This window comes from Gossypium arboreum, chromosome 11 (assembly GCF_025698485.1).
Source record: "Gossypium arboreum isolate Shixiya-1 chromosome 11, ASM2569848v2, whole genome shotgun sequence".
NCBI classification, from domain to species: Eukaryota; Viridiplantae; Streptophyta; class Magnoliopsida; order Malvales; family Malvaceae; genus Gossypium; species Gossypium arboreum.
In genome coordinates this window covers 120,764,643-120,817,568 of record NC_069080.1, presented here as the reverse complement: position 1 = coordinate 120,817,568, position 52,926 = coordinate 120,764,643, and the positions used below count along the sequence as shown (strand labels likewise).

Genomic DNA, 52,926 nt, shown 5'->3' with positions numbered 1-52,926 from the left:
ATGGGTATAGCGCTTATGCATGGTTCAGTCAATGAGTTTATTGCTCAAATGCTGATTGAACAACAAAATGACAAGAAGAGGCGTGTGTTGCGGATGCTATGGGGTATTTGGTTTAGCAGGAATATGATGGTTTGGAAGCAGAATTCTATGACAGCAGATTGACTTGTGTACAGTGTTTGTTGGGGGGCGCTCATGGTTCACACCTCTCAGTTGGTCTTGCGTCCAGTGGTTGAGGGAGGCGATGTTTGTTGGCGAAAGCAAATTATTGGGATTCTTAAATGTAATGTTGACGGAGATACTTTTGTTGATAGTGGGCAGATGGGATGGGCTGCTGTTGTGCATAATGATGCAGGTGGTTTTGTGAGGTGTATCTCGGGATCCATGAAGAGCAGTCGTAATCCTTTTATGACTGAAATTTTGGCTCTGCGTGAGGATGTTTCTTGACTTTGATCGCTATATTTGGAAGGTGTTATTATGGGAATCGGTAATCAACATTTCTAGCAATCGTTTACTTTTGGTCATTCGGATGTTTCTGTTTCAGGATTATTATTTGCACACTGCGTTTTTATTATTTCTCACTTTTAACTTTTTACTTTTCATTAGATTCGTAGGAATGCTAATAAGACTACTCATATTTCGACACGAATAGCTTTAATAAAAGTAAATTACATAAATTGTATTACTTGTTCTTCTTCTATTGTCGATAATTTGATATTGTCAATGGTAAGAGATTGACTAAAATGGATGTGAATGAGAGGAGTTCGACTTGGATGTATTGGACAAACTTGTTAATTTGGATTTAATTACTTTTATTATTTTATCTTTTCTTAATGAATGTGTGTTTTATGAAAAAAAATTTGAGAAGCACAACTTTTAAATTTTAATTTAAGACTTAAAACATATGATTTAGTTTTTAAATTATACTTTTTTAGTATTTAAAATAATATATTTTAAAAATAAAATAAATTAAAAAGAAGTTATACATATAAAATATAGTTAAACATTTTATAAAATTATCATTGACTTTGACCATCCATTAATTGATCATTGATTGAGATTTATTGGTTGTTGACTATATTTATTCATGGGTTAGGGCACCCGGCCTAACTCGAAGGTCCGCCCGAAAAGCAGGAGTGTTTGAATAAAAATATAGTCCCAAAGAATGAGTTTTTACAAAAAATAAGGCTCGTTTAGAAAACGGGGTGGGTCTCGAGTAAGACATTTTCGGCCTGAGCCCAGGTAGGCCCGAATATGTAAAAAAAAACTACAGTTTTTCTTTGCTTTTTTTATTTTTAATTTCTATTTTCTTATTATTTTTTCACTATTTTACTACCATTTCACTATTATGTTGCTACTATTTTATTGTTATTATATAGTTTTTATTTTATTATTAATTTTGTTACTATTTTAGAGACATTTACTTGTTAATTTACACATATCTTAGTGTTATTTAAATTTATTTTTAATTTGTTAGGAAATATTTATTTAAAAAAATTATATAAAAAATTAATACGGGCCTAAGTTTTAACTTTTTTATCTGGATTGGACTTGAGCAAAATTTTAAGCCTATTTTTTGCCTAGGCCAGGCCCGAGCCTAAAATTTTGGTTAGACCTTGCCCAACCCATGAGCACCTCTATTGTTGACCAACATTGATCGAATTTATATATAATTTCACTTTTTATATTTTTTTAATTTTCTGAATTTTCAAGAATTTATATTTTTATTTTAGATACTTTTTGTAATTTTCTAAACAAATAACTATTTTCTCATTTTTTTATATTTTTACAGTTTTTAACTTATATTATATATTTTATCATTTTCTAAAATTTTATTTTAAAACATTCGACTATAAATATTAATTTCTATCCTCATGCATGCCACATGTTTCTTTCTAATTGGATAGATGTCTCACATGGCACTTTTAATAAGATACACATATTTGTAAATTTTTTAACACCAATAATGCCATTGGAGTGAAACGATTAATAAAATCTATCTAACATGGCCCCACAAGATTTAGCTATCAAAGTAGAAAAAATAAAAACTTTAAATTTAGAATGTTATACACTTATTATTTTAATAATTTAGTGACTTAAATGATAATGTTTTAAAATTCAAGTGACTTAAATGATAATGTTTTAAAATTCAGTTATCATTTTTTAACTGTTAAAAGTTAAGTGACTGAAACGTAAACTTATTAAGAGTTTAGTGATCTTGAGTATAGTTTAACCATTCAAATATGCACGCCATTGTTAATTTTAGTCTCATAATTAATCTAAGGATAAACTAGCTAATTAGTCACCCAACTTTCAGCTTGGTTCTGTTTTGATCACCCAATTATTAAAAATTTTAATTTAATCACTAAATATTTAACATCAGAGTGACTAAAAAATCAATTTAAAAAGTTTAGTGATTAAAGTGAAAATTTTAATAATTAGGTGACCAAAACAGAAACACACCGAAAGTTGGAAGACTGATTAAGTAGTTTACTCTTAATCTTATGCTATCTCCGTATTTTTTTGGGGGTTAAATTTATGTCTTACTTTCCACGTGGTTACTTTCGTGAGCTTCGCGAAGAAGAAAAATACATAACTCATCAAAATCTTCTCGCTTCTGTTATGAGTTAATTCAGTCCGAACAGACTGAATTGGGAGCATCCGAGTTGAAAACTCAGCAATGGCGGAGATAGGAAAAGCTCTGCTTGAATCGGGATGGCTGGCTGCGAGATCCACCGAGGTTGAACTCACTGGATCTCAGCTCACAACTACCCATCCTCCGACTGGCCCAAACTCTCCTTGGATGGAAGCTGTCGTTCCCGGAACGTAATAAAGCTTTTCACTTTTACATATGTTGTCATTAATTTACTCTGATTTCGTATTTGTACACAAGAAAAAAATTAGTTACTTTTGCATATATTTAGCATCACATTTGTTCTGATTTTGTTCATATATGTAGAGTCTTTGTTTTCAGGATCATTGTGCTTTAAGATTCTTAATAATCCAAACATTGGACTAAAAATGTTGGGTTTTAGCTTAATTATCGAAAGAATTAGTGATTTTACATTTTCTTGTAGGGACCTATAGTTGCAAGATGATTGGTTTGCTTGTCATGATGAATATAGTATCCTTTGCATTAGTTCAGTTATTTTGCTGGAACTAGTATGTCATTTCTCATTGTTATGCTCTGGATTATGTGCTTTATTTACAGTGTTCTGGCGACTCTAGTAAAGAACAAAGTTGTCGCTGATCCTTTCTATGGTTTGGAGAATGAGATGATCATTGATATAGCTGATTCTGGAAGGGAATACTACACGTTCTGGTTTTTCACAAAATTCCAGTGTACGCTGGTATGCAATGCTTTGACATGGAACCTTACTGGGAGATCAAATACAACTTGATAACAATAAAACTTTTGTTGGGTTTGTATTCCCAAAAGATTTTTAATGTAATCACTATTGTATGCACTAAATGTTGCAAACCTTTTGACCAACTAACTGATACCCTGATTTTCTTTTTGTTGGTATTCCACTGACTGAAATCACTTTGTATTTTGCAGTCAGGAGCTCAGCATTTAGATCTGAATTTTCGTGCAATCAATTACTCTGCAGAGGTGTACTTAAATGGCCACAAAATGGTTCTCCCGAAAGGGATGTTTCGACGACATTCCCTTGAAGTAACTGATATCCTAAATCCTGATGGTGAAAACTTGCTGGCTGTTCTTGTTCACCCACCAGACCATCCAGGGAGAATTCCCCCTGAGGGTGGGCAAGGTGGGGATCATGAGGTATACATCTTTGTCCAAAAGAAGTTCATTCATTTGCTTGATCTCTTGAAATGTTTAAGGTTAAATTTTAGGTATTTAAGGAATAAGTAAAAACCGCAGCCTAATGGCTAACACCTTTTTGCCCTATTAGATTGGAAAAGATGTTGCCACACAATATGTTGAGGGTTGGGATTGGATAGCTCCAGTGAGGTGAATTTTCTTAACTTTTGAAACTAAAAGGTTCTGTTTTGGTTTTACTGATTCTATGCTGATATTAGATTTTTGAATGAGTAATTTGACTTGTAAAGTGTACAGTAACTGTATTTCTGTCTCTTCATTATGCCATTGCCAAAAATAAAGTGCATTTCTTATATGTTCTTTGACTCTTTATATTTAGATTTTTTATATGTGCGATTCTTGTTGCCATGAGTGCAGTTTTCCTTGCATGTATAAGCGCCTATTGCTATTGCAATTTGTACCCTAGAATCCCTTCGTTTTGCACTTTGGAAATCTCCCTAGGGAAGGGACTGTACTTATTTCTATTGTTATTTTGGGTAGACTGGATTATGAGCTAAAGATTGTCTGTTAGTTAAAATGGATTTGAAAGAGACCATTATAGTTGTCTGAAACTTTTTTATTTGAGACACACGGAACAGAGCTGCAGAGGATCAAATGCATAAAGATAAAGGTCACATGAAATTCTTGTGAGCAAAATATTATAGTGAAGTTATGAATGGCTATCCTCTGGTCGGTTTTACTTCTACAGTTTTATTAGAAAGAACGATAGATTATAGTGCAGTGAAGCAAAATCTTTGTAGTACTGGGAGAAAAATATGCATTTTTAAAGCCTAAGGAGATAAATCAGTGTAAGTTTGTACATTTTTTTGGTTGGACTTTTCTAAGAATGTATCTGTTTAAAGGTTTTTCAACTACTAACTAGTGTCCACCCTTGTTTTCTCAAGAAACAAAAACATCATATCTAAAACATCTGGCCTCCACTTGTATCAGGGATAGGAACACTGGTATTTGGGATGAAGTATCAATATCTGTTACTGGGGTAAGATTCAAGCACAAGACTTGAACTTCTTGATTTAATCAACGTTATCTGTTTATCTCTTAATAGAGTTGAGCACATATCATACTATACAATGCCACAAACCTAAGGTTCTATACCACTCATCTTTCTACATTTTTTATATATCATTTCCTTTTTCTTGCTTTTGATCCTTCCTACCTGGTTTTTGTTGACTTTTCCATCTGATTTCTAATGGTTTGTTGTAAGTACCTTTGTTTGCAGCTATGTAATGGTTCAGTTCTGTTAAACCTACATATCGGTAGTTAGTTGGTGTTGCTCTTATTTCTCCACTATCACTGTTTTATGATACTTGGTAATGATCTGAATGCCGTTTTTTGATGCATTTTCTTTGGATGCAGCCGGTAAATATAATTGATCCGCACTTGGTTTCATCATTTTTTGACCAATACACAAGGGCATACTTGCATGCAACAACTGAATTGGAAAACAGAAGTGCTTGGGTTGCTGACTGTTCCTTGAATATCCAAGTAGCAACAGAACTTGAAGGAAGTGTTTGCTTAATTGAGTATCTTCAGACTCAACATGTTTCAGTTCCTCCAGGAGCACGTATCCAGTATACATTTCCTAAGGTCAGTGATGGTATCTTTCTCATTGCTTTTTGATGTGTTTGTAGCTTTCTTCTTTGCATCAAAAGTAGTTCTTTGTCTTAGATGAACTGTTCTTTTTCTTCATTGTTTTTTAGTTTTTGTGGCTCTTTGCATTTTGATATAGAGCGTAGGGACACATTTGAAAGAATATGAAGCAAGATTTGACAGAATTGCATCTCATTTTTGGAGAAAATTCAACCATCCTTTTTTTTTTTATTAAGAACAAATTCGGTTATCATCTAGAGGGAACTAGTGCTGATCTTCTGCAATAGTATTCTCTCTTTCTTGGTGATCTGAGATTAGATATATGTAGTTGTGGGTACAAAGCATTCATTTACTGCAAGCTTCGTTTCATTTACTTATAACACTTGTTCAAATGCTTATGATAAAAATTGCAGCTTTCCTTCTACAAGCCCAATTTATGGTGGCCAAATGGCTTGGGAAAGCAATCCCTGTATAATGTCAGTATTACTGTTGATGTCAAGGGATATGGAGAGTCTGATACGTGGGGCCATCTATTTGGTTTTCGCAAGATCGAGTCTCACATAGATAGTGCTACTGGAGGGAGGTATGCTTCAGGAATGAAGTTTCATCAATACTAGAGAATGGCACCTAGAATAATGATAATACGTTTCATTTCTGCACATCTTTTGACAGATTGTTCAAGGTAAATGGGCAGCCTATTTTTATCCGTGGTGGTAACTGGATATTGTCAGACTGTTTGCTACGCCTTTCTAAGGAGCGTTACAAAACAGACATAAAATTTCATGCAGATATGAATCTGAACATGATTCGTTGTTGGGGAGGTGGGTTGGCTGAGAGGCCTGATTTTTATCATTATTGTGATGTTTATGGTCTGCTGGTAAGATCTCTTTCTCTCTCTATGTGTGTGTGTGTGTTTCTTCTTGTTTTATGGGATGCTTTTAAGCACTCTTGTGCATGTAGTTTTGTGAATATATATCTACTTGAGAGGAAAAGTATAAACTTGTAAGATAGGAAGTAAGGATGAGAGAATGAAATACAATATTGTGAGGGTGAAGAAAGGATATAGGAAATTTTGGAAGGGACGAGCTGCTTGGATGCAAATTAAAGTTCTCCTTATAGGAAGTAAACAAAGTAATTGCAGTCTGTTTGGGCAGTACGGCTCCTTTCAGCTTTTGTGTACTTCCCTTTCTTCATCATGCATGTTATTGTCCTGATGTTCTGTGCACATGATTAACCTGGAAAGTGGAAATAACACTTCTAAATTTTGCAGGTATGGCAGGAGTTTTGGATTACGGGTGATGTTGATGGAAGAGGTATCCCAGTATCAAATCCTGATGGCCCACTTGACCATGATCTTTTTATGCTATGTGCCAGAGATACAGTCAAGCTTTTAAGGAATCATCCTAGTCTCACTCTTTGGGTTGGTGGAAATGAGCAAGTTCCACCAGATGACATCAACACAGCTTTAAAGAATGACCTGAAACTACATCCATTGTTTGAGAGCCACAGTGGAAATGCATTGTCCATTGAAGAAGAGGACCCTAGCCAATATCTGGATGGCACACGTGTTTACATCCAAGGATCCATGTGGGATGGCTTTGCTAATGGAAAGGGAGACTTCACTGATGGCCCCTATGAAATCCAAAATCCTGAAGACTTCTTTAAGGATAACTTTTACAATTATGGTTTTAACCCCGAGGTTGGTTCTGTAGGAATGCCAGTTTCAGCTACTATCAGAGCAACCATGCCTCCAAAGGGGTGGCAAATTCCATTGTTTAAGAAGCTTACCAATGGTTACACCGAAGAAGTTCCAAATCCCATTTGGGAATACCATAAATACATTCCGTATTCGAAACCAGGAAAGGTTCATGACCGGATAGAACTGTATGGGATCCCAAAAGATCTGGATGATTTTTGCTTGAAGGTATTACTTGGATTTTTTTTCTTTCACGTGGAATGCATTTGAGGTTCCCCCTCTATTTTCTATATACTAACTTCTTTAAATGATCATCTCAGGCTCAACTCGTTAACTACGTCCAGTATAGAGCTCTATTAGAGGGATGGAATTCCCGAATGTGGAGCAAATACACTGGGGTTTTGATTTGGAAGACACAGAATCCATGGTCTGGTCTTCGAGGTCAGTTTTATGATTACCTCCTAGACCAGACAGCAGGTTTTTATGGTTGTCGCTGCGCTGCAGAGCCAATTCATGTTCAGCTAAATCTTGCCACATATTTTATAGAGGTAAGTGCTGTACTAATGATTTTCTAGATTTTTAGTTGCATTCTTATTTTCCCTATTGTCTCTCTCGGTATACTCTCTTTAACTACTCATTTCAAACATTGCTTAATGATTCGAGTGTTGGCTTATTGTGCAATCAACATTTCATGAGCAGGTTGTAAACACTACATCAGAGGAATTGTCGAATGTTGCCGTAGAAGCATCAGTGTGGGATCTTGAAGGTGCTTGTCCGAGTTATAATGTTTTCGATAAGCTTTCCTTGCCACCGAAGAAAGTAATGTCAATTAGTGAGTTGAACTATCCAAAGTCCGAAAACCCAAAGCCAGTGTACTTTCTGCTTCTCAAACTCTACAACATGTCAAATAATAGCATTATATCCCGAAACTTTTACTGGCTGTATCTTCCTGGTGGAGATTACAAGCTGCTGGAACCATACCGGAACAAGCGAATTCCTCTTCAGATAACATCAAAGACATCTCACAAGGACTCATCTTATGAAATTGAAATGAACGTACAAAACAAATCCGAGAAGCCTGATCCCAAAATTTTAACCTACAAGAACAATTTTGCTAACAGACATGAAGATGGTGAATTCGATATGGCTTCTCTTGAACCTGTTCATAACAAAACTGAAGAGAAACAGAAGGCTGGTTTATTTCAGAGACTTTACAGACAATTTCCCAGGGAAACTGATGGCTCGAAGATTTCAGAGATAAAGGGATCTGATGTTGGAGTTGCGTTCTTCCTTAAATTTTCCGTTCATGCTTTGAAGACAGATAACAAGGGAGGAGACGACACTAGAATACTCCCAGTCCATTACTCGGATAACTATTTTTCACTAGTTCCTGGTGAGGAGATGTCGATTAAGATGTCATTCGAGGTCCCTCAAGGCGTCACCCCAAGAGTAACACTTGAAGGCTGGAACTACCAATCTGAAGTGCCCACTGTTATTTGACCTTGTTCTCTGTGATTAGGTTATTGAGCTTGTTCATACAGTTTAGAATTCGGGTAATTCTGTTATTTTCGGTTTTCATTTGTGAAACAAGCTTCAATGGAGGTTTAGGGAGTAGTGCAGAATGTCCCTTTTGTTTGCTAAATCTCCCATTTGTTTATATGTATGAAAATGGTTGTGATATCTGAATGTAAAGTAATAATCTCCATAGAGTCGAGTGCTGACATCTATGAATGTTTTGACTGGTATATTAAATATTAATTATTAACGTGTTAAAGTTCACAAAAATATATTTTATCTTAAACATTATTAAAATAAAATAATATAATATGATATACATGCATACATACATACATACATACATGAATTATCATATTTATGATAGTTTAAATATGTTAAAATGAAATTCCTTTGAACCTGCTAGGGGTGAGCAAAAGTTGAGTTTCCATTATGTTGGTTATTTTGATTAAATTAATTGAGGATTCAATTAAAATTTAAATGGTTTAGTCGAACAAGACATTTCAGTTATCAGTGTATGTACTTTGCTTGAACATTAAATGTTTTTCTAAATATGACGTAAAATATGTTTAAACACCTGAATTAAATTGTACACACGATTATATTTACTGCATGAATAACTTGAATCTTATATGTTTTAAAAAAGAAACAGCTCACTATATATATATATATATATTTTAACATGCTAGATCTAAGTTTTTCCTTCAAATGATTCATAAGTTTTAAACATACTCTATATTAGATTCAAAGTTAAAACATGTCACAAGTCCTTTTACTCTTCAGTAAATTTAAAATTTAATCTTTATATTTTTAGTCTCTCTATTTTTATATTTCAATTTTCAATTTCAACTGTTAATACTATTAAAAATATTTTTGTTAAATTCAAGTTCATTATAATATCATTTTGTAGTAATATTGCTACTAAGGGAGTTTTTATTTCACAATTTCATATCAACAAATTTAACAAAAAAATTAACGGTGTTAACAATTAGACCTGAATTTTGAAATATGAAAAGTAAAGAGACTAAATTCATGGGATTAAAAACAAAAAGACTAAATTTCAAATTTGTTAAGAGTATAGAGACCTATGGCATATTTTAACCTAGACTGAAATTAGCATTTAACTCTTAAATTGCGGCCAAACTGACAAAAGGACCTAATTGATAGAATACTGATATTATGAGGATTCATTTAGAGTAATAAAGTTCAGAGACCAATCTAGAATTTGGAAGATAGTTTGTGTACATTTGGTTAATTAACCCGAAAAGAAAGAACAAAAAAGAGATATAGTACCGACCACCAACTGAAAATCAAAATCCAGAGAGAGAAAGAATGAAATTATTGTGTCTGTACAGTTCAGTCTCTCCAGTTCTGCCACTTCCGGCAACCGGTTTAGATTTCAACGGCCAAATTTTCTCTAAACTTACGGTAAGAGCCCCAGGTCGTCGTTTCTCTTCCCGGCTGACAGTTAATTCCAGAGGTAGAACCGGAGAGGATCCTCTTCCTCCGATTCTCTCTAGTTCCTCCGCTTACGCCGTCCTCGGCGTTGATCCTAACTGCTCTGCCGCCGAGCTCAAAGCTGCTTTCCGCGCCAAAGTAATAATAAAATTAGACTTTTGTCTGTTTTAAATTCAAATTTTATCTGCAAGTTATAAATAATCAGTTGTTTTGCTTTATTTTGGCAATTAATTATGGTTTTTTTTTTTTGGAAAAAAAGGTTAAGCAGTATCATCCTGATGTCAACAAAGATGGAGGAGATTCTGATACTATGATCCGCTGTGTAATCGAGGCCTATGAGGTTTTTAGTTTTAGTTTTTTTTTTTTTTCCCAATTAACTTATCATTTAATTTCCATTCTATTGGACTCCAACTTATGTGGGTTATAATGTAATATATTTCCATTACTTACTGTAAAATATTCTTATAATTTCTGAATTATAAGGTTTAAATGATTTGGGGTTTCCAGTTCGTTCATTTTGATATTTTTTTTGCTATAAGAAATTTAGTGATAAATTTTCGATTCTTATGCCCTACAGATGTTATCCGATTACAGCCGATCCGAGATCATTGAGAGGTGATTTTCTAACTTTCTTTTTTCTCTATAAAGAGTTCAGAAACTATTTTTTTTGCTAATTTTGAAAGATTTGGTATATTTTGCTTGATGTTTGACATTCTTGGATGTGTTGACTGTAGTAAAAAGTTCTTTTATCTATTGCTCTTTCATTTCTCTGTTTTGTTATTTTATGGGGGCATTATTGGGTTGCAATGTTAACTGTTGGATTTTTGCATTGTTTAGGGAATGCTTAGATCCCTTCGACAGCCCCGAAAGTGAAGCATTTGATGTTTTTGTTAACGAAGTTCTCTGCGTTGGCAAAGGTAATTAATGAGAGTTCAAGTTGGTTTAATTATGGCAGAACCTTGTCCAAGCTAAGCATATTGCTAGTTATTTTACATAAAACATAACGTGATAAGTATTTATTCTGTCCTCTTAGAAACATTGTTCTGAAAACATCCGTAGGTTGCCCATATTCATGTGTAAAGAGAGCCCCTCATGCATTCTCCTACGATCCTTCGACTGGAACAGCACGTGCAACTTCTCAAGGTTCGTATATTCACCAACAGGTTCTCATATTAACTTGTGTTGTAGTCCCCTTTCTAGTACTGGAAGGGATGGATAATATGGTAGTTTCATAACATATAAGAAACGAAGCTGAGAGAATATTAGTCAGGAACTTTTTCAGTTTCTTTTTCATTTTCGGTGGAGTTTAAAGTTATTATCTGTTTAATTTAATCAGGACATGGTGAAGATTATCGAGTTCAGCTTGCAGTTGGTCAGTGTCCGAGAAATTGCATCCATTTTGTGACCCCTTCACAAAGAATCATTCTGGAGGAGTTACTTGATAGGTATGCATCTCTAATATCCTCCAATAAATTCTCATTGCTACCTTGTTAAGAGTGTAAAAGGCTATAATCTATAATTACCTGCCAATCCTAATACCAGACCTTGTATGTCTCGTGGCTTTGATCTGATTAGCAGCTCAATTTTATTTCCTCTAACGTTCAATGATTTTTGAAAACTAGATAGACCTGTTGCTTCTGGATCAAGTAATCCTTTAGTTGCATTAAACATTTATTATTGGTTTTTCACTAATGCAAGAGTATGATTTATGGTTTTGTATTATGTAGCATCTTGAACGTGCCTTTCGACATTTCAGCAGAAGCAGACTTGCTTTATTCTCTTATAGTTAAAGCCAAGTTCGAAAATAATAGGTACCAAAAGCCGAAGAAGCAACCGAAAACTTCCACCAAAAATGTTGATTGGTTTTGACCCATTAGTGGTTCGAAGTAATCTTCGATCCTCCAAAGCTGCATTTAGCTAATGTTTCGGCTCGCACCGATGAAAATACAAAATGTAATATATGTGCACACGCCAACAGCTGTTTCGTGTGTGATTCTTTGGAGAGAGGTGGCTGAACAGAAGACTACAGTGATAACTGACAACAGACTTGCATTGACAATGCTAAAACCTTGGATGTTCTGTTGGTTCCTGAAGAAGAAAATATCACAGCTGAGGAACTGGAAGACTAATTTTCCTTGTTATGTATATTTGTCTAAGAAACTGGTTTTATAGTCATGTATATGATTCCACTGAATTTTTAACCCTTTCTCTCTCTATCTATGGACACTTTACTTACATGGTACTGTGTTCTTGGCCGAAAACCGACTACAAGAGAGGAATGTTCTAATGGAGACCTATGTTAGTAACCATGTTTGACACTTTTCTCTGATGCATATTCAGACGTGGGTATGAGGATAAGATCCTCGAAATATATGTGAATGCAGATTGTATCATAAAATATTTTTTTGCACCTTATAGTGCAATGTACATGCCAGTTGCTAGAGAAGACATACAAAGCCAAAACTGTAATGCATTAAGCCCGAACGATTTTGAAAGAAACGGACTAACAGGACATTATTTTGAAATGGCTTTCACGAATCGATTTAGTGAAGAGAAAATGCCTGCAGCTTGACTAAAAAACGATGGACCTTGCTCGGACTTCTCCTCTGCATTTCCGAATATTATCTGAAAAGATGAAACAAAGTTCAAGATGTTTCCATTTTTATGCCAAATTTCCCCAGAGAGATTTAGAAGTTTGGGAAGCAAATTAACCTCAAGTTCTTCTGCATCGGGACGGCTCACAAGTTCTTTTGCAAGCAAATATCTTCCAAGCCTGTCTTTATCATCGTAAAACACCTTCCACAATCTGGAAATGAAAATAAAAGAGAGACTTCAAGCATGGAAAGGCAAGAAATTAAGAGTTAACCAAGTTGATATTATGAATACTGTAACAAAATTTAAACGAGTCTTACCCTGGATAACACCTAAACACAGCACCAGCTGCCAAAGGTCTCATTGAGTAAACGGTCGTGAAAGAACTGCAAGACAAATGATATAGAGTTTATTACTAATTACTGCGAATATAACCACTAAATGATAGTTTAACAATTCAAAAATATAGATGATTGATGACGAGATGAAACAAATGGCTAGCCTGGGATGGTAAGGATTCCCTTATATTTCACATTAGATTGGATGGAACGTGGGCTGAAATGAACTAGCTAGGGACAAAATGAAAGCCAATGATTGTTAAATATAATTCAAGTTCAGTACTCGAAAAGAAACAGATGGTGGAGGTGGATGCCCTAACATTTAGTTAAGAAAAGAGCTAAGTTAATTTAAATCGACTTATTGGGAGTCGGGGCATGTGTCTCATAATTGGCATACTAAATCTTTTTCCAAGTTTTTCCAATTATATTAGGAAGACCATATCCTTATACATATGTTTGAATAAGTGCAAGGTACAAATGTCAAATACAAAAGCTTTATAGAGAAAAAAAAAACCCGGATAATATACCATGAAACTTCTTATGAACTTTAACAAGGAGAAGGGAGAAATCAAAATAAAGTACAAGAATGAAAGAAAAATGAAACAAAAAAATTTACATCATTATGCAAATATACTAAAAGGTTTACCTTAAAAAGTATCGCCTTAGCTGTCGAACATTAACCCCAACCCCAACATCTTCGCTTATGAGACGCGGATTCCACATGACAAGAGGCCTAGGCTACCAACATTCGAAAAAAGATTATGATGAAAAAACAGTACTTTTTATGATTTCAATTTAACAAATATTTCTATACCATTTAAAGATACCAATTTGATGCAATTATTTGACATGAACTAACTGGCTAATGATGAATATTAACAGTTAAGTTGCATTTATGCATAGTCTTTCCCTTGTAAAAATTTGGGACAAAAAATAAATTCAATACATGTTAAGGCACCATTGACACAATAAAAAGGGTAACCAGTTGCAGTCGTGACTGTTTTCGTATTGTGATTGATTGCAATACATATAGCATTGAATCACCACCAAAGAAAACCTAAGTTACAATTCTGCAAATCAAACAAGGTAATGAAACTAAGGGGGTTAAGGAAGACGAATACAGTCCTCGCATCATTAGAACAGGAAATAAATGAATGAAAAACACTGCATCACATACAATATAAAGCAAAGTTAGATTGGTACCGGATCATCTGATAGTTCCGAGGCAATTCTCTGTACGCGCTCCAACATCTGGTAATCAGGAACAAGCATGACTATAATCTCATCTTGGCTCTCTACCGGCTTCCGGTCGCTCAAACTGGATAAACATAAAAAGAGAATTGCACAAGCATGAATTGCATTAGTATATGCAAAGCTGAAACGTTATCTTCTGAGTCTTGAGTTACTCATCTGTTCCATAAAAGCACTAAAGAATTGCAATAAAGTTTCCAGTACGAATTTCGCTAACAAACTGAATGATTAAAAGAAATATTGGAAGCAATTACCTGGCAAATCCAAAAGCAGCATCTTTCCATCGATATTTCAGTAATGCAGCAGCTCCAGCATCAGGAAATATAGCTTTAACTTTCTGACAATCAAAATTGATTCACCAGATATTGTATGTCAAAATTGATTAACAATGGAAGAAATGCAATTCAAAGGTCTCTGTGTTAAAAATCAAAACAGTATACAAAAAACTGATCTTGATTCCTTCAAGAATCTACTGCATTGCTCGGATTCTTTGTTCTTCTTGAAAAACCTATGTCCGACACTCGTGTCTAACACATAAATATGGAGATACGATCTCCAAAATCCTCCAAATATATAGCAAAACTTGGAAAAACCTAATCATACCCCACTCCGAGTAACATAAAGAAGCTTCTAATTTTCTAGGGTTATTAAACTTTAAGCTGCATGAAATTCCAACTAACCTGACATCCAGTTTCTTGCATAAGTGTATCCAGGAAAACTCTGGATAATTCCCAAAGCTCAGCTTGAGCACCTTCATCATCAAGAAACTGTAACTGAGGAATTAGGAGCTCAACCTGTAAAATTGTTAAAAAAAACAATCTATCAATCTTCAAAAATTGCATTCAATTCAATAAACTAAATTATATCTTTAATTGGCACATACAATAGCTCTCATTCCTCCTGAAGACACAAACAAGGCACTTGCTTCACCTGATTGCCTCACTGCACCCTCCAAGCCAGATGGCAAACAACTGAAATCCATCAAAGAGAAACCAATATATATAAATACATCAAACTGATTCATCAAACTCCAATAAGGAATGAAAACAAATTTAAACCTGTCATCATCTTCTTCTTCTTCAATAGTTTGTTCCTGGGTTTGTAGAGAAGATACTATAATATCTTCAACATCAGCTTCTGAAGGGTCACCTTGAAATTTCTCAAACTTGGCGTATGTTTTTGAGCTAGACCCAATTCTGGTCACTGAAATCCCATTGCAGCCGTTGAAGATTGGATAAGAAAAAGATAAGGGAAAGTTGGTGGCTGAGATTGAACGATTGGATTTCAAAGTAATGAAGCAAGTGTTGTTGAAGCAGCTAGCTGCTGCAACAGCCATCAAAGTACAACTCAGAAATTATCAACTCACAAATGGTGGTAAAGAATATTTCTTTAAAGTTTATCAAAATTTGGAAGGTGTTATTTTCCTTTCTAAAATTTAATTAATGGTATCGAAATATGAGGTGTGAAATAGACGAATCCTTTGTTGCCACTATCTCACACCTTCACAGAACATCTATAAATAAGACGTCTTTATCTTTAAAATAAGGGTTAATATTTTTTTGCCCTTGAATTTTGTAATTAAGTTCATTTTGGTATTTCTATTTTTTTTCACTTTGATATATGAAATTAACACTTTTATATTTGTCAAGGATCAAAATGAATTTAATTATCAATATCAAGTATCAAATTGAACAAAGAAAAAGGTGCAATACTAAAATAAACTTAATTGTCCAATTCAAAGGTACAAAGTTACATTAACCCTTGAAATATTAAGGTATGATTTTCAAAACTAAATCGATGGTCAAATTGGTCAAGCCATCAATTCAATCAATTTGCCAGATTCAATTAAATAATTCATTAAAAAAATATTAAAAATTCTATTTAACCAGTTCAATCGCCATTTCAATCGATTTTTTCTCCAATTCAACTGGTCCGTATTGATTCCTGATCAACCGGTTCAATACTCTTCTCCAGATTGATACACTGGCTAATTCTCTGTCCAATTCGACCTAAACAACCTTGATATTTTGATCTCCTTTTATATATACACATAACCCTCGTCAATATGATTCAAGTTTCACATGTGCTCTTTCGGGAAAAAAATTCACATGCATAGTTATTTAATGTATATTCTAAGTTTAAATTGTTTTTTTTATAAAAAATATTATTATAAAAATATTTGTTAATTTTTAAAAAGAATAGTTTTTAAGTATAGGGTTGATAAAAAAAACTCAAAACCAATAAATTTCGAGTTGATTTAATCCAATAGGATTGTTTTATTTTTAAATCGAGTTTCAGGTTAAATTAGTTTTAAAAAATGATTGAGTTGGGTTCAAAGTGAAACCATCCTACCCCGAGATATTTACAAAATTGAATTCCTATATCATTTTATCACCTTTACTTTCATTTCACACTAATTTCTTTCCCTCTCTTTTTAATTTATTTTCTCAAGTCTCATTTTCATTTTTGTTCTTTAATTTTTCTTCACTGTCATAATATATATATCTACTTAATCATCTCAAATAATATCTTTGTTGTAAATGATAATAACTCAAAAAGTAAACCATGAAGACAACAAATTCAATGTTAAGCACAAAAATAAAAAATAAAACACATCAAACTCAATGGGAAGTGATCCGAATTCTCAACTTTTTAAATTTTATTAAGTATAATTTTAAGAAAAATTTGAACTCGGATTGAGTTAGATATATAATTAACTTTTGAGTCTAGTGCAAATTAAATATTTTTAAGATCAAAGTTGGGACGTATAAAGTGGGATTGGGACAGGCAAAATTTGAAGTGGCCATACCCATTGCCATCACTAAGTAAAGTATGAATGTCAAAGTTTAATAACTAGTGAGACCAACCTAATTAAGAAGTTAATAATAGTATAGATTGTCTAAAACTTTGCACTTTAGTACCGCAATAGGTGTTTGATTTAAAGTAACAAAATCCAAAACTGGCGTCTATCAGATGGAATAAAACTGTATCATATGTTACTTGAATCAAAGCTTAATAACAAAAATTAAGATTCCAAAATTCACTAAAATGATGGTTTTTACAAGAATTTTACAATTATGCATTTGTTTAGATAAAATATGAGGCACTGATTATCAGCTTCATGTAAATTCTAGACAAGGAGCCTAAAACATGGATAAATGGAACACCATAGTGGACCATATAATAGAGGAATGAAATGTTGCAGCAGAGAAGCATATTTGCTGTTATTTAGGTATCATTCCCTCTCAGCTGAAGGTCGTAATGGCAAAAACGATTGCTTCCTTTGAGTGCCCCTGAGCTTGAGTGGACTCCAAACCAACGATTTCCTTTGCAAAGCAACCACGGTCGGATGCTTCGGCTTCCACGAACCCACCTGCATTGGAGGACTTCCCATGAACTTGCTACTGCTTCTCATGGCTGCAGGTGTTGTCTCCGATGGGTTAGGTAGCTTTGGCAATGGAGAAAACAATCTTGAATACCTTGCCTTCCTTGGATCCCGCATCAACGATGGTCTATCCATTGTACTGCTATGGTTGAAACCAGAAGTAGAGCTGCGGAGCGGTGTTGTCATGTGTGAATCTGGCCGGAAGGTGGCGATTGATACTCGCCTTTTAGGTTGACGAACTGCTGTAGTGGTTGTTGGTGGTCTGACAGCAATGGAATTACGTCTTGGTGCCATCATGGTTTTGATGTTGTTTTCTTTAGCCTCTGGTACTGATGCCATGGTAATTCTAGTCGTCTTTCTGTTGGTTGGCATAGGTGATGCTGGAGGCATGAAATTGGTGATTTTTCGCAACGGTTGCCTCAGTTTTGTTGGAACCAGTGGTGGTTTTTTCTCCATTTTGGTCTTCTCTGTTTCTTGTCTAAGAAATGATCTAGTAGAAGCAGCCGCAGCAGCAGAAAAAGCTCTTGTTTCCTGCTTTAATCTGGTTTTCCGTTCCTCCGCTAATTGACTTTCAAGGTCACGAACCTGTCATCAAATAAATGAAAGTTACGCTGACAATAGTTACATCTCAGAAAGCAACTGGCTTTGGTAGTGTTTAATGATAATTACCTTTTCTTGGAGATTTCTGCAGATATGTTCTCGGGCAGCAAGTCTCAACTGCAAGGACTGTACATTATCCTGCAACTTCTTTGTTTCCTTCTCATCATGCTTTAGCTTTTCTGCCTGTTAATGAATAATTCCAAAGGTCAAATTGAGGAGTCCACTCAAAAAGTTGGAAGGGAAAGGGGATTTTTAAATTTCAATCAATTTGTCATACCATTTGCTTATACTTGTAAACCTCAGAAAGGTCCACCTGTTTGCGGGCAGGACCACTTTCAATCCCCCTAACTCGGCTAGCGAAATTCAATGAACATAGGGTCTCCCCAAGGTCTGCATTACTTGGGCTGATCTGGACGAACATCACAGTCTTGCAGTCTCCTCCTGCATTTCATGATTCAGTTAGCAACCTCTTTCTGAAGTTTGCCATTAGGCTTGGGGATCAAAGTGAAATTATGGTTGGGTAAAAACTTACCTAGAGAGCTCTGTAGCATATGCGTGAGCTTCGAGTTCCTGGTTTCATGGAAAAGTAGAAAGAGTAAAAGTGTTAATATTATACATAATTTACGTGTTGAGCTTATATATCGTGTGTGCATGAGAGTGAGATAGGGGGGAGAGAAACCTGTAAGGAACATGGCTAGTTTTGGATGCAAGGGCAGAAATCACGTCTCCAAGCGCAGAGAGAGATTTATTTATGAACTGGGATTCCTTCAACCTTTCACCTTCGACTTCAATCTTTCCCACACGCTCACTGCCAGCCAAATCTACAAGCCACAGGTGACTCCTAGTCTTTTGGCCATTTATTAAATTTGTTCCCCTTACAGTTACACGCAACAAACTGCAAGAGACAAATTTTTTGTCATTATTAGTAAAACATATATGTTTGGATGCTCCCTAGTTTCTCAGCCAATGTAGAAATTTCCGGTTATTAGATCACAAAAAGTCTAGTATCATACACATAATTCAGAAACAAAACAAACACAAGGTATTACCAGTGAGAACGGCTGCTCAATTCATTGGCGTTAGTGGCTCCAACTGATCTGGCCCGGCTCCCAGACTTCAGCAGCTCCCAGACTTCCTGTGTATTGTAAACACGAGCTTCAACAAGTCCTGGAACTTCTTGTGTCCCATCAGCTGCTTGCTTGACATCCAACCTTTATCAACATAATGGACTTCAAACTCTAAAAACTGGGGTTCTTAAACGTTTTAACAGATATATTGATCAGAAAATATGAGGTTTATTTTATTTTTCCAGTATCAACGATGTCATCATAATGGATTGCCCGTAGGAATAGTTTCTTTGTGCTAATGGATTTCTAAACGAAAAGTTACTGCTGCTCAAGATAGATACAAGTGTGTATTTTGCAACCAGCAGCCAATTACACACAAATTAACGTTAGGAACTAACCGTTTAGTAGGCTGGTTGGAGTTTTCTCCTAGAAGGTCCCTTATCTTTTCATTGTAGACCTCCATCATGCTGACAAATAGCTCATATTGCATTACACCACCTCTCTCTCCAGAAACTTGAAACAACTCCTCCAATGTCCTATAGTTAACTCCCCTATTATCTGGTGTTCCCTCCATAGTAAATGTCTTCCCCGTTCCAGTTTGCCCATAAGCAAATATGCAGACGTTATAGCCATCCAGTACAGAAGTCACAATGGGTTTAGTTAGTGCAAATACAGCCTCTGCATAAAGGAAAAAAAAAAAGCAGATAATTAAAAGTATTTATAGCAAACTTTCAAGAGATCCCGGATAATAATAGTAAACTCAGTCAAAAGGACGCAGGTTACCTTGACTTTCCTCAGGCCTAAATACATGGTCAAACTTGAATTGCTTCTTGGAATCTGAAGAAACTATCTGTAGCTCAGTGTCCTGGGACGAGTCAAATTCAACTACGGAAGAGGAACCATTGGCAATTTCAGCTTGATTTAGTGGTCTACATCTGCAAAAAACCCTGATGTTTCCTTTAAGCTCAATCACCTCATTGTATAGGCGCTTCCTCTCTGACGACTCATCTAGGTATTTCTTCTTCAGAAGTTGATATTCATCATCTATATGAAACAGGAAAGCGAAAAGCCATTCATACAAAAGAAAAAAAGAACAGAACCAATAAGTATTTTATTCAATCTATTGGGTAGTACTTACTGAGGAGCTGAAGAGTTCCTACTACGTCATGACCAGGAAAAGACTTCACTTGGTTAGACAGGATTTCGTGCTCCTTCTTCAAATGCTATGACATTATGCACCGGAAGTTATCAAATTCAAGTTCTTGAACCACTATTTAGTTCTGAACATAAACAAGAAAGTTATCAAGTTTATGAAAATCAATAGCCTTTTCTGTTTTACCTGAAGACTGTTGCTCAAATTAATAACTTTCTGTAATATGGGAAGTGTTGGCCCCTCAGCCGGAGAAATTTCTGGATTCATGTTGGATAAAGTATCTTCATCCATGGAATCGGTATTCTCTTCAAATAATTCTAAGAAACAGCCAAAAATTTACCTTAGTATTCTAATTTATACAAGTAACGAACAGAATTTTTGTCCCAAATATTAACATTTGAAGCATACAACTGCACCAATAAAATAAGACCGAAGAATCACAACACGTTTTCCAGGCCATTCGGAAGGTTTAGGAACTGTTGTCAAAAGTTTTAATTAATTGAAAAGAAAGCTTAAAATCAACTTAATATGCTAGATATTCCAAGTTTTGAACTAGACAAGCAAGTCACAATACTCATCAATCATCTTAATCCAAGTAAGCATTTTCTAGGGTTTCAAACATTTAAAGTGTCTCAAATCATTAATTTTTCTTTCCAATCCATCGAAGATTTCTTCAAATTTTTGCCTACATGCTTTCTTTAAGATCAAGAAAGAAAGAACGAACCTCTGACAGCGTTTGGAGAAGCTTTTGACTCGCAATTCTCCACTGTTTGGTCTAAAAAAACACGTAATTTTTAGACAAATCAGAAATTTCGATAAGTAAAATCGAAAGCGAAAAGCAGAGGAAAAAAAAGCGCTAACCTTTATCGATAACGATCTGGTGGCAACTCTCCAAGCACAATTCAACCATTAGAGACAAAAAAAAAAAAAAAACAAGAAGTCGATTACCAGAAAAGAAATTGAGAGACAAAAGAGATAAAGATGGGAGGAATTCTGAGAAAGGAAAGGTAGCGAGAAAGTGAAGTCGTTGGATTAGATTTTGAATTCAAAAAATGAACGAACGTGAGGCGTCGGATTGATGACATAGCTGTTTCTAACGGCTATTTCATCTTCATCTCTCTTATTAAAGTTTGGATTCGGGTAGTTTTTCGGGTTATTTTAATTTTTGACTCTAAACTTGGTCTAATTTAGTATTTGTATTTTTTTATTCATTATGATATATTTATTTGATAACTAGGTTCATTTTAGTCCATTAACATGACTATCTAAAATTGTGTCACATAATTATCTAAATTGTAAAATTATTAATTGATAATATGATACAATTTTAAAATGTCACATCATTAAATTTTTATGAAATTCAAGTTTATGGACTAAAATAGATATAATTATCAAGTTCAGTATAGTAAAGTGGATTAAAGAAAAATACATGTAACAGAATAGACCTAATTATCAAATGTAGGGGCAAAAAATATATTAATCACAAGTTTTTAACCCCAATTAATTAGTACAAAGAATTTCATCGATTCACAAGTTTAAACCCTAACTTTTGGTTTAAGGCATTAGGTGTTTAACTCAAGAAATCACGTCGTGAATTCAAATTAGAGAAAAATCATATTTATGGTGTGTGAGTTGATAACATTTTACTTTTATTATAGGTGTGTGAACCGATCGTAAATGTACCAAAAAAATTCTCAATTTTAGATTTTGAATTTTAAAATTATAGGTTCATTTTATAATTAAACTTGATTTATTCTACATTTACCCTAGTCTAAGTTTAAATATAGGTTAAATTATCCTATTAGTCCTTGTATTTAATGAAAGTTGGGGATTTAATCGTACTTTAATCTCATTTTTGTCCTTATACTTTTCAAATTTTAAATTCCAAGCCTCACCAAATGATAACTATTAAATTCATTAAGTTAAGATATGCTATTTCAAAATTTTATTTCCCAAACATATTATAATATATATAATGTCATGTCAACTTGTTATTTTCATATATTACTCACTAAAAATCCAGTTAATAGATTAACGATTGTTATTTGCGTTAAGACAAAAATTTCAAAAGTTGAAAAGTATAAGGGCTTAGAAAGAATGATTAAATTGGAGAATCTGGACTAAATCTACAAAGGTATTTTTTTAATTTAAATTTAATATTTTTATTTTAAATAAACTTAATTACCACATGGCACATTGTAGTTGGTTGGATGTGTCACGTGACACATTTTAGTTGGTGTCACGTGACAACCATTTTTTTAACGCTGTTACAAAAAAAAATGAACCGAATAACATAATAATAATTTAAGTACCAATTTAAAATTAAAAAAATTTAATTACCAAAGTAAAAAATATGCATAATTCAATAACCAAATTAAGCATTAAAATAATTGGTGACTTCTTATTGGCAATAGTTTAGGTAACATTCTCTTGTTTGTATTTTACTTTTTTTTTCTTCAAAATTATTTTATAAAATTTTGGATATTCGATAATTACATAGAGTAGTAATAAAGTTTTGTTAATAAAATCATATCAATCCTCTAAATAGAGAAAAAGCTTTGTTAATTTTACTAATTTCCAACCACAAGCCTCAAACTCAATTTTATTTAACATCGAATTTTATCACTTAATCCATCAAATAATTGTAATTTAAATTTTCCATAATCAAATATTATAGTCCACTATTTAACTACAAATTTTCTTGTTATTGAGCTTCAAAATTAAAAAGAAAAAGAAAACCAATATTAAAACTTTTAAGTATTAATTATAAGTTAGCATTATATTATATGCTTTATATTGTTTAAAGCGAGAGTTTTATTGTCACTCTTTAAAAATAGTTTATAGTGAGTTATATGAGAAATTATTTTATGAACTCTCCTCATTATATTATTTATGATCTTTTTCAATTATTTAATGACATTTTAATAATAAAAATTCATGCCATTGATACATAATTTTAGTAATTTTTTTTTACTCTTGACCTCTAGCTCAAAATCTTGAACCTTAAATATCGAACTTCAGATCCCAAACTCAACCCTCGAACCCTAAACCCATTTAGGGTTCAAGATTTGGATTTAATTTTGGGTTCGGGATTCGCTTTGAGTTTAGAGTTCAAGGTTCGAGATTCAAGGTTTAAGATTAAAAATTTTACCAAAATTATGTATAAATGACATGAAAAAATTGCTAAAACATCATTAAATAATATGGTAAAATGATCTACAAAATAAAAAAGTAGGTAATAAGTTCAATTATTGAATCTTTGTAATGTTTTCAATTAATTAAAATTACTAAAATCCTTATAACATTATAAACTTTTCAGGAAATTATTAAAATCCTCCCAATGTAAATCATTGATTTTCTTTTACAAAATTACTGAATATATTAAAATCTCCAAATTTTTATAATATTACTGAATATCTTATAAACTTACCAAATTTCTTACAAAACATTGTAATATTTTCAATAAATTACTAATTTCTTACAATGTAAATTACTAAAATTATTGTAAAATCATTGGATCTCTTGTAAAATTACTGACTGAATCTCTTGCATATTTACTAAAGCTATTACAAAATTATTAGTTTCTTATAACATTATAAAATTTTAATAAATACTAAATTCCTTATAAGTAAATTATTAAAATTATTGAATCTTTTACAAAGTCACTGAATAACATCAATTCTTTTAATCTCTTACAAATTTGCTAGAATTTTCCTCTTCAAACAAACCAAAACATATTATTTTATTTTCACTAAACAAGTCAACGTAATCTATATTTATACGATGGATTAAAGATATCTTTTATTAATGATGCAAAATCTTTAAATTTATTTTTTATTTTTAATTTTACTAAATTTAGAATATATTTTATTATTTAATTATGTGAAGTGTGAACAAACAAAATTTTAACTTAATTCAACCATGTTATTATCAATGTTATGTCTTTTGCATTCGATGATCTCGTTAAGAGATAAATACTGGCCACGAGGCTTTAAAGGAAATAAAAAAAATAGAGAAAAAAAATGGAAATACTAGTAGCCGTTAGGATATACGTTTATTATTATTATTGTTACTTGATTTAAATGGAAAGATTATTAGACCGTTGGCACAAGCAAAAAAGAGATCCGTTACCCAGCACCACTCAAATCTCCAACCCAAAAGCTTTTGACTTTTTTCACTTCTCTCATCATATCCTCTAGAACATAGCTATTTTGAAAATTCCTTCAGTTTTGAAGAGAGAACTACAGTAACTGAAACGAACCCAAAGTTTCAGGTTCACTTTCCTTGATGGGTATATAGATAGACAAAGTAAAGGAGGAGCGGAGCTGAGAAAAAGACCCACATTTATTATTATTATTAAGCTTCTTTTCTTTGGCTGCTGAAATTTCTTTTCTTCCTGGTAATAATGGTTGCAAGAACCCCACCAAAGCAAAGGAAACTTGTGGTGGCTCCTCTTGATCCTGTCCTACTCAGAGAAACTGTAAAGAAGGTAAAGTTGGTCACTTCATTTTTTTATTTTTTATTTTTTGCTTTTTTGGGGATTTTTGTTTATTGTTTGTGGGGTTTGAGAAGGTGGAAAAATGTATGGCAAGATTGCAAGAGTTGCAGTATACAGTAGCAGGAGGGACAAAGGTAATATCAGGCGTGAAACTAAGTCCTAGGAGTACTAGGGCTTACTTGAAAACTAGTCTTAGGTGCAAGCAAGAGTCTTTGAGGTAATGCTCAAATTTGGGGTTTTTTTTTTTTTTGTCTTTATTAAAACCATGGTAAAAAGATTGAGCCTTTTTTGGTTTTTTGCTTATAAAGGATGAAGAATGCTTCTCCAAGGAAATCACCAATTGGCAAGCTTCCATCCACTGCAAGAGGTATTGGAACAATGCTCCTCACTTGATAAATGTTCTTTTGAATTTGTGATTCATTGGATTGTTTCAATTTTTAATGTAGGTGAATGGAGGAGGATGTCATTGCCTGCAATGCTTGTCGGAGAAACAGTGGGAGAAATCCTACAAGCCAGTCAATTTGCAAGAGAGATATTAGCAGCTGTTGATAACAAAACTAAGAAGATAACTGTTGAGGATCCCAAGACTCCATTGACTGAACATAGAAAGCAAAAACAACAGCCTGAAAATACTGAACTCAAAGCTAGAAGAAAGAGGGAGAAACAGAACAAATTACAACTGATTCGAACCGAGTCCGACTCTCCATCTCTTCAAAGGGCTCGTTCCAGGATCAACTTCAAGGTTTCTTCTCCCAAATTCAAGGATCTTGATAAGGAAAACAATAGACTTATGGCCAATAGGGTGTCACCAAGGAATAGGCCATGGGCTAAAAAGACTGTTTTATTCCCAAATCCTTTGTTCAGTTCAACACCAGCTTCAAAGCAACAAAAGTTCTGCAAGACAAGGTCTCCAGTGATTGCAAGAAACAGACAAACTCCACATAAGTTTTTGATCAAGTCTCCTCCTTCAGCTTCAAAGTTTCAAGTCAAGATCAAGAGCCCAGCTGTGGTTTCGCTATCCCCTACGAGATCAATGAACATGAGCAAGAAATCACCAAAGATGTCGACTGCTTCGAAGCTACGGAGATCATTTTCGCCTTCCCGATTGGCTAATAGATTGGTTTCACCATTGAAGAGCAGAAAAACTTTGCAAAGAAGTGACGGTAGATCATTTTCACCTTCCCATTTGGCTAGCAGATTGGTGTCACCATTGAAGAGCAGAAAAGGTTTGCAAAAAAGTGATGGTCCAATGAGTGGTATGAAACAGCGACCAGTTTTAATGCCTAAGAGATTCTCGACGGGGAGAATATAAAGATTATGACATTTCTATTCATTTATCAGTATGTCTTTAAGTAAACTGTAAAAGATATTTAAGTATTTCACAATGTCAATAACAGACTTTTCTTGACATGGTTGTGAAATGTGTGAATTCTATCTCTCTCCATTTTATTGATTGATGTAAAAGCTTGTGTAAGATTCTATAAGTAACTCTTGTAGAGTCTGATTCTTTGGTTTAATTGGCCTGAAATGTTAATAACAACGCTTTTCAAGGCTTACACATCCATTGGCCAGAAAAAAGAGGACGAAAATTATGTAAAGTAGCACAGGCAGGTAAATTTCCATATCTCAAATCACAAAATCTTATCATTATTATTCTACATCAGTAATACAAATATATGCACCAGACAAGCTTATGGAAGCATATACCAAACCCCTCAAAAACCAGTAAAACACCCATAGGGGGGAAAGGGAAAGAAAATTATAGTATGACTATTTATATATTATGTTTGAGTAACATCAACTAGGCCTTTAAAATGGCAAATCTTCCTGGTTGAACAGTGACAAATTTGTCGCGGTCATTTTCATCATGAATGTAAAGGTATGATGAACTCTTGGTAAGAACTTCTCAGGAGGTGCTGTTTGCTCTAACATGCACTCATTTGCCTGGAGATGCAAACCTTGTCCGATCTCTTTGCCTATTTAATGCTCGATCCTTAGGCGAAGAAGTCTTCCCTCCCACACCTGCTTGGCGCAGCATCTCTGCAAACATTTATGGAGTATAGACCATGAAGATACATACTACCTCAAGGCAAACTTGCTAGCCAGCTGAGAGACATTTTCTATTTTATACTATAATATTATGGCAATACAACTGTAAAAACATGAATTAGAGACATATTCAGATAAGCTTCCATTTAAGGCAAATCTTAAGCTATGTTGTTCGAGGAATTATCAGGCATGGGCCACAGTTGCTTCAGGATTTGGTTTGAGCAAGACATTAGTGAACTGTTTGTAATATAAATGAAAAAAATAGTAAATTCGCTTGAAAAGTTACCTTAGTCAACCATTAGTGAGCAATATGTGGAAGTGGGGAAAAAAAAAAAGGTAAAAGGGAAGAGGGAGAGAGGAACCAACTATATGTACCTCGTTTTCTTTCAAGCTCCTGATCAAGCTCTTCTTTCCACTTCCTCTGTCTCTCAGAGAAGACTAAACTGCAAATAGCAAATGATTTCATTTAAGACTACTCCATAACAGAGATTCAAATAAGGGCAGGCAAAAAACCAATCAACTATGGACTAACCTTGGGCTGCTTGGTTCTGGCTGGCCATCAACTAGAAGCCCTTTCCAATCACTATGCTGAGGGGATGAATTGCCCTGTGGAGTTTGGTCACTAGCATTGCCAACATTTGACACTCGCCTGCTACTGTTACTCCCTGGACTTCCTGTACTAATAGCATCAGCTGCTGAAGAAGGGGTGCCAACTGGACCACGACTTGGGGATCTGCTTTTAGGAGGTAATTTCAAGTAATTTGGGGGTGTCTCCTCACGTTTCTCAACAAAACTTGGGGAGCCTGATAAATTCAAGCTGTTGTAGAACTCTTCATATAATGGTGTTTGTAGCTTCTTTAGTTCTAATGCCTGAGGTATTAATCAACATCCCATCATCACAACAATCTATGAGGCCAAATAATTTAAAAAAAAAAAAAAAACTGACTGCATAAGGGCTGAAAAAATAGTACCTTCTCATCTAAAAAGGCTCTAATTTTTGATTCAGTGAGTTCATCATCATCTTCGGAGAACGATGGCCCACCAGTATATGAAAAATCATTTCCCCCTTCAACACAAGTAGTAGGGAAACCAACTGCTACCATTTCAGGATCTTCATCAAATTTGCCCTTCCCATCATGAGAAGTTCCACAAGTGGGATTAGAACTCTGAGCAAAAAAATATGATTTGCAAATTAGGAGCTGTAACACTCAAATGATTAAAATATCTGATCCTTGAGAAAAGCATAGTAATTACCTCGTTAACGTTATCAATCATCGAAGCAGAACAAAGCCTCACTTTGCTTACCATAGAATCATCTTTGTCAATCTGACACATATCATCTTCATTGCAGTCCATTCTCCACAAGTTTTTGCTTTCTGAAAACTTTTCAACAAACGCGTTTGAGCAGTTCAGACTACCCAAATTACACATATCTGCTGAGTCACGACACCTTGAAACTTGACTGGAAAGAAAATTGATGCCATTGTTAAAGCCCTTGCCAACTTGATAACTGACAATGCAATTACGTAGTTTAGAGGTTCAAGCAAAATCATATTGTAATACTTACAAGCCTTCAGGGTTAGTGGCATGTAATGCTGAAGAGATTTCAGAGTTATCCTGATGAAAAAAAGAAAGAAATATCTTTTAGAAGTAGTTTAAAGTTGGGAAATGAAAAATAAACCAAATAAACATAACACAGTTCAAGTGCACTGACCATGACTGAAGCATGCAAAACAGTATTGGAGTCCTGAGATTCTCCAGTGACAAAGGGATGCTGCATGTAGTTCGCAAATGGAGAATATTAACCCCACAACAATCATGGAATATAATGAACAAATGGTAAAGGGAAATGCAGTCAAGCCAAAACTACCTTTAGCAGTACAGATGATACTGGTCTCAAATCTGGTTCCCTGAAATTACATAACATATGTCACAGATTTGATAGGGAAAAATGGCCAGAAAATATATCCTATCATATTTGCTCTCACAATCAATAAAAATATATACTTTTGCAAACATTTCAGCAGAAAATCTTTTGCCTCTGTAGAAAGATGTTCTGGAATAGGTGGATGAGACTTTGTTGTCCCGACATAGAAGAGTGCAGCAACCTGAACAAAGATATTCAGTACAATGATGAAAGAACCATCTCATAGAACAAATCTTTAAAATGTCAAGAGATCTACCTCTTGGTATTGCTGGCTCCAAGGAGGCTTTCCAGTGGCCATCTCTATTACCGTACAGCCAACACTCCATATATCAGCAGAACTAGAAATTATGTCCAGAATATAAATGAAGTATCAGTTTCAGTACATCAGTATACTAAAAATAACTATATCACGTATCAATTTTTATAATCTACAAGGAACCAGTATGCATGCAGCAAATATAGGTGATAAACAATGATCGAAATGTGAAGCATTTTTCACATACTAGCCAAATATAGCTCTAATAGCATTTAAATGCTTCAAGAAATATAGAAGATCAGGGAGAACTGACAGACAAGCATACAATTTGATTGTTACAGTGAGTCAAGTTATTCTTACAAACTATGTCCAGTCTGCAAAATGACTTCAGGAGCCATCCAATATGGAGTACCCTTCATAGACTTGGCACCAGACACAGTAGCCTATAAAAACACAGTCTCTTTTAGAATAAAGGCCATTTTATATAAGTATTGATTTAGAGAAGTACATTCTATAAATGAAGAAAATTTTAGATGTGAGGGTAAGGTTGAGCAATTGCATAATTACCAGCTCAACAACCTGTTTGGAAGCACCAAAATCTGCAAGTTTAATGTTTCCTTTATTATCTACCAGGATGTTTGCCCCCTGCCAATGGATGGAATGAACAAAATAATTATTGATCAGAAAAAAAGAGAAGATAGAAAGAAACTATGGCCCTTTTCTAACTTATAACATTAATTTCTGGAAAAGAAAAGGTACCTTAATATCCCTGTGCATAATTCCATTGTTGTGTAAATACTCAAGGCCCAATAGTAACTGTTCTGTGTATTTTCTTATAACCTGTTAAGACAAATCAGTAGACAAGCTTAGAATTAAAAACAGCTAAATTAAAAATATTCTATTATCCAAAACTTACAGCTTCAGGGAAGGGTCCAAATTTTCCCAAAAGTGATGATATTGATCCGCCAGGCACGAATTCGAGCAAAATATTTAAAGTTTCCTCCTCTCTCACTGTTCCTAAATATCTCTGAAGGAGTGGAGTAATGTCTCAATGACAAAAGGGCAATAGCTTTAGGAATTCAATCATCAATATATAAAGAAGCAGTCATCACTTACAACAATGTTGGGATGCGAAAGGTTCTTCAGAAGCTTTACTTCTTCCTCGAGCTCCCTGATATGAGCCTACTTACATTGCAATAAGCAAATCAAGGTCCGTCATGTTATGGCAATGCCTCATCAAATTAATAACTAGAAGACAAATTAATACCGATTATGGTAAGTGGAAACGTTCTATATTCTAACATCCAAAACTTCATACACCAAGATAACCATACATTTCATTGGCTGCTAACTTCACAGACCTCTTTCTGAAAAATGAAACCTTTTACATATGTAAAAGACACTATTTACTTTGATATAAGTTTTTTTTAGTTCAAAATTAAAAAGAACCTAGTTCAAAGATCAAACCTGTGTTTTTTCCTTTGAAGCACTGTTTGCTGCAATTAGCACCTAAACAACAAAAGCCAAGAAACAAATGAGATCAAATTCATTTCACTAACTTGAGATCACAATCACTTAACAAAATTAAACAAAAACCCAAAATCAAGGAATTCATTAAAAAAACAACTCAAAAGAAAGAACCCTAACTTCAAAACCATTACTAACCCATTTTAGAGTTTCAATTTTGAACCACAATTTAACTATAATCCATTAAACAAACTCCAAAAAGAATCCAAAATTCACCAAAAAAAGTACAGAAACTAAAAAAGAAACCTCTTTCACTGCAAGAAGCTCTCCGGAATCAAGATTCATGCCCATATAAACCCTGCCAAAGGCACCGGAACCAATCAACTCTCCTTTGCGCCATCGGATCAAAGGAGGAGAAGGCGACGGAGAGGAAGGCTTGGAGAAGACCCTTGATTTGCGGATGCAAGAATTTATCCTTTCAACAAAGGCATTGGCTGTAGTTGCCAATGGAGGACTATTTTCTTGGGTGTTATTGTCTGGGGTTGCACGGAACACTAGTGAACGGCGAACTGATCCGAAGAGGTCTTGCATTTTGCAAACAGTTGAGGAACCAAAAACCGACAAAGAGCGAGATTGGTGAGTGAGTTAACTCATCAAAGTTTCATTCTTTCATTTCCTTTTTCTTGCTTTTTTTTTTTTTTTGGTCGGCAAAAGAAAATTAAAAAAAAAATGGAACTTTGGAGTTGAAGAGAGAGAAACAGAGGAGGGAAAAGGTGGGGTGGGTTCCCTTTTCAAAAATACCAATATTATCATTTTTTTAGGGTAAACTACTAGTTGATCACCTAACTTTTAGGGCACTTTCATTTTGGTCATCCAAAATAAAATCCTTGCAATTTCGTCATTCAATTTTTAAGGCTTTTTCATTTAGTCACCCAATTGTTAAACATTTAACGGTAGTTAACTGTACACACCATATCTTGTTCTAGCTTTAATTTTAATCCCCCAAAATATATTTTTAAAGTATTGATTAGGTTAAAAATAAAGAATTAAAGTAAAAAAAGGTAAAAACTAAAACAATGTATTAAAATTATCAAATTGTATTTGTTTATCACATTGTCGAAATTCTATTTTTTTCAATATTGAAATTTCAAATTTGAAAACAAAAAATCAATTAAATAAATTATTGAAATTTTGTTTATCCCTTGACAAAGTTAACTATATTGTTAGTGTAATATTGAAATTAATTAAATTAATCTCCTTCTAAATTTTAAAATTTTATTTTATGTTTCCATATTATTCTTAATAAAATCAACTCGATAACTCGTATTTAATAATTGTTCTGAAATTTAAATTTCCTTTTGATTATATAATCTCGAATCTTCCATACTAAGAAAAATAAAAGCAAAGAAAAATCATTGAAATTAATTAATTTAATTGCTTGTTCTTCATTTGGGTAAAGAAGTGATAAAAAATTGGTTTTCTTTGGCATAGAATATAAAATTAATTAAATTTTTCTTTGCTTTTAGCTTAGTATGAAAGTTCGAGATCTTATAATCAAAAGAAATTGGTTTCATGTATAATTATTGAAGATGATTTATTTGAGTTGATTTTAATTTAAAACATAAAATAAAATTAAGATTTAAAAGAGACTAAATTAATTTTAATATTATAGTAACAAATTGGTTGGGATAAAAAATCAATAAATTATTTAATTGATTTTGATGTTTTGAAATTTAAATTTTCAATATTGAAAAAAGAGAACTTTCGGTAAGGGGGTAAACAAGTACAATGTGACAATTTTAAAAGCATTATTTTAGTTTCTACTATTTTTTCACTTTAATCCTTTATGTTTTTTACCCCTCTAATATTATAAAAAAAGGATATTTTTTGGGTGACTAAAATGAAAGCAATCTAGAAGTTGGGTGACCAAAATGAAAGTGTGAACGTGATGCGATGCGTACAAGTTAACTGTAATTAGAGATTTAACGGTTAGATAACTAAAATGAAAATACCCTAAAAGTTGGGTGACCAACTAGATAGTTTACCCTCTTTTTAATTTTAGAAAAAAATAACATTCAAAGAACTGTTTTTTAGGTTAAATGGTGTTATCAGTCCTTGTACTTCACAAAAGTTATGGATTTAATCCATGTAATTTAATCTGTTATTTTTAGTCCCTATACTTTTAAATTTTAAAATTTAAGTCCTCACCAAATGATAATTATAAATTCATTATGCTTTGTTATTTTAAAATTTGATGCATCAAACATATTATAATATGTGTAATATCATGTTAGTTTATTATTTACACATATTATTTACTAAAAATTCAGTTAATGGATTAATGACAGCCAATTTATATCAAGATTGAAATTTTAAAATTTGAAAAGTACATGGACTTAAAATGATCTAATTGGAGAATTTGGACCAAATCTATAATTGTACGTATAGTACATGACTAGTAATCAAATTTAACCAAATAAATTTAACTGCTACTATTTGGGTTGGAATTAAAATTTTAAATTGAAAAATACAATAATTAAAATTGATAAAATTAAAGTGTAGAACTAAATTCATAATTTTGGTAAAGTATAGGGACTAATAACAGGATGTAACCTTTATTTTATTTAAAAATAGAATGGAAGAAGGAATATTAGTAGTGTAAGGAGAAAAGTACAACTTTTGAAATATATTATTTGGAAAATGCTTCTATTAAGTTAGGTAGCAATGACTAATTAGGTTTCATTTTCTTAGTAGTAACAAATTTAAAACTTTAATAAAAATAATTTATTAAATATAAAAATTCAAATAAGAATTAAATAATTATTAATTGAAAAACTAATGATACCAATTAAGTTATCATATTTTTAATTCTACATTAATTATTAAAGTTAACAAAAGCATATCTTACTTTTAGTACCATTTAGGTTAAAATACTAAAAAGAAAATGTTAATTATTAGTAAACTATAATGAATTTTAGTAAGTTTACGTTTTAGCTATTTAATTTTAAAAATTCGAAGTGGTTATTAAATTATTTAAAATTTTCATTTAAATAATTAAGTTATTATATTTATTGTTGTATGACCTTCTCCACTTACATTGCTTAAACCAAATAAACCTCTTCTTCTCATTCTTTTTTATAGTTTTTTTTTCACAAAGCAACTTTGAATATTACAAACTTATGAACCAAAATCTAAATAGTTTTTTTTCTTTGATCTTCCATACTGATTGTCAAATTATTTGGATCTAAGGTGTGTTTTTTACTTGTCATCTACTGCACCAATTATCGAATTGTTGCTTGAAGCTCACTAACCCAATTAAGGGTGAATAAAATTCAATTCGACTCGAAAAATTTAAAAAAAATTAAAAATTAAATTATTTGAATCAAGTTATTCGAGTTAATCAAATCAACTCGAATTTTTTTTTAATTTCAAGTTCGAGTCGAATTAAATTTTTAAATTCGAATAACTCAAATAATTCAAATAAACTAAATACAAACTATACAATTTTAAATTTTAAATTTAGATTCTCCACTCCTCAAGCCCAAATCCCCCCCCCCAACCAAAAGCCCATCTACAATTTTCCCAATTTACAAAAGCCTGGCCAGTCCCACCATCCCAATTTTCCCAAAAGTCAAGATTTCATCGTACATTTTCTTTTTCAATTTAACCTAAACTCATAATTCCCAAATACCAAATTTTTTCTATTTAAAAAAAATCTCTAAATTAAACCTCAAATCAATTCTTCTCTTCTTCTTCTTCAAAAAAACCCCTAACTTAAACCTTTCATTCTTCTTCATCATCATCAAATTATTCAAACCCCTTAAATCAAAATCCCTATAATGACGAATCTAAGAAGAAAATTTTAAAGAAAAATATTTTTTTTAAAAATTACATAAAATAAATAACATCAAAATCATTTTTAAATTTAACTCGAACAAATATATTCAATTCGATTTTAATTCTATTTCATTCTACTTGATTCGTAAAAATTTCAAATCGAATTAAGATGGTGAAATAGGATTCAAAAACTCGATTAACTTGAAATTTTTCCATTCGATTTGATTGAATACTCACCCTTAAACCGAACTATTTTTAAAAAACAAAAAGCTTAATAGTTTAGGGCTTATTTGGTTTAGCTTTTAATGCCAATGAGGTGCAATTGGGGTAGATAATTGCTACCAATCTCACTGATATGTTGTTTGGTTCAGCATTACAGTTCAGTCAAAATTGATTTCAACCACACTGCTAAGCTGAAAACTGGCTGGAGATTTCAGCAGCAATTAAAGGCATTGAGGCAGTAGGTATTTTTAACAGACAAAAATACCCATACTTTTATTTATTATTTTACCATTTTATCCTTGAAAGTTAAACTAATTTCTTTCTCAACCTTATTTTTTTCAAATTTGGGAAGAAAATAGCCATTTTGTTTTTCATATTTGAGAACTAAAACAGTGATTATTTGTAACGTCCCCCTACCTGAGACCGTCGCCGGAGTCGAGCAGGAGACATTACAAAACTTATCTTAGCACTTAAATAGTTTTCGTAGTAAACTATCCATCTGTGTCACGGTCGCTAAAAAAATCATATCTTGAGTTACGAAACTCGAAATCTAATTCCGTAATTTTTCCTAAAACTAGACTCATATATCTACTCACTAATTTTTTTTTAGAATTTTTGGTCAGGCCAATTAGTACAGTTTATTAGAAAAAGTCTCCCTGTTTGTGGTTCGCTACTCGACCCTTGTGCACTACTGAATCAAATTTCTTCCTGTACAGAAATCCAATGACTATGCCATTTGTTTCAATTAAAATAGACTCAATAAGGAATCCATACAAATAAATGTTGAGTCCTAATTCTTAATACACAATTTATGGTGAATTTCTAATTTCAGAACAGGGAATCCAGAAATTGTTCTAACCTTGTTTCACTAAAAAGTAAATATCTTATTAAATACAACTCTTTTACCTATTTTATTTCTTCCATATAAAAATAGATTCATTAAGCTTCAATTACAAATTTTATTCATTATCTAATTCACTTTATACTATTTTTGGTATATTTTCAAATTTGGACTACCGCTACTGTCCAAATCTGTTTTAGTATAAAATGTTGATAACTAAGTTTATAACATCTTCATTTCTTCTCTCTACAATATTTACCAACACTTCCTTTTATTACTCTTCACTAACATATCAAAACATACCATACTTAAGATTTTGGTAACATTTACAAAACATACCAAAATATCACTTAACAACTTAGATACTTTCAAAATGACCAAAAGACATCCTAGGTACAATGCCATTTTCCAAAAAGATAGAAACTTCACCAATTTGAGTTTGGGGATCGGCTTGTATGTTGAGTCCTTATACTTTCGTACCCAGCCTGCACACGGAAACAAACCGTACGTTGAGAATACTCTCAGTGGTATTTCTATAAACAATAGCTTAATCAACTTTAAAACATGGTAATTCAAACACATTATTGCTATTATTCAATATCAATCAAGACTTTAATAACCTTTATTTTATTTACCCTTATTAACATAACTCGGACATCGACGGATACACGGATCCAACCCACACTCGGGATAAGCACATAGTGCTTCATCGGAATAAATTCGAACTTTAACATTATAGTACACAAAGTACTTCATCGGAACAAATCCGAAACTTTAATAAAGAGTCGACACATAGTGTCTCATCGACTCAATGTCGAATATCCCAATACTTCCAATTCCTATGACATGTCAACTATATCCGACTAGCCCGACAATCGTTAATAGGGTATTCAAAATCACATTCATTTCAATATGGTAAAAATACTTACCTCATTCACATTTTCATACAATATAAATATCAAATATAGCAATAACGATTAAGCTCGGTTTATAGAAATACAAACCACTATTTATCGAATTTAATCGATATCTTCGTTCACTTTCTCTTTTCCCTTCTTTGATGACGATCCGATGCTACGTTTGCTACTAACAATCATACAATTAAAACCATCAATATATTAATTCATAAAACACATTTTCACTTTCTACCAAACTTTTACAAAAATTCCAATTTCGTCCTTTTTCCATTACTAATCTTTTTTCTTTAACTTAAGCTTCATATTCTCTTTAATCAACTCATTAACAATTTCTAACTCATAAAATTCATTATAAAACATAAATTTTGAGCTCTATTCAACTTAGTCCCTATTTAAACCTAACTTAGAAATTCCTTTAACTAATCACTTCTAACTTCAATTTCTATCAATTTAACCCATAAAAGCTCAATTTATTCAACTAAATCAATATCTAAAATTCTCTATTTTTCTTCATTTTAACCTCATACATGTAGAACTTTGAATTAGGCATCCATAAACATAAAAATCATAAGAAAATGAGCTAAAACAACTTACCAATCAAACTTTAGGGCCTTAATCCTCAAATTTCCTTTTTATTTCTTTCTTTCTTTCTTTCTTCTTTCTTTCACGTTTTCTGTTAGTCTTTCTATCTTCTTTTCTATTTTATCAATTTTACTTATTATACTATTATTAACCTATAATAAATATAAAACTAACATGTGTAATAGCTATAACATAAAATATCTTATAGCTATTACACATATATACCAACTATTACACACGTTATTCAATATTAACACACACATGACACTTAGGGTCTAATTACTAGATTAGTCCCTTTTACTTCTTTAATCTATAATTAAACTTTTATTCCTTATGCAATTTAGCCCTTTAAACTAAATTCAAGCTACTTTACTTAATTAAACACTAAATAACCATTCAACTATAATTCATAAATATTTCTAATAAATATTCATGAATAAATTTCACGGAAACAGTACTCAAGACTCAATTTCCGATACCGTAACTTTCGGTTCATTACATTATTGCTGGTTTCTCCCCTCTTTTTTGCTTTGTTCTTGGTTGTGGCTGCTATATTTCATCTTTTGCTTTTGTTAGAGTCTGCTTTTTGATGATATTTTTCATTAATTTCTTGTCATAGACTTCTGAATAGAACATAAAAAAAAAACTCTAACGATGCAAATAAAGCTCTCAAGGGTGTTTGCAGGTATATTTATAGGTGTAATTACAGGTGTTATTGCAGGCTGTTTTGCGATTGTATGGGGTGTTTGTGTAGGTTTATCAGTTTTGTGGTCTGTTTATCGGATTGGGCTTGTTGGGTTGACAGGGTTTTCTTGCTATGTTGGGTTTGTGTTTCGATTTATGTTTTTGCTCTTGCTATTTGTTTTTGTTTTTCTTCAGCCTTGCTTTGTTGATTTTGATTAAGCGAAAAAAAAATTTGATGACTAGTGTTGCTAAGAAAAACCAAACTACTCAAGTTTGCTTACACTTTTTCTGGTAGAAACCTGTTCGTACTATTGTTTTAATCCAAATTCTAAAGAATCTGAAGTGGTTTGTTAGCATCTAGTGCAATTTTACACTGGAGCTAAGCAGCTTACTACTTATTTATCCAAATGTTTCCCCTTTTTTATTTCGCTTCAAGCAGCACAATAATGTTTGCTCCTTGAATTTGCTAGTGATTCTTGTCTCTTCTTTATTTATCCTAATGTTTGCCTTTTTTTATTTTAATTTCTACAGCGACAAGAGCAACTATCTAAATCCATCCAAAAGCAAGAGGTAGTTTAATGTCTCTAAAAATGCCTTTATTCATTTTGAAAAGATAGTCATAATCAATTATCCTTTCTATATCTCGTTATTGTTTACCATAGATCTTTGAGAATTTTTTCTTTAGTGTTCATCTTATGGCTTTCATTCATTCGTGATGTATTATTCTTATTTTTTTATGAAACTATATTATTATATCTAATTATATATTTATGGTTTTATGTCAGTTGACATTTAAAATCAAAATAATAATAATAGATGGTAAAGACACAAAATTTTGTGGAGGGTGATAGTACCTTAGCAACAAAAGCTGTTTGGGATGATAAGCTGACGTTGATATTTTGTGAACTTTGCGTGAATGAAGTCAATACTGGTAATAGACCAACAACTCATCTAAACTCAAAAGGATGGGAAAATTTCATTGCTCTTTTTCAAGCAAAAACACAAAAAAATTATAAAAAACCTCAATTGAAAAATAAGTGGGATACATTAAAAAAGGAATAGAGGTTATGGAAGGAGTTTCTTAAGGAATCTACAGGTATTGGATAGTGTCCATCTAAAAAGATAGTCGATGCTACCGAAGAATAGTGGGCTGAAAAAATACGGGTTAGTGTTAACTTTATCATTATTTTAATGCATAAAGTTTCTTGAAATTAATAATTTAGAATTATAAAAATCTTAGTATAACATTTAACATTTAACATGTTATGTAGGAAAATCCTGATTTTAAAGGATTTAAGAAGAAAGGAATTGCACCACGATTGAATGAGTTAATGTGGCAAATGTTTGGTGGCATTGTAGCCACTGGAGAGAATGCATGGACACCTTCATCTGGTGTTCTTCCAAGTGGGGTTCCTATGGGATATGATACACCTAATAAGGGATTTGGTGATTCAGATGAACATAGTAATGAGAATGAAGTTATTCCTCCTAATGAGGTACCATCAAACCTTTCTCATGAAGCTTCCAATCGAAGAAAGCAAACACTTGGGGTTGTACACGGTAAAGGAAAAAATCAAGTTCAAGTAGAAAATCATCAAGAAATACATTAACTACTCAGATTGAGAAATTGTGTGAGAGTATGGCTAGTCCAAGGAAGTCAGTGAATGAAATTATTTTTCCTCACTCTCAATATACTATTTCAAATGTAATAGATGCTTTGCGTGCTTTGGGAGATGAAATTCCAAAAAAATATGAACTGTACTATTTTGCCATCAAAATGTTCCAAATACCGGTGAAACGATAAGTGTTTTTGAACTTAGATCTAGATGTTAGGGTTTGGTGGCTTCGACGTGAGTATGCTGAACAAAATCCAATTGCATCATTTTCATCCTTGGTAGCAACATCCTCATTTCCCTTCCAACCATACCATCAACCACCTCCACCATAAGCTCCTTAATTAGAATTATTATTGTAATATAACTATACTACTTTTTTAAATGTAAAACTAATTTATGATTTTTTTATGTTTGGTATTTTTATGCTATGCTTTTATTCAAGTTTCTGTGTTGTATAGAATGTCACAAGATATTAATTTATTTTCATTTGATTACTTTTTTAGGTTATGGATGAATTTAATAATATATAATAGTTTTTATATGAATTATGATACCCCTGAATTAAGTGAAGAAGCTCAACGAAGGATAGCCACAATTGTTACCCAAGTTGAGGACAACAATTATCATGAAGAGGAAGAATATGTGTTAAGCAGTGTCTTGGTACACCATGAAACTTATTTCACTATGCAACCACGTATGGATTCAAATTATACAGGTCAAATATGGGTGGAAGAAGTATTAAATGGGCATGATGATCGTTGCATGAATAGTTTTAGGATGCTAAAAATTATATTTCATAGCTTGTTGCATGATTTGCAAACAAATTATGGCTTAAAGCATGAGAAAGTATCGACGATGGAGAAATTAGCATTATCATTGTACATTCTTGGAAATAGAGAATCAAATTCAAATGCAACAGAGCGATTTCAACGATATGGGGAAACTGTTAGTCGAATTTTTACTGATATGTTGCATATATTTGCTCGAGTGGGAATAGACACGATTAAACCTATTGAAGGTCAATTCGAGGAAGTACCGAACCATATTCGACATGATACAAGATATTGGCCTCACTTTAAGGTAAAATTTACACAAACTTTATATTTTTAAAATATAAATTATTTCTAACTTTTATCTTATTACTTGGATTTATTTTAAAGCATTGTATTGGAGCCATAGATGGAACACACATAAAAGCACGCATTTCGCTTCTTGTCAAATATCTTATATTGGACGGAAAGATAAACCAACTCAAAATATTATGGCAGTTTGTGGTTTCAACATGTGTTTTATTTTTGCATTTCCTGGTTGGGAAGGAACAACACATGGTAGTAGAATTTTTTTGCAAGCACTTAGAAAAAAAGAGTTAAAGTTTCCACACCCTCTATCAGGTTGAACTTTAATTTTTTAATTAATCTTTACATAAAAAAATATAAAAATTTTTAATTTATTTTTAAACTTGATATTATGTTTTACTTTTTTGTAGGAAAATATTATCTTGTGGATTCAGGATATCCACAAATGGTAGGTTTTCTAGGTCCATATAGGGGGAAACGATATCATTTACCTGATTTTTGTCGAGGTAATCATCAAGTATCTGGAAAAAAAAAAGAAATCTTTAATCATGCCCATTCTTCGTTACGCTCTGTGATTGAACGAACATTTAGAGTGTGGAAAAAAAATGGCCAATATTAATAGATATTCCAAGTTTTTCATTCAACAAGCAAGTTTTAATAGTTATTGCAACAATAGTTTTGCATAATTACATTCGAAGACATGCTTGGTCAAATGATGAGGATTTTCGACAATTTGAGAATATACCCGACATGCCAGTCTCTTTAGGCCATTTTGATAGAGGTAAATCGAGTTCTTCTAATAGTGAAAGTGACCTTGAAATCACGATATTAAGGGAAACCATTGCAACTAGTTTAATTAATCCATATTTGTAAAAACATTTTGTATCATAACCTAATTTCTAATAATAATGAAACTTGTTATGTCTTATGTTACTATATTTTTTTTATTAAAAATCATCCGTTTAGATACTTCAAAATTTGATCCAAGTATAATGTTACTATTTGTGAAAATAATATTTATCATTGTTATAAAAGAATATTTAACTATAAAAATTAAAATAATTATCATTTTATCTAATAAATAATTTAAATTGATTATATAATTCATTAAAATATTTATAATAAAATATTGGAAGATACATTTTAATATTTTATTAAATGAATTTATAAATTCACATATTTTAATAATTTTAAAAAGTAAAATAATTTAAAAACTTCTATTATATATAAATTCTAATATGGTGTTCTTAATAGTCATTTTTATTCTCACCTCACCGTTACAGTTGCGTTTGAATCCAAACACACACTCCACCTTTGTTTCTAATCTCATATCTAATATCACCGCTACAGTAATTAATCTCACTGTCACTGTTGTTTTTAACCTCATCGGAGGTAAACACACCGCCCATTCAAACTAAGCCTTAGTTTTTTAATTAAAAACTTTAGAATAATTCAATGACTTAAATGAAAACTTTTAAATAATTTAATAACTTGATGGAATTTGAGACTAATGTGAATAGAAAGTCGATCAACCATTATTTTCAATCCTTCAATCTTAAATTCAAAATATTTCTGATTTTTCCCTTCAAGAATTGGGCACCCTTTTCTTTATTGAACAAGAGTGTACTGTCGAGGATCAGTTACACCAATCTTCCAATGTTCATCAGGTAAGCTAAGTTTCTTAGCAATCCTTCTCCATTTCTTTATCCTCCAATTCATATGTGGACTCAACCCACAATATGGCTTCAGTCTCTCAGCCATTTCATCATATACTTGCCACCATTTCTCATGAGCTTTATCACTAGCGAAAACTTGTCTTTCCTTTATATCCCAATTACAATCATAGTCTCTGTAACACATCCATGGCTTCAAACCCAAATAATGAATCGCAGAAAGATCATCAGGTATCTTTTCACGATCTAAACTGTGGTTCCTATCAAAATACTTGAGGAAATTCACTTCGTTAGGCAACCTATGCCACCAAGTGAACACTTCATTTAAAAACCCTTGGTCTCCTCCATTGTATGATCCCACCTTGAAGCTTTTCAACATCAAATCTTCGAAGGTACACAGTGAAGGCTCGATGACCATGATCCCTGAATTGAACAGAGTTCTATCATTTCCAGCAGCTGAAATCTGGGGATAATGGAAGACCCAATCCATGTTTTTGAAAACCAGTAAATCTGAATCAATGAAAACGACTTTGTGATACCATGTTAACAACCAGATTCGGAGCTTGCTGTAATTCCATTCGTTGTATGAACCTTTCTTCGCAAAGGGGCTTCGAATTCGTTCGATTTGTCTTGTTTTCCAGCCGGCAGTTCTTAGGCCTGTTAAGGATCTAGGGGATACGTGTTCATCGTGGAGAAGCAGTAAATCTTTCGTTGAATTGGTTCGAATAATGCTTTGTGCCAAAGCTATGGCGCCACATACATAAGCATCGGAGGAGTGAAGAACTGTTACATATGCTTCCCTGTGATTAAATTGCCTGTTTTTCAGCTTATTTTCCCGTGCATTATCTGTGGAATAAATATAAAACTGTATTACAAAAACAACAATTTAGGTTTTATTTGAAATTTAAATAGCAATTAGTCCAAATCACTAATAATTTGATATGAAATTTTTTATTAAAAATTCAATACTTGAAACTCAAATACGAATCTAATATCTCAAAATTCTCAAGAATTCAGTTCCGCCATTGAACCAAAGTCTGATTAATGACCAACGGAATTTTATTTTAATACAATGCCTAACTCTACCTAAGGATGAAATGAGATAATGGTGCTCACATTCTACTTGAATTTGAATAAAAAAAAATTTAAATTCAATTCGGTATTTGTCGAGCTGAACACTAGCTTAAGCAACTCAACCTATTGATTGAGTCGAATTCGAGTTTAATAATACTTGATTTAAATGGCTAATAAGTCTTATCGAGCTTTTCATATTTTTTTATATTATTAAATTTCGTTATTGCTCTTAATATATATTATTAACCTTAAACTTAATTATCAAGCTGAGCTTGAACTTGAGTATAGAAATTGTGTATCAAAAAAGAGAGTACAAAAATTAGTAAATAAGTTTAATCGAGCTCAAACTCGAGTAGCTTACTTATATTTCGAGCTGAGCTCAAGCTCAAAAACAAATGTCTAATCGAGCTTCGAATTTCAAATCGACCTCAAGCTAAGTAGTATTTGAACTCGACTTAGTTAGATTACACCCTTAATTTTACCCATAACTTTCCCGAATCTTTAAATTGAAGAAAAAACACAATTAAGTGCAATCAACTAAACTAGACTGATCATGATTAATTGATTTCTTTTCTTTCTTTTTTTTTGTGAATTACAATAACAACATAAAGCTTAAACAACCAACGCGATTAGCGCGACTCGAACCCATGTCATACTTAGAGCGGCGAACACTCTTGACCATCAGACCATCACATGGGATTCATGACTAATGAAAATTTTAAACTGTGTTAATGGTGACTAAGGCATAAAATTAATAGTAATAAAAAAAATCAAATTATGGCAAATTACTAAAGTGAAAGGTACTAAATACTAATTTTAGTGGTTAGAATGAAATTTAAGATTCTAGTTTACAGTGCTATTATTTCAATATTTAAGACAATTTTGTGTATATGAGTTAAGAACAATAAGCTTTAATGAGTAAAAAATTCCAAAAATAAATATAGCAAATCTTGACATTTAATATTTACCTATAAACATGGCAAGGTCAAATATATGCCACCATACCAAAAGTTGTATTACCTTATATGAATTCTCTTTATTTGGTATGATAACTAATTCTCTTTATTTTGAAAGTTAAATTTAAATAAAATTGTAATTAAATCTTAGCTCGATTGATATTGACATTATTGCTCGTACAAGAGGACATGAGCTCGAGTGTGAAGCGCATTATCCTCTTATTTAAAAGTTGGGGAGAGGCTATAGATAATTTTAAATATTGTATTGAAAAGAACAGATATTTTATTATGTGAAGAATTATTAATTTAATTAGAGTATCTCGAAATTAATTGATTAATTTTAATCAATAGAGCCTATATTTGAATTTATACAATTTAAAACTCTCATAACATGTAATTTTTTTTCAATTTTTTCAAAGAAAAAAATATTAAACAAAACTAAAAGCAAACTAAAACAAACCTGTTTTTCCAAATGGATAAGCAATTTGGCATGTCCCTAGAGGCATGAGCACCTTTTGTTTCAGCCTCTTCAGCTCAGGCTTATACACCCAATGATCCCCTTCCTTCCTCAACAGATCATCACATCTGAATATCTCCGGCATCGGCCCACAATGGCCGATGAACACCGCATACACCTCCCGTTTAATGTCCGGCCCTTTGGCACAACCACTCCTTACCAAAAGATTAGCCACCACCAAATTCACTTGTAACCTAAACACATCCCTCAGCCCTGCCTCACTTGTCCACCCATCACATGGTACCTTAGCCACCACGACACTAAGGTCCCAATACTCCTCCAGCCGTGGCATGGGGATCTCCGGACACGTTGGCGGTTGCAAGTTTGAGTCTTCATTAATCCAAACAGGAAAAAAATCATTCCATTCTCTTACCTTAGAAACACGATCAAAATGTACACGAACGGTATCAACAAGTGAACCATTTCCATGCACTTCATATTGACTCACTTCTTCATCATTGAGATTAACTAAACCAACCTTGATCTTCTTATCACCGTTACTCTCTTCTTGAATAAGATCAAACCATCTCGGATTTGTAAAAAATTGATTAGGTTGATCTGTTTCGACCTTAAATCTGTTGACAACGTTGTTTTTTGATCCGAAAAATATAAAAAAGATTAACAGTGATAAAGAGAGAAGAATTAGGGAGAGAGTGAAGAGCTTTTGGTTGGAATGAAGGGTTTTGTGAGCCATTTTGGTATAGGGATTCCGCTCTTAACATTCAAATTTATAAGGAAATAAATATGGAAAGGGTTGGTAGTGTTTAGGCAAACGTTTCTATGTGCATGCTTACATAGTGGGTAGATTCTTAACCATCAAGTATTGATGTTGTGCTCCCAACATTTTACATTCTACTATCATGAAACCCCAGAATTTAAAATCATTGTATATTTGATGAATGATAATTTAAATGATAATTTTTTAAAATAGTTTCCATAAAAATAAATTTATTTAAATGATAAGCATTGTTGCTAATGGAGAAGGATCGTAGGTTCGAGTATGATGAAACGCATTATCCTCCTATTTACAAGTTGGGGAGAGGCTATGGGTAACACTGGGTATTATGTAAAAAAGAACAGATATTATCAAAACCTATAATGAGATTGTTAAATAAAAAAAATTCATTAGTTAAATTAATATTAAGGTTAGATATATCTTCACAAATTTAATTTTTATACTTTTATTTTCATTAGGCCCTATTTTTCATTTAAAGAGCTTGAAATGAATAAGAATATTATGAAGATTTATCAAATAGATTTCATTGACTCAACTAATAGATGGGTTGAACAATATAAAATATTTTATAAAATATTTAGGTTATATTATTTTTATTATTTTTAAAATGTACAATTTTTAAAAAATAAAAATATATTTAATTTTTATAATTAATATATACAACTAACATGTGCATTGCACGGAAAAGAAATTAATTTTTTACATTGTATCTTATTGGTCAAAGTCTACTACGAGTTCCTAGTAAAGTTCATTTTAATTCCTTACTAAAAATTGCTCAAGATTGGTCTTTATACATTAAAATTTTATGCAAATCATAGCAACATTATAATTTGTTGTTAAGTTATTGATAATTTGGACAAAAATATATCATACACAATTGATTTACTTATACCCAACCTTTCCCAAAAATATCTATGTAAAAATGCATGGACTTTTTTGGGTTGATTGGGTTTTTTTATGAGTCGGGTTACGAGTAAATCAGTTGGGTATGTAATATTTTGTGTATCTTATTAGAAATCTAATGAAAAATTATAACGGTGTCATGATTTGAATAAAATTTTAATATATAACTATTAATCTAAAGTAATTTTTAGTAAAGGCTAAAATGAATTTTATATGATAATATAAGGATTTTAGTAAACTTTGACGTATCATATTTCAATGATTTTTCATGTTGTATTTATTTAATATCATATTCTAAATAAATAATTTGTACATATTTGTGGGATTGACAGGTAAACTTTAGGTGTTAACATTAGTGGGGTTACCAAATTGGAATTTGGAAAACTGAGCTGTAAAATTTGTTATGAATGATAATGATATTGGAAAAGAAGAGTATTACTAAGCCATTTGTTCTACAAATGGTAGCTCATAATTCTTGTGGCTGTGGGGAAAAAATTCAAAGATTCGACAAATTAATCATAAATGGAAATCATTTTGCAAGTACGAAATTGAAATATTATGATAATTTTTTGAGGGATTGGTGTGCTTCTACCACATAAAATAATTGTAAAAAAGCGTAATTATTAAAGTAATAATTTAATAGGATTCGCTAATTACAAAGGTTATTCAAATATGATACACGTAATTATAATCAATTTCACCCAAATCAATTATTAGACTGTTTTCCATACACCCCCTTGAAATATCAAATAGAAACTAGTTTTACATTAATTAATAACAGTCAACTACACATATAGTCACTTAATTATAAAAAATTTCATTTTAGGCACTCAAAATAAAGAGTTTGTTATTTAAGCATCCAAGTTACACATTTAATCATTTTAGTCAATCTTGTTAAAATCACAAATGACTAGCTGACGTGACAGTTAAAAAAGGTATAAGAACAAATTTAGTCATCAACTTTTACATATTATATTAATTTAGTGACATGTCAAATGTAGTAGTTAATTCGGGTCAATTCTGCACTTAAGGAGCTTATTTTCTATACAATTTAGGATTTTATATTATGTTTTTGATAATTAGGTCGTAGAATTCAATATTAATAAAATAAGTGTTTTTTAACACATTTTTATAAGTGTTGTGACCCAATAGGCCTACACGGGCCTTATGTTGTGCTAAAATGTTCAATTGAGTGTATAGGATGAAGATATAAAGGCCCAATTGACGTGAAAGTGAGGGACGAGTGATGCACAAGCTTCCTGAGACGTCAAAGCACCAAACGAATGACACAAGGCTGAAATTGGGTATCATGTCACCCCACGCAAAGGGTGTGGCACGACACAGGTCAACGTCTTGCCCAAGTAATTCGATGCTATTTTCATCCATGCAGTCAAATTTATACAAAGACCTAGGACGTGCCGAAGACCTAATTTGGGCTACCAACACCTCTATTAATAAGATATTAGGGGTATGTTTGGTTGGCATGAATAACTAAACGGTTCCTGACTGATTCAGTGATAAACAGGTATTCCTTAGTTTGGTTCACTGAATCCTTCATTCAACGAATTCACATTCATCCCAACTAGGTATTCCATATTCTCCCTTAATAGCCAGTCCCCACCAGAACCAAAGAATAGCAATGCAGAGCCTTCACCGAATAAAGAAAAAAACAGAACCTCCCATTCTTGCCCTTCACCACTCTCCTTCAAGAAACACCTCAAGCCACCACACCCCATCCCTATCTCCTCGTTCAAGGATGAGCTATTAATCTGTAATTTCACCAAGAAAAAGAAAAAGAAAACAGAGATAAGGGAGATGAGGAAATCGTTCAAGGATTCTCTCAAGGCTCTTGAAGCTAACATTCATTTCACCAATACCCTGTAATTTTTTCTTTCTTTTCCTATTCCTTGATTTTTTGTAGATGAAATCATGATTTTTTTTTCTTTTTGTAGATAGCAAGGGATTTCAATTTTAGGTTGGGATTGTATCTACAAAGACTACAATATTTTTCTATTCGCTAATTGCTCTATCAATGCATCAGTGATTTCTCTTTGGATTTTTCTCTTGATTTAGGGTTTCTTTTGTTTTGGTAAGTTTAAATTTTCATTTTATCTTTTTTTTTTGTTTGTTTTGGGGTTTGTGCGTTCATGGAAATTTGTTAAAGCTTTGTTGCTAATTAACTTCCTTTTTCCTTGCAGGTTTTCTTATTTCAAAAGGCTGCAGTGTAATGTTGCTGGAAAGCCCGCAGTGGTCACTCGTGGATTGTACCCTTTTGAAACCAACTTTAATTATTGATAAATCAAGTGTGTATCTGCAAGTGTGTTTTTGACCTCTTGAATTTCTTGTTTAGGTAAGAGCAGCAATTAAGGTGAAGGCATAATGTGTAAATCGATTTTTTCTGCTCTAATTCATATGGATATTCTAGACTTAGTTATAATGGTTCGGTGCTTTTAAGGTTTTTATTTTCTTATTTTATGGAAAGAGTTAACTGGCTGTTCCATATATGAACTTGGTTCTAGCCTTTTAGTCAATTGCAAAATATAAAATAAAAGGGCAGTTTGCTTGGTGATTTAGTTTCTACTGGTGTCTCTTTGATGCAAAACTGAGTCTAGTATGCTATAATTTGATCTCTCTGTAAAAACTGAGTCTAGTATGCTATAATTTGATCTCTCTTTGCTTGATGCAGATGCTCTACTTTATGATTAACAGCATATATTTTTTTTCTCTTTGAATGTTGAAATTGATTTACTTGGATCTATAGTTTATTTCCTGGTCAAAGTTCTCTAGTTAATACAATCAGAGTTTCTGTGTTTCAGTGAATTTTTATGAGTTCTTGACATAGTAGTAGAAGTTTTCAATCCTTAAATTTAACTCTTTAAAAGATTTTTATTGAAAAATATATGAAACCTTTTAAAGATTGAGTTTTTCAGCATCTCTAATGGTTAAAACAAAGAATAAGACAAAAAATAACTTTTTAAAAGAATTCTTACATTTAGAAGTGAAAGCACAGGGGCTTGTTTATATATGAAGTTCTATGTTGTTTCTGTACCATGGTCCAGTGGTAATATTCAAAAGATTGAACTATCACATGTTATCTTATAAGGTCTAGTGCATAGTTGATGCATATTATTATACAATCAATCATCTTATTTTGCCCTTTTAGCTGATTTGTTGCTTATGATTGATTTCATAGCTATATAATTATTGTTCAAAAGATCTTATCAATTATCAGTTCTTTGCTTCTAAATCTGGCCTCTAGTTTTTTGTTATCTAATGACACTTATATCTGTTAACTTTTAAAGTTTATACAAAAATGATGTGATGTTTTACTAGTTAAGCACAATGACTAAACATAGGATTAGGAATCTTAGGTGAGCTATTAATCTGTCACGGTCGTTGGGTGAGTTGTGGTTTTATTTCCAATCAATTATTTGGATATTTCACATGAATGATCTGTCATTTATCACATGTCCTTGTTTTGAGCTTCTAAAATCTAAGCAGTAGAAGGAGCTTAAGTGGGATTTCAGGTGCGAGGCAAGGTTTTAGCAAGATGGAGAGATCAAGGTACTGTTCCTTGCCTTTTAAGGAACTATATAATTAAAAGACTTTAATGAGTTGCATATTACTTGTTTCACTTAATTGTTTACTTTTCAAATTCTGATAAATATTTTACTTATCTTGAATATTTTAGCCGGAGACAGACAGTTGTTTTACCTGTACTATAACGATTAGTACTTTGGTTGGTTTTACATGAGGGCCCTCCTCTTGTTACTACAGGAACCGTAACGTAAATATTCACTAGGAAGGTGATTAGTACTACACGCGTAGGGCACTCAGGATAGATTTGTCTATGTTGCAGGAGGGTGAAAGCGGAGTAGAGTTTATTCCTTTTTTATTCAATTGACCTAATATTTGCTTCACAAGAAAGGTATTTTCATGGAAGCAATTGCTGAATGATAGTTGTACTCTTTATTCCTATTTTAGCTTCCTTTTTCAGCGTGCCTTTATTCTTTTCTTCTGTAAATCCGTTTCTGTTCTTGAACATGATATAAGGTTGGTGCTTCTTAGGTGATAACTTCGAGTACTAGAGAAGAAACTTAATTTCGAGTGCTTTCCACTGTTGATATGGTTATATAGAATAACACTCGTAAGAAGGTTGGAAAATGGCTTTTGTTTTAGAGGAAGAAAAAACTGAGGATTACCTTTTCAAGATTGTACTAGTTAGTGATTTAGCTGTTGGGATATCAAATTTACTTGCAAGATTTGCTAGGAATGAGTTCTACCCAAATTCAAAGTCAACCATAGAAGTAGAGTTTCAAAGTTAGAAGTTAGATATAAATGGGAACAAAGTTAAGGCACAGATGTGGATAATGCTTACAAGAACAGAGTGGATATACCTTAACATATGTTTGTATCTGAATTAGGTTCATCAAGCAGGATTGAGAGGTGAAAAGATCGATGTTGTTGTTAAGGTAAGTCCCCTTGAAAATAATTTTAAAACCTCACATGTCTATGTGATTTTGACCATTCAAGTTTATGGCAGGTGCAACATTCGGGAATCTGGGATCTTATGATGACCGACATCCGTAACTTACAAGCATTTGCACTATACATTCAGAAGAATGATGTCAAATTTGATCTGTTTTCCGTTACCAAGGAAATAGAAAAAAAAAAGGTATTTGTATTCACACTGATGTTCCTTGCAAAACACATCTATCCTTCTTTTAAGAATTTTTCAAATTTATGTAAATTGAGAGTATCGTTCCACTTGGATTTGGATTTCTTTTTTCTTCTGCATGTCGTTAATTATTTATCCTTTGTGTTGTCAAGATTGGATATGAGTTTGACTTTCTAAGAGAAGCCAATGCTATGGAGAGAATTTGTTATTTCTTATACGAGAATAACATAAAGAACTATGAGTTTTTTATTAACATAAAATGAGGAATGGCTTTTGAGACAAAGGATTACGGATCTCAGCTCCTTCTGTATTTATTTCAAGTTTTCTTCATGTTTTTAAATAACATAAAGAACTATGAGTTTTTATTTTTATTTCACATATGAAAAGAACTAATGTTACTAAAATTTAGTAATTTTTATGTAAAATTTGAAGGTTTTATTTCACCAAAAGATTGCTATAAATAATTAATTGTTGTTATCATGTTATTATAAAGGATAAAATAAAATATAAAAATATGTTTTCTATTAAAATTGACTATTAAAATAAAATGTCATTAGAGGATTATCATATCGTATGTTAAAATCATTTTTATGTTGGCGATTGTGACCTAAGAGAACAGGTGAGAGGCTAGATTAAAACAAATATATTAGGCATCGAAATATTTTTAATAATAATTTTATATTAAAATTATTATTAAATATTATTAATAATTATATTAATAATGTTATTAAATTATATATTATTTTATTAAATTGTATTTAATAATAATTATGCTAAAATATGATTAAATTATTTATTTTTATTTTTATTAAAATATATTGAACAATAATCTTATTAAAATTTAATAACAATAATCATCTATCTACAAAAATTCTGCTAAGGGTACTTTCGTCATTTAAGTCTTTTTCCTTATACTATTACAACATCTATTCCATTCAACCAAACACAAGAATTCTATTACAGCTCTATTCAATTCCATTCAACCAAACAATTGAATTACTGATTACAGCTCTATTCCATTACAACTATATTCCATTACAACTCTATTCAATTACAGCCCTATTCCATTACAGTGAACCAAACGTACCGTAGGGGTTTAATGTAACTAAGTTGTCCTAGACGCCTTAAAAAAACCTAGTAGTTTAGGAGTAGGATTTAAATTATTCTTCTTTCGGTTTTTCATGACGCTTTTGTTTTTCCTCTTGAAATCAATTTTGATCCAAGAGTTTGTCTATTTAATTCATGTGTTTCAGTTCACTACATAAGAAGGCACTTCACTAACTTTTTCTCACTCTTTTTGCCCCTATTGGATTCGACACGACGCATGATTGAGCCAAGCTTCATAGACTCTTTTTCTGGCTCATCATCCTCTTTGATGACAAAAAACACGGTTTGCTTCGAACAGTCCCTTACTATATATGCGGACCGCCACATAAAAAAACATTTTATCTCGCTCTTCTTTTCCTTCGGGTTGTTGAGTTTCCCATTCCCATTTTGTGTCCCATTGCCACCATTACTGTTGCTATATTCAACTTGTCCTTCTTCATTTTCCCCACCATTGCTCTTCTCATTGGGCTTGGAAGACTTGAACTTGTCTTTTCACAGAACAAGCTTAATTAAGGACTCTACCATTATCATGGCTTTGGACAGTTCTTGGACCCTTTGATGTTCCAATTCATGTTTCACCCACGACTTCAACTTATCCATGAAATAGAAGAAAGTTTCTTTCTCACTCAGATCATTTATTTAGAGCATCAGTTTACTAAACTTCTTCACATACTCCCGAATTATTCCTTATTGCGAGAACCAACTTAGATTGAGCCTCATTCTCGACATATTGGAGGTAAAATTGCTCATTGAACTCTTTTTGGAACTTCTTCCAAGTCCTAATTGTAAGTTGACCACACTTTTCATCTGTGAACCTATGCCTT

General features: G+C 32.5%; 7 protein-coding genes across 8 annotated transcripts; 3 read left to right on the top strand and 4 right to left on the bottom strand.

Moving 5' to 3' along the window:
* The first annotated feature begins 2,493 nt into the window (after positions 1-2,493).
* LOC108473723 (mannosylglycoprotein endo-beta-mannosidase-like) lies at positions 2,494-8,912 on the top strand. Of its 2 annotated transcripts, XM_017775445.2 has the most exons (11): positions 2,494-2,823; positions 3,209-3,347; positions 3,557-3,784; positions 3,915-3,973; positions 4,772-4,820; positions 5,198-5,428; positions 5,845-6,014; positions 6,104-6,308; positions 6,702-7,355; positions 7,448-7,675; positions 7,827-8,912. In XM_017775445.2, exons 1-11 carry the CDS (start codon positions 2,678-2,680, stop codon positions 8,625-8,627), a joined length of 2,910 nt encoding a protein of 969 aa, XP_017630934.1. In that variant the 5' UTR covers positions 2,494-2,677; the 3' UTR covers positions 8,628-8,912. The 2 variants fall into 2 exon arrangements, with proteins under 2 accessions (XP_017630934.1, XP_017630935.1); XM_017775446.2 differs by lacking the exon at positions 2,494-2,823 and having other exon boundaries at positions 3,210-3,419.
* A 1,008-nt stretch (positions 8,913-9,920) lies between these two features.
* LOC108470701 (uncharacterized) lies at positions 9,921-12,435 on the top strand. Its single transcript, XM_017772133.2, has 7 exons — positions 9,921-10,238; positions 10,360-10,440; positions 10,678-10,715; positions 10,938-11,017; positions 11,160-11,243; positions 11,437-11,545; positions 11,828-12,435. The coding sequence occupies exons 1-7, from the start codon at positions 9,975-9,977 to the stop codon at positions 11,967-11,969; spliced, it is 798 nt and encodes a 265-aa protein (XP_017627622.1). The 5' UTR covers positions 9,921-9,974; the 3' UTR covers positions 11,970-12,435.
* Positions 12,436-12,471: 36 nt separating this feature from the next.
* On the bottom strand, positions 12,472-15,789 carry LOC108470700 (uncharacterized). Its single transcript, XM_017772132.2, has 9 exons — positions 15,340-15,789; positions 15,165-15,252; positions 14,962-15,075; positions 14,536-14,618; positions 14,234-14,348; positions 13,677-13,768; positions 13,013-13,078; positions 12,813-12,906; positions 12,472-12,725 (listed from the first exon to the last, which is right to left on the bottom strand). The coding sequence occupies exons 1-9, from the start codon at positions 15,615-15,617 to the stop codon at positions 12,615-12,617; spliced, it is 1,041 nt and encodes a 346-aa protein (XP_017627621.1). The 5' UTR covers positions 15,618-15,789; the 3' UTR covers positions 12,472-12,614.
* Positions 15,790-17,293: 1,504 nt separating this feature from the next.
* LOC108471020 (kinesin-like protein KIN-14S) lies at positions 17,294-21,635 on the bottom strand. Its single transcript, XM_017772576.2, has 12 exons — positions 21,348-21,635; positions 21,211-21,261; positions 20,673-20,803; positions 20,472-20,556; positions 20,117-20,377; positions 19,732-20,011; positions 19,316-19,477; positions 18,946-19,161; positions 18,799-18,836; positions 18,544-18,707; positions 18,336-18,449; positions 17,294-18,251 (listed from the first exon to the last, which is right to left on the bottom strand). The coding sequence occupies exons 1-12, from the start codon at positions 21,394-21,396 to the stop codon at positions 17,517-17,519; spliced, it is 2,286 nt and encodes a 761-aa protein (XP_017628065.1). The 5' UTR covers positions 21,397-21,635; the 3' UTR covers positions 17,294-17,516.
* Positions 21,636-24,567: 2,932 nt separating this feature from the next.
* On the top strand, positions 24,568-26,392 carry LOC108474263 (microtubule-binding protein TANGLED). The gene is made up of 4 exons (XM_017776213.2): positions 24,568-24,975; positions 25,059-25,201; positions 25,293-25,351; positions 25,431-26,392. The coding sequence occupies exons 1-4, from the start codon at positions 24,892-24,894 to the stop codon at positions 26,294-26,296; spliced, it is 1,152 nt and encodes a 383-aa protein (XP_017631702.1). The 5' UTR covers positions 24,568-24,891; the 3' UTR covers positions 26,297-26,392.
* Positions 26,393-26,573: 181 nt separating this feature from the next.
* On the bottom strand, positions 26,574-31,457 carry LOC108474262 (mitogen-activated protein kinase kinase kinase ANP1). The gene is made up of 17 exons (XM_017776212.2): positions 30,990-31,457; positions 30,684-30,725; positions 30,333-30,398; positions 30,133-30,243; positions 29,976-30,056; positions 29,784-29,861; positions 29,577-29,659; positions 29,217-29,298; positions 29,041-29,141; positions 28,904-28,943; positions 28,748-28,807; positions 28,601-28,650; positions 28,288-28,495; positions 28,005-28,199; positions 27,566-27,903; positions 27,409-27,476; positions 26,574-27,024 (listed from the first exon to the last, which is right to left on the bottom strand). The coding sequence occupies exons 1-17, from the start codon at positions 31,272-31,274 to the stop codon at positions 26,921-26,923; spliced, it is 1,992 nt and encodes a 663-aa protein (XP_017631701.1). The 5' UTR covers positions 31,275-31,457; the 3' UTR covers positions 26,574-26,920.
* A 10,461-nt stretch (positions 31,458-41,918) lies between these two features.
* LOC108471562 (putative UDP-glucuronate:xylan alpha-glucuronosyltransferase 4) lies at positions 41,919-45,387 on the bottom strand. The gene is made up of 2 exons (XM_017773162.2): positions 44,622-45,387; positions 41,919-42,977 (listed from the first exon to the last, which is right to left on the bottom strand). Exons 1-2 carry the CDS (start codon positions 45,370-45,372, stop codon positions 42,067-42,069), a joined length of 1,662 nt encoding a protein of 553 aa, XP_017628651.1. The 5' UTR covers positions 45,373-45,387; the 3' UTR covers positions 41,919-42,066.
* Between the last annotated feature and the right edge of the window lie 7,539 nt (positions 45,388-52,926).

What these genes read in the sequence shown, in the direction of transcription:
- LOC108473723 (XM_017775445.2), top strand. Translation starts at nt 2,678, where the DNA reads ATGGCGGAGATAGGAAAAGCTCTGCTTGAATCGGGATGGCTGGCTGCG. An exon ending in CAAAATTCCAGTGTACGCTG is followed by an intron (nt 3,348 to 3,556) that starts GTATGCAATGCT and finishes TGTATTTTGCAG; the next exon opens with TCAGGAGCTCAGCATTTAGA. An exon ending in GATAGTGCTACTGGAGGGAG is followed by an intron (nt 6,015 to 6,103) that starts GTATGCTTCAGG and finishes ATCTTTTGACAG; the next exon opens with ATTGTTCAAGGTAAATGGGC.
- LOC108470701 (XM_017772133.2), top strand. Translation starts at nt 9,975, where the DNA reads ATGAAATTATTGTGTCTGTACAGTTCAGTCTCTCCAGTTCTGCCACTT. An exon ending in AGTTCTCTGCGTTGGCAAAG is followed by an intron (nt 11,018 to 11,159) that starts GTAATTAATGAG and finishes AAACATCCGTAG; the next exon opens with GTTGCCCATATTCATGTGTA. An exon ending in AGCACGTGCAACTTCTCAAG is followed by an intron (nt 11,244 to 11,436) that starts GTTCGTATATTC and finishes TAATTTAATCAG; the next exon opens with GACATGGTGAAGATTATCGA.
- LOC108470700 (XM_017772132.2), bottom strand. Translation starts at nt 15,617, where the DNA reads ATGGCTGTTGCAGCAGCTAGCTGCTTCAACAACACTTGCTTCATTACT. An exon ending in CAGGAGGAATGAGAGCTATT is followed by an intron (nt 15,076 to 15,164) that starts GTATGTGCCAAT and finishes ACAATTTTACAG; the next exon opens with GTTGAGCTCCTAATTCCTCA. An exon ending in TGCAAGAAACTGGATGTCAG is followed by an intron (nt 14,619 to 14,961) that starts GTTAGTTGGAAT and finishes TTTGATTGTCAG; the next exon opens with AAAGTTAAAGCTATATTTCC.
- LOC108471020 (XM_017772576.2), bottom strand. Translation starts at nt 21,396, where the DNA reads ATGGTTGAATTGTGCTTGGAGAGTTGCCACCAGATCGTTATCGATAAA. An exon ending in TTCTCCAAACGCTGTCAGAG is followed by an intron (nt 20,804 to 21,210) that starts GTTCGTTCTTTC and finishes GCTGTTTCTTAG; the next exon opens with AATTATTTGAAGAGAATACC. An exon ending in TTTACAAGTATAAGCAAATG is followed by an intron (nt 18,450 to 18,543) that starts GTATGACAAATT and finishes ATTCATTAACAG; the next exon opens with GCAGAAAAGCTAAAGCATGA.
- LOC108474263 (XM_017776213.2), top strand. Translation starts at nt 24,892, where the DNA reads ATGGTTGCAAGAACCCCACCAAAGCAAAGGAAACTTGTGGTGGCTCCT. An exon ending in TCAGAGAAACTGTAAAGAAG is followed by an intron (nt 24,976 to 25,058) that starts GTAAAGTTGGTC and finishes GGGTTTGAGAAG; the next exon opens with GTGGAAAAATGTATGGCAAG. An exon ending in GCTTCCATCCACTGCAAGAG is followed by an intron (nt 25,352 to 25,430) that starts GTATTGGAACAA and finishes TTTTTAATGTAG; the next exon opens with GTGAATGGAGGAGGATGTCA.
- LOC108474262 (XM_017776212.2), bottom strand. Translation starts at nt 31,274, where the DNA reads ATGCAAGACCTCTTCGGATCAGTTCGCCGTTCACTAGTGTTCCGTGCA. An exon ending in AGCTTCTTGCAGTGAAAGAG is followed by an intron (nt 30,726 to 30,989) that starts GTTTCTTTTTTA and finishes TTTGTTGTTTAG; the next exon opens with GTGCTAATTGCAGCAAACAG. An exon ending in TTGGACCCTTCCCTGAAGCT is followed by an intron (nt 30,057 to 30,132) that starts GTAAGTTTTGGA and finishes TTGTCTTAACAG; the next exon opens with GTTATAAGAAAATACACAGA.
- LOC108471562 (XM_017773162.2), bottom strand. Translation starts at nt 45,372, where the DNA reads ATGGCTCACAAAACCCTTCATTCCAACCAAAAGCTCTTCACTCTCTCC. An exon ending in TTATCCATTTGGAAAAACAG is followed by an intron (nt 42,978 to 44,621) that starts GTTTGTTTTAGT and finishes TTTATTCCACAG; the next exon opens with ATAATGCACGGGAAAATAAG.